This window comes from Pteronotus mesoamericanus, unplaced genomic scaffold (assembly GCF_021234165.1).
Source record: "Pteronotus mesoamericanus isolate MK-2021 breed Mesoamerican mustached bat unplaced genomic scaffold, CSHL_Meso_final contig_164, whole genome shotgun sequence".
Lineage (NCBI taxonomy): Eukaryota > Metazoa > Chordata > Mammalia > Chiroptera > Mormoopidae > Pteronotus > Pteronotus mesoamericanus.
In genome coordinates, this window is record NW_026555065.1 from 8,565,985 (window position 1) to 8,633,585 (window position 67,601).

Here is a 67,601-nt window from a genome sequence, read left to right on the forward strand (position 1 = left end):
CTCACTGAAGCATCCCACAGAAGTTACGTGGTTGTGAAGTTTATTAGGGAGAAATTGAATTTCTCCACCCAAAGAAAGCAAATCACACAGTTGCTCCAATGAAAACTACAGTCCTCAGAGAACACTGAAAGTTTAGGTTTAAAAACAAACAATTAACAAGGACAGAAAGGGAGGAGAGAAAACAAGACAAGCTTCCTTTCAAGTAGGATCATTTACATAAAACATTAAACCTGATAAAGGTTTCTGCCAGTGTGTGGGAGGGTCTGTATTTCTTTACTTATCCACATCCAGAATGAATTAATTTGACACTAATTGCAGAAGGATTAAATTTATTCAATCTCTATAGACTATTCCTTGACTATTAAAATTAAATGAAGATAAAAATGAATTATTCCTTCCTAGATCAAAAATTAAACACCAAACCAATTTACCAGGTTGTGGAGGAAAATGGGCAGTGAAGATCACAACCTGTGACTTTTTTTTTCCAGAATAGATTGAAATGAGAAGCTTATTTTTTGATAGATTTATTAATTTTAAAAAAAGATCTCTTATTTAGGAGGCTAGGGTATAATATCACAACCTGTGACTTTTTTTTTCCGGAATAGATTGAAATGAGAAGCTTATTTTTGGATAGATTTATTAATTTTAAAAAAAGATCTCTTATTTAGGAGGCTAGGGTATAATATATTTTCTAAAGCTATAGCTATATTATTAGGGTATAATATAATAAATATATTATACCCTAGCTATAAGGCCCTAAAAATATAGTATACATTTTTATTAATAATTTAATAATATACAGCTATGCCAAGAAATTGGTTTGCTGGAGAGTGGTATTTTTAATAGTCAAAAAACAAAAACGATTATTAAAATGAAAAAAACAACAACTCAAGTCTCAAGTGATTTCATTTCAGCATGTGTCCTCCATACCTCCAGGTCTGATAAAGAACTAAAGAAGAAAGTATTATAAGAAGAGGCAGTCTTATAAACTAAACTTTGAAGGAACTCCTCATTTTCAGAATAGTCTTTAGACAAAAATTATCAACTTAGGGCAATGCCTGAGGCTCCCTGAGACTGCCACTTGTTTTCCATTTGTCATTGTCTGTTTCCTAGTCTTAGAGAATGCATATTGCATATTGCATGTTGGCATAGATTTATGCATGTATATGAATTGTCTTTGTTTACATTTACTTTTTTTTTTAAGTTGACTTATTTATTTTTAGAGAGCGGGAAGGGAGAGAGAAAGAGAGGGAGAGAAACATCAAGGTGTGGGAGAAAGCTCGATTGGATACCTCTCACACACACCCCAGCTGGGGACCTGCCTACAACCCAGGCAAATGCCCTGACCAGGAATCGAACCAGCAATCTTTCACTTTGCGGGACGGCGCTCAACCAAATGAGCCATGATTGTCTTCTTTTTTATATCATTTTTTAAAAGATAGATAACATGTAAGATGTGTAATTTTCAGGTGTTTGTATTTAAACATCCATGTAATATTTTAGCAAATTGCTAAAATTTAAGGAAAGAAAAGGAAAGGAAATGATAAGCTCATCTTTAGACAGAATGCTAAATTAGGTAAAATGAGTTTTTGATACTTCATATATTACTGCCAAGGAAACTGAAGGTTTGGCAAAGATATGTAGCTTGTCCAAGGTCACCAAGACTGTAGGAGAATAAGGACTAGAATGCCTCTCCTAATTCTAATCCAGTCCCCAGCTTTACATTTTAGCATAAGTTTTATGTTAAACCCTTCTATGAAAAATAATTGCATTTAAACATGAATCAGTGTCATAAGCTAATTAAGACTAATAATGTAATTTCAGGCATTAGTCATCTTACTGATTCAAATTCACCCCCTCACTCTCTCATGTTGCAAACTACATACACAAGGCATATTGGATACATTATTTTAAGTTTTGTAAATAGTGCCTGGGTAAAATTGTCAGATGGAAAATATATATATGTAAAAATATACATATGAGGGATATATATATCCCTCATATTAATGGATGACTACTGAAGAGTCAGCACGACTTTCAAAAAAATCTATAAAGTATAGGGAATATAGTTAATAATATTGTAATAACTATGTGTGGTATCAGATGGATACTAGCCTGAGGATAATCACTTTGTTATATAAATATCTAGTCACCATATTGTATAGCTAAAACTAATATTGTATGTCAACTTTAAATAAGTTTAAAAATATTTAAAAATAATTTTAAAATCTAGAATTTTAGAGATTGTTTCTAGTAAAGATAATTCATGCTAAACTTTTGCATTTCATCTCTCCTCATTACATAAATACCTGAAATTGCAAATGCTCTTTTTCTCAGTAAAGTATATTTTGGTGCTTTAGCAATTATATTAGAAGAAAGTGTTTGCCTTTAAGTATCATAAGGAACCGTGTAAATGAAAAATAATGTTACAATACTAATATTTTCTCAATTGTACTGAAATTTATTAAAAAGAAAAGAATACATTATACTTACAGAATAGAGTACATTTTACTTACAGAGTTCCAATGTTTTAAAATATAATCAACTAGATTCTTTCAGTTGAGGTAGTTACTTCTAGGAAGTTAAATATTTCTGGAAATATATTTGCAGAACATTTAGCCCATTGCAGTAGTGAACTAGATGATATCACCTTTTTAATTTTTAAATTTGTATTAAGTAAAAATGCATTTCCTCACAATGAGCAATGGTAGCATTCCGTTTTGTTAAATAGCATGAAATTCCCAATGAACTGAACAATTGTTTGTGTATTTTGAAATGTACTTTCCTTGAAACAAATAAGCTTATAATTTGATTATAAAGATGCAAAATAAATGGTTAATGCTTTGGTGAATGGCAGTATTATATTTAATTTTGAGTTAATTTACATGCAGGAACTATAATTGATTGCAGAACAGTTGATGTTAGTTGATAAATTCTCACTTTTATTTACCCAGCATCCTCAAAATTTAAAAAACATTAGTATTAGTAAAAATCATCAATCAATCGATCAGGCAAACTCATTTTTTTTTCTAATTGGATTCTATTACTTATTTGTATCTTTCTGAATGTATATGATTATACTGCTACTAATATATCATATCTTAAAGGAGAGGAGTAAAATCTACTTATATCTTCAAAATTAATCTTTATTTTAGTAACAAGCCAAGCACGGTGATATTATGTCTCAGTACTTTTGCATTTGCAAAGGCATTACTTAATAAATGGAATGATTTTTTCTAATGATCCTTATTCAAGGTAGATGAATCCTCTGTCCATTGTCTTCTTTCCAAATGATAACCATGAAACCCAATGCATTTGTTGCTATGAATTTGCCAATTTTTTTTATATTATAAAATGTATACCTTCAGTTTTAAACTCACTTGCCATTTCTTCTATGACATTGAAGAAATGTCTTCACAAGAGGACTTGAATATGGACTCTAATATTTGCTCACACTATTAGTTTTGATGAGTAATCTAAAGTAGTACTAGTCTTCTCTAACTTGTGTTGGAGTACATGCATGCCTTCCATTGTCAACATGACTATGTCTAGTCCTGAACTCTTGCTCTCACATGACCTCAGTCCATAACCTGGGTACTTCCCTGAATGAGTTAAATCCTTCAAGTCCTGTGAACTAAAATTCTTCAGAAAATAAGCCTGGTTTTCTCCTTGAATGATCATAATCAAATTCTGTATATTGAAGTACAGGGTTGGTCAAAACTAGGTTTACAGTTGTTCATATGAAAAATAATACAATTAATAAATAATAATACAAGAATAAACTGTTTTGTGTACTCACAACTGTAAACCTACTGTTGCCCACCCTGTATTCTTAGAAATGTTTGCTTCTGCTTCCTTCTATGTATTGAGATGGCCAAAATGTTTTTTAGTTTTTTTCCATAAAATAAAAGACATTTTTCATTTTCATCAAAAACTTTATTGATTTGGATATTTTGAATAGGTTGGCTTTCTCCTGCATGGTACAACGTTGGTTGTTCTCAATTAATGTCTCAATTTGATCTCTCTCGACTTTAACTGATCTACCTGACTGCGGAGCTTCATCCAGCAAGAAATCTCCAGCACAAAACTTCACAAACCATTTTTGACATGTTCTATCAGTCAAGCACCTTCTCCAGGTACTGCACAAATCTTTTGCGTTTTGTTGCATTTTTACCATTCTGGAAATAATAAAGCATACTACACCAAAATGGTTGCTTATTTTCTTCCACCTTCAATATTAAAATGGCTACACAAAAATTCACCAACTTTGTTTTTTTTTTTAATGCACGCTGCTATGACAGCTGTCACAATACAATCTAACAAAATTATTTCAAATCAAGTTAAAGACAACTAAGTGCTTACTAGAGCCATCTTATGGGAAAAAACCAAATGAGCTTTTTGGCCAACCCAGTACTATGTGGAATGTGGAAGCATCACACAAGGTGATATGTAATATATGTGTGAATCAAGTTCGATTTGATTTTCTGAAGTAGGGAAGCACAAATTCTATTTGGAACAATTTCTTTTACTGGTTCATTGCAGAAAAAAACTTGTCACCATGCCAAAGAGAAAAATGCTTCTGGGTTAATTTTGAATTTTATAATGTGAATAAGTGAAAAATATATACACATTCACTTCAGACTCAAGTTATGAATAATTAAAGGAATATATAATTATATCTGGTTTTACCCTCAAGCCCAACCAGCAAAGACATATTCAGCCCATGTAAAAAAATACTTCATATTTTTTCAAGAATTATGAGTGAGCTGCCACAGTTCACTGAATTTATATGCACATAAGCAAGAATAACAATCTGTCTATAAAATTACACAGTGGAGAGTGTAACAGCATTCAAGAGTTTTGTCTAGTATACATTATGCCTTCTGAAACTTGAATGTATAGAAGCACTTTCTGAGGGTTGTCTTAAATGTCTTATCTTTTATCTTACATCTGATCCAAGGCTGGGGTGGAGCTGGGTAGCAGATACAGACTCAGCATCTCTTCAAGTCTATTTTGGCTGAATGCTTTTGTTTTGAAGTATGAAGTATGTATGACAAAGTAACATGAGTGATATTAACACACACACTAAAGCATATATTCAAATGAGTGTTGTTCCTCTCAAAGAATTTCTCTTGGGATTTATCCTAAAGATTCTGTCATCTTGTAGTACACATTTCAATCTCTGCTTTTGGAATATAATTATAAAGTCATAATTGCTTGCCTTTCCATGTTGCTCATTATATTGATTCTATATAGATCCTTAGCATTTTTTAAAAATTCCTTTTTAATCTCTTCTTTGGCTACCTATTTTTGTTACTGACCTTTCATACCCATTCATCCTCCCACCGCTGTGTTCCAGCCATGATGAAAAATGTGCAGTTCCTAGCAGGCTGCATTTGCAGATGCCCTTGTCTTTGCTTGAAAGCTACTTCACTTATTACTAAGCAAGAGATCATCTCCTTCAGAAAATCTTCTTTTACTGACCCCACCACCCATCCTCCAGATATGTTTAGCTACCTTCTATTTAACTTCACCTTGGAAGTACCAGGTCACCTCAATCCCCCAGATTGTTTACTGTCTTCATTTGTCTTTCTCTCTGACTAGTCAGTGAGCTCCCTAATGGTAGACATTATATCTTTTTTATCTGTACCCTCAGGGCCTAACAGTACTGGCTCACAAATATTGTTCAATAAAGGTTTGTCCAATGATTGCTTATGAATGGATGTAAAGGTTTGTCAAAAGATTTGTGAAGAGATACTTGAAGTGAGTAACCCAAGGTAACAACTCTGAAAGTTAACATTCATTTGACTGAGACCTAGCAGAGTTCAAGATTACTTAATAAATATTAAGCAACTAGTGCATGGGTTTAGTAAAATCAGATTCCCAACCTTATATAAAAAGCATATATCCACAGTTCCAATTGGATTTAATGTTTGTATTTTTAAAAAATGAAACTAGAAACAGCTATGATTACTTCCATAATTTTAGGGTGAGTGGGGCCTATTTAAACATAATACCAAAGTCAGAAACCACAAATGATAAGGTTGATGGTGACTCTGACCTACTCATAATCTATCACTTTCCAAATGATACCTTTTACTTGCCATATGGGAGTCATACTTTTTCCTTTTGAATTATTTTCCAATTTTTTTAATCCTCACCCAAAAATATGTTTAGCGATTTTAGAAAGAGAGGAAAGGAGAGAGAGAGGGAGAGAGAGAGAGAAACATCCATGTGAGAGAGAAACTGATCAGTTTCCTCTTAGAAGTGCCCAGACAGAGATAGAACCCATAACCCGTTGGTGTATGGGATGGTGTTCCAACCAACTGAGCCACCCAGCCAGGGTTTATTTTACTAATTTTTAAGAATCTAAATATCTGCCTATTCAAGGAGGTACGTGGAAAAAACAAGTGATTATAAAAATACACTAAAGATTGTCCAAGTATATGGAAACACAGGGAAAATGTCTTTTATACTTTTTTTTCAGACTAACAATTGGACCCATTATTTAGAAGTATTTCAACCTAAAAGTCAAAGGAAAATATACTGAGTATGTTGTTTGAAAATGTCAACTAGTATATTGTTTGAAAATGTTAGTTCTATTTTTCTGAATTTTTAAACATTCTACAAAGTGTCATTTAGGAGCAACCTAAATGTTCAATAAGGGATTGTTAGTACATAAATTATCCATGCTAAAAATAATGTTACTAAATTTTAGATGACCTGAAAAAGAGTTCATGATATATTTTAAAATCAAAAGAAAAAATTAGATGAATAACTATTTGGTATAAATTATCTAAATTTTACAAAAACACATATGTGCTATTTATGTAAGTATATGTATACAAAAATCTGAAAGGATATACATAAATGTATTAATACTGATTATCTTTTTTTTTGCCTTATCTGTAGTTTCTAACGTTTCAGCTATAAGTATAGACAATTCACGAGATGGGAATAAAAAGACAAAGGGTAGAATGCCTTACTCAAAACCAAAGCACACACTGATCAAGTTTATTAAACAATATATTTACTGAAATGAAAAATAAAGATTGCAAAATCACTGTGTATAATTTCAAGTGATTTTCTGCCACCCTGTGGAGAATACTATTTATTGCATTACTGAAATAAGCAAAATAGTGAAATATGAAAAATCTGTAAATGTAGATGAAATTACATGACCATGGCCCAAGAAGTTGTTCAGCTAAAACTGATGTTTTGTTTTCTCAGCTAGCTATTTAACAAAATTTCTAGAAAGGAGATGGATAATAATACCTAATACATATATGATTACAACATGCCAAGCACAGTTCTAATATATAAGGTGGGCAAAAGTAGGTTTACAGTTGTGTATACACACAACACAGTATAATTTTCCCCAATTTTGTTAATGTGACACAGAAAGTTTAACTTACCAATAGTGAGTAAATGTTAAAACAATGTATACCAGGAAGATGCATTTTGGATCAATGATTAACATTTTTGCTCTTTTCGGTTTAGTAAGGTTTCTGAGAGGGACTATGATGTTCTCCAAACTAATCTTATTTTCTTGAAGTTGTAGAGCAAGGTTGCTACTCAAAGTATGATCCACAGACCTGGGCCCTTCAGAGAACTGTTTGTTACTTGGTCTACAGCAAGAGTAGAGAAATTGAGAGTGAGGATTTAGCAACCTTTACAGAAATTTTACAGGTAATTGATGTCTACTGACTCTAATGAAAAAAATATTTGTTATATTTTTATCACACCAAAGCATGGTCTACAATTAATTGGAAATTTTAAAAAATGATAAATTGATCTTTTCCTACATACAGTTTGAGAATTTTCTTCACTGTTGTACAGCTGTTCACCCTTGAGTTTACTAAACTCTGGATTCTTCTGAGGTCTAGTTTCCCACGTGAGGCCTCGTTCCTTAGTATGAGGCTTCAGATACTTTTCCTCCCTTCATTTTATCCATTTTATATACAATTTCTGTAGTTATAAATAATACCAAAATAAAGAATGTAAAAATGGCACCCTGGCTAGTGTGACTCAGTGGATTCAGTGCCAACCTGCGAACCAAAGGGTCGCTAGTTAGATTCCCAGTCAGAGCAGGTGCCTGGGTTGCAGGACAGGTCCCTGGTTGTGGGCAAGTGGGAGGCAACCCCACGCTGATGTTTCTCTTCCTCTCTTTCTCCTTCCCTTCCCCTCTATATAGAAATAAATGAACAAAATCTTTTTTTTAATGGCTCTTTGAGTCGCTATGCTGCGTCCCTGCGCCGGTAGAGGACGTGTCTGCAGCCACAGAGGACCTCCCAAAGAGATCCCAGGAAGACGCGCAGCCCAGGGATAGGAACACACAAACGCCAGCGGGGCGCATGCGCAGGCGTTTGTCGGGAGGGAGGCGGGGCACTCAGGGGGCGGAGAGAGGGACTCGGACTCGGGTTTGGAGAAGAAGCCACGCCTCCGCCAGCTGCCGCGCCTGCAGAAGGTCGTAATGTAGTCACTTCCGCCCGGGCAGCTCTCTGCATCCGGGTCAGGCGCGCCGCTGCTGCTACAGCTGCAGCCGTAACCGGGGTACTTGTGCCTGGGTCTCCACTGCTGTCCGAGGGGAGCGGGCTCCGCTCGGCGCTACCTTCTGCGACCTGGCCGTCAGCTCCACGTCGCCGGCCTGGAGGGGCGAAGAAGACGAGGGGGCCAAGGCTTCCTCCGGGGTGAGTGAGGCCCGGGAAGGCTGGGCACGGAGAATCCGGGCTGAGAAGCCTGGGGGCGGTCGCCTGAGGGGCGCGCGTCCCGGGAGGGCCAGAGAGAGGAAGCCCGGAGCGTTATCCTTTACAGGGGGCGCCACGGAACCTGCCCGGGAGGCGCTTCCCGGATCCCCGCCCAGCGCAGGCCCCCGCCCTTGGCTCGGCTCCCGTGTGCGTTTGCCATCCTGGCCCCCATCACCCGCCTTTCTGTTTCTGGCGGCTGTGCCCCGGATGGAACCTGCCCCCGTCTGTGCCCCCCTGCGCGCGCCCCCGCCGGGGGGCGGTGACTCGGCCACGTTGGTCCTCTGTTTATGACCAGCGTCTGTCCCGCTGCAGAACAAAGAAACTTGGACTTCGGATGTGCCTCCTACCCTCGGAGAATAAACACGAAAGCGGCCTTTGTCATCAGGGCGTTCTTTAATAGACCTTCCTGCGTGGAAATCCGGGTTCCTGCGTGGATTCAGATAGTACCCTGTGCCTAAATACTTAGCAAAAATGGCTGGGTTTCCTGGGTGCATCTGATGCCACTGGAGATCTACCAAATCCGCTCCTGTTAAATGAAAACTTTATTTGGTTCTGTTACGTTACTTTGAAACTTCCCTTGTGTGTCCCAGGAGCCCTTTGAGAGCCCGGCTTTTGTCGTGGTCATCTAGGCAGTCGTGTGTGATCGCATTTCCGTGTTGCTTTTTTCGTTCTCGCCTTTCTTTAGTAGGATGTCTATTTTTCCTAATGCTTAATTTCTTAATTTTCTTAATTAAACGTATTCTTTCCTTGATACTGTGTAATGTGTAAACGATAAGATTCCTCAAAGTTGTGACTGAAATTACCCAGTTCAATCACCTGCAGACTATTTTCTTGATGATCTTACATGTCTTCTTATTTCTTGTCATTTTACATCTTCTCTAAACTCTTAATTCTTAGTCTTCATAATCTTCTCTGTTGCAGCCTAATGTTGTTGGGGTTTAGACAGGCAGTATCACAACAGGTACACTTCTACAAACATGGTACTTGAACTAGATCATCAAAAGTCATTAAGCATTAGAGGACTTCTGAAGCTAAGTGTAACCAAATCTGGCTTTACTGGCCTAGTCTGTATAAAGTTGCCAGTGAACTAGAGACACTGTGCTGTATTAGAAATAGTCTAGGCCTGACAGCCAGGATGTAGTTTCATTTGCCTCGTAGGTAAGATAAAATGAGGACGTAGATAAGATAAAATGAGGACGGTAACACCACTGTTTTATACCTGACAAAATTGTTGGTTGGAACATATGAAATTATGAATGTGCAGGTGGTTAGTAAGTGTGATAAGCACTCTTTTAGGAATGCAGTTCCATTCAGTTTCGTCTGGAGTAATGCCAGTAGAAGGAGCGGGGAGGAAGGAAGGCTTTTAAGAAAGGAATGAGTATATTTAGCCAGATCTGATCAATTAACCTTGGCTGGCAGTGGATTGAAAGGTGTCTTGTTAAGCTTACGTCCTAGAAAGCAGAATACTGTTATAATGTGATAATAGTAATATTCCAAAGTTACAACATTGGTAACTACAACAAAGTGTTGGAGAATAATTATTAGACTTAATAATTTTAAAGGTCTCAGCATGTCCATCGTGGTCTGCTTACTGGTAATTTAATAAATGTGTCTTTTATAGGTGGGGTATTATCCTTTGCTCTATTTTCACAATTTTGAGAAAATATCAGCACCATTGTAATATTCCCTGAACTTTGTGTTAACATTTCTGATAGCGAGTATCTCATTTTATTCTTTGTTTTAATGGACGTATAATTGGCATAAAGCATTAGTTTCAGATATACAACATGATTTGATATTTGTATATAGTGTGAAATAATCACCACAAATCTAGTTAATATCAATCACCACTCATAGTTAGAAAACTTTTTCTTGTGATGAGAACTTTTAAGAGCTCTCTCGGCAACGTACAAATACGTTATACAGTATTATTAATGATGGTCACCATGCTGTATGTTACATCCCCAGGACTTATTTATAATAGAATTTTGTACCTTTTGGCCCCCTTCACTCATTTTCCCCAGTACCCCGTTCTCACTCCCATCCCCTACCATTGGCAACCACCAGTTTGTTCTCTGTCTGTGAGCTCAGTTTTGATTTTTTTGTTTCGAGGGGATTTTTTTGTTGCTTTTTAGATTCCACATGTAAGTGAGATCATACAGGATTTGTCTTTGTCTGAGTTATTTTGCTTCGCATAATGCCCTCAAGGTCCATCTCCTTCCTTTTTTAAATGTTTTTAAGGAACTTTTATACTGTTTTCCATAGTGGCTGCACCAGGTTACATTCCCACCAACAGTATGCAAGGGTTCTTTTTTCTCTACATTCTCTCCAATACTTGTTATTTCTTGTCTGTTTGATAATAGCCACTCTAACAGGTGTGAAGTGATTTTGTGTCCTTGCTCTCAAGGAAGCAGTGACCAGAAAGCAAATAGGATTTTTCCAGGGGTGCTTGATGATCTTCGTAAACACATAAGATGGCCTAAATTATTTTCCTGTCATGCTGACATTGTTGCCAACCTCATAGGAAAAAGTGAACATAAATATTTAGAATGAATGCCTTTCGCTTAAATGGGGAAGTGAAAAGCCCTTGCCTGGGCATTTCCTTCTGCCCACTGGAATTGTTTTCCGCATGGATGTGGTTACTAGCACCTATGCCAGAAGCAATGTTAAGCTACATAATAGTTAATATGTATTTTTTGCTTTATATTGCTAAGCTGCATGGGGAAGTCCCGTTCTTGGTTGTGTGTCAGTAGGAAATCCATTACCTCCTTGATTTTTAACCTCACCAAGATGAACGACAATTTTGCATTTATCTCTGTGACGTCCACTCATAACTGGCATAAGTAATGATGTGCCACAACTACCGCAAGTCTGTTGAGAAACTGGGTTATTCCTGTTGCATTGGGTTATTTTAACAAATAGTATCTTAAAGTGTTATTTCCTCATTTGGATTTAAAGTCTATGAACAAAAAATGGGAAGCAGCCACAGTTAACTTGTAAGTCAGCAATATCCTGGTTTCCTTCAAAGCGGGTGTGCTTTTATATTGCTCCTTTCTTGTTTGTTTCCTGTTCTTAGAGCTGTTGATGATGAAGTGCTTCCAAAAGCAGTACGCTTTCTATTGTTTCAACTGTTTTTACCTAGCTAGTGTACTTTTTCTCCTAAAGTTTGTGATAAAATGGTGAATCTAACTTTATCTTTCCTCCTAGGTTTAATTTAACTAGCATAATTATCCCCAAGTTAAATATCCATGTTCATGCTCTGTGATGTGTTAACATCACATGATTCAATATGCTATTAAAGTAAAAATTGAATGAAAGAGCTGAAATACTCAGGCTTGCTATATTTAGAGGGGCTGTTTTCTAATGATATACTTGTTCAAGGGGTAAAGCGTCTGAAATACATGGTTTGTATTCTATAATTTCTGTATATTTTCTCTCACAAACAAGGCATAATTTTACCAACAGAAATTGATGTTGCAAGTATGTAGGTTGCCCCAGATATTTTCCTTATACCTTTTGGGGGCTGAAACATAACAGGGAGTGTGTGTGTGTATACATATAGTTTAATAAGACATCACAGATATATAAAGGTCATACTAGAATACTATGAAAGACTGTATCCCACCAAATTCAGTAACCTAGAAGAAATGTATAAGTTTTTGAAAATATATAACCTTCCTAGATGAATTATGAAGAATTGGAAAATCTTAATAGACCAATCAACAGGGAATAAATTGAAACAACCATGAAAAACCTCCCCAAAAATAAAAACCCAGGGTCAGATCGCTTCACTAGTGAATTCTACGAAACATTCAAAGAAGACTTAATACCTGTTCTTAACCCTTCCAAAAAATTTAAGGGGCAATACTCCCTAACACATTTTATGAGGCCAACATAATCCTGATACCAAAACCTAGCAAGCATAAGACACAAAAAAGAAAACTACAGACTGATACCTCTCATGATCAAGTGGGGTTCATTCCAGGGGCACAAGGATGGTTCAGCATATGCAAATTGATCAATGTACTACACCACATTAACAAAACAAAGGATAAAAATCATATGATCTTACCAATAGATGCAGAAAAGGCATTTGACAAGATACAACATCACTTATTATTAAAACAATAAAATAGGTACAGAAGGAAAGTACCTCAACATAATAAAGGCCATATATGACAAACCCTCAGCTAGTATCACACTCAGTGGTGAAAAACTGGAAGCTTTTCCTCAGAAATCAGGAACAAGACGAGGATGCCCACTCTCACCACTCTTACTCAGCATAGTTTTAGCCAGAGCAGTCAGGCAAGAGAAAGAAATAGAAGGCATCCACAATGTGAATGAAGATCTCAAAGTGTTACTTTTTGCAAATGACATGATTCTGTATATAGAAAATCCTAAAGACTCCACAGAAAAACTATTAGAAACAATAAACAGATACAATAAAGTTGCAGGATACAAAATCAGTATACAAAAACCCATAGCTTCCCTGTATGCTAACAATGAAATTTCAGAAAAAGATGAAAAAAAATTTCTTTTGCAACTGCAACCAAAAGAATAAAATACCTAGGAATAAATTTAACAAAGTATGTGAAGGAGCTATATACTGAAAACTAAGAATTGTTAAAAGAGATTGAAAAAGGCACAATGAAATGGAAAGATATTTTGTGTTCATGGATTGGAAGAATCAATGAAGTTAAAATTACTATATTACCCAAAGCAATATACAGATTTAATGCAATCCCCACCAAAATCCTGATACCATTTTTTATAAAGAAATAGAACAAAAAAAACACACATTTCTGTGGAACCACAAAAGACCCCCAAATAGCCAGAGCAATCCTGAGAAAAAAGAACAAAGCCAGAGGTATCACACTACTTGATTTCAAATTATACTACAGAGCCACAATAATCAGAACAGCATGGTACTGGCAGAAAAAACAGACACACAGAATAATGGAACAGAATTAAGAGACCAGGAAAAAAACCCACATATGGGTCCAATGGGCAAATAATTTTTGATAAAAGAGCCAAAAGCACACCATGGAAAAAGGCATTCCACAATAACTTGGCTGTTTTGAAGCCCTCTTCAAAATATGGTGCTGGGAAAATTGGAAAGCAACATGCAGAAGAATCTAGATTACAGTTTGTCCCCATATTCAAAAATTCAAAGTGGATCAAATACCTAAATATAAGATCTGAAAAAAATAAATTACATAGAGAAAAACATAGGTACTAAACTTACAGATCTTGGTCATAGAGAACATTTTATGTATTTGATCCCAGAGGCAAGGGAACTCAAGGCAAAAATAAATGAATGGTACTATAGCAAACTATAAAGCTTCTGCACAGTGAAACAAACCAACAAGAAAAGGAAAGCAACCACTGAGTGCAAGATGATATTTGCAAACAACAGCTCTGACAAGGGGTTAATACCCAAAATATGTAAAGAATTCATACAACTCAATACCAAACAAATAATCCAATGAAAAAATGGGCAGAGGACCTGAGTAGACACTTCTTCTAAGACAGCATACGAAAGGCCAACAGATATGAAAAGATGTTCAGCTTCACTACTGGTAGGGAAATGCACATCAAAACTACAATGATATACCACCTCACACCCGTTAGAGTGGCTATTATCAACAAAACAGGTAATAAGTGTTGGGAGAGGTTGTGGAGAAAAGGGAACCCTCATTCACTGCTGGTGGGAATGCAAACTGGTACAGCCAGTATGGAAAACAGTGTGGTGGTTTCTCAAAAAATTAAGAATAGATTTACTATATGACCCAGGAATCTCTCTTCTGTGTATCTACTCAAAAAACTCAAAGAAAAAACATTTCTTTACAAAATATATATGCACCACTATGTTCATTGCAGCATTATTCATAGTGGCCAAGACATGGCAACAATCAAAGTGTCCTGTGCTAGAGGAGTGAATAAAATTGATGTTGTACATATATGCTATGGAATACTCCTCAGCCGTAAGAAAAGATGAAATACTGCCAACATGGATGGACCTTGAGAATATTATGCTGAACGAAATAAGTCAGTCAGAAAAAGAATCATGTAATTTCACTCACATGGGATATAAAACTGAAACTCATGAATACAGACAACAGTATGGTGGTTACTGGGGAAAGGGGATGGTTAAGGGTAAAAGGGGCCAAATATATGATGATGGAAAATGATTTGACTTTGGGCACATTGTGCAATATACAGGTTATATATCATAGAAATGTATGCTTGAAGCATAATATGATTTTGTTAACTAATGTCACCTCCATAAATTTAATTTTTGAAAAATAAGTGTAAGAGGTTGAGCAATTCATAGGCTTCCTATCCAGTGTCATACCTTACAATTAAATATTTACTCATTTAACTAATATTTGCAGGCCTGTTCTGTGCCAGACACTGCTGGGTGTTGGCAATACAGTGGTAGGAACTTTGAGTGAGTGCTTTTATTTTTGAAATATTAAATATTTTTCTGAGTATGTGGGATATTTAAGAAAGATACTCAGAACATCCTGATATTTTCCCAACACCCAGTAAAAAAGAGACAAAATAATAGAATGCTTTTTGACTATTGATTTTAGGGAAATATATTCACTTAAGAGTATCAAATACATTCAATAAATACTAAAAAAGAAAACATTGAGAAGTGTAGTAAATTAAAATTTTGGAAGAGACCGTCAGTTTTCAGCCTTTAATAATACAATGTTTCCATCTCACTTGAGCATAATTCTAGAGTAATAAGTATTGAATATTTGGACTTTTTGGCCATAATTTTGAGTTTGTTTACTAGTGCTGTATTCTAAGTAGAAACGGTTGCTTGTTAACATAGATATCCCTTCTTGTTTATTTTCCTCTCTACAGAGAGGGGGAGTAGTTGCTATCAGAAAACAACCTGAGAAGTGATCACTGAAGATGTATGCTAACACTTCAAAATGTAGGCTATAAGGAAAACAGAACCTGCGAAATACATCAAGATTATTGTACTTTGTGTTTTTTAGTTTTCAAAATTGCTTGACTCACTCTTTTCCCAGAGAATTAAAAATGTCTTTCTCCTATATGTAAATTAACTTTTTGAAGCAAGTATGTTGATGAGGGAAAGACAGCATTTACCATTTTTCTATATTAACAGTTGGGTCCTCAAAAATTTAAACCTTTTGAGAATGTTTGAAGCATTCTCTTGAGCATAAATAGAAATTCAAACCGAGAAGAGAGACTCTTAGTCTTGGCAGAAACATGAATATAGTTCATCACGTAAAATCTAACACTTGAGAAAATTTCCAATGTACCGTAATTTTGTTATTTTAAAACATGATGCTTTTTCTGAACAACTTTGTCCATCTTATGTGTATTATAATGACAAAGCGGTTAAAGCAACCATCTTTTTTTTAGAAGACTAGCATTTAAGTGAATGTGAATGGTTCATACCATTTGTTTTATATGATAAATCTTTTTAAAGTTATTTATACATGGTTTTAAGTCAGATAGTTTAAAAAGATTTACTATGAAAAGAATCAGTCATTCTCCCCATCCCGTGCTCCTCCTTCCAAGAAATGGTGTGAGCCATTCACATTCACTTAAACGCTAGTCTTCTAAAACAAAAGCACGGTTGCTTTAACTGGTGGAAACTACTTTTAACTTTGTTTTTAAGCCTTCAAATGATATTTTGTGTTGCTTTCTCACTTAAGAAATACTACATGTTTTACTGCTTTTTTAAATACATAAGTTTAGACTTCATTTACTGTCATGTAAGTGAACTAAATACTCATGTATACCTCTTGCCCCCTAAAGTTGTCACAATTTTTGTTGCACTGTTAACCAGTTCATCTTCATACCTCCTTAAATAATATATTTAAACCTCTATTTTTTTATTCTATATTTAAATCACCATTTCTTATTCCATCAACCAAAACAATCTTCAAGTTCCTCACTTTGTAAAATGAGGACCTTAGAACCCACGTTCTTCCTTGGAAAACTAAAATTTATGGCTTAAGTTAAAACATGTAGTTCCATGAACAAAAGTATTCCCTAAGTTCAGTGTGTGAAAACGTATGCTGAACTATATGAGAGAAAAGCTTGGTGCAGATATGAAGCAAATCAAAATGTAGCATAATCCATTTACTGGACAGTTGCCGACAGTTCTTTAAATGGCTCAGGAACTGTGGTTATTGAAACTACAGAAAAGGAAATATGAATGACAACACAGCACTTGGCTCTGCAGAGTCATGAGAACATAAATGCTAGTTCCTAGTGCTCAGTTTCTAGAATCAACCTTTATCCGGAGGACAGAAACTGTGTGGATCTAGAATAGAGAACATACTTACTTACTTTTATCCTTGCTCCCACCCCATTTTAAAACACAACCTTGGACACATGCATTTTTGCAACTGAAAACCTGTGTGCGCACACACAAACATATATTGACTATTTTTTGTTTATTTTTTTTTAAATGGTGGTCACAACCCGGTAAATTGATTTCATGACCAGACCATTGAGGTATGAACTGAAGTATAAGATTATTGTACCTTTTCAGCCAATAAAAAGTAAAATGAAAAATAAGTTACATAATTTTTTTCTCTTTTCACAGGACATTGGTTCTGTGGATTATCAGGGGTTTGTAGTTGACATTGAGTCCAAGCTGAGGATGGAAGGTGTGGAACTTAAGGAAGAATGGCAGGATGAAGATTTTCCAATGTGAGCAATGCTTTTAAATGAAAACAAATTTAGAAAACACTTCAAAATTTCTGTATTGTGATGTCATCTATTAAATGAATATTGGGCATAATGTTCTACTGTCATTTAAAAAAAAAAACAACTTCTTACATAAATAAGCAAGGATTTCCTAGATCATCTGGCCAGCTACCGTGACAGAGTGGCATTTGTATTTGCAATTATATTGGCACCCGTTGGGTTGATAGAAGAAGAGCAAAGGCAGATTTTTTTTCTGATTTTATTGAGAAATAATTGACATACATCACTCTGAGTTTAAGACATTCAGCATCATGGTTTGCAGGCCTTATATTTAAATGATGTTTACATGTCATCATGGTCAGAAAACCATCCAGTGCACAGTAATGTCCCTTAGCAGTTGCCAGGGGCTGGTGGGAATACTGAGTCATTGCATAGTACTTGAAAATAGTGATATGGAGATGCTCATACTCAAAAGAATTGTAGCTGTCATTACCATATTTGCATTGTGAGTAACAGTTTAGCTTCATCATACATTGTATCATATATCACATTAAATTCATGCATTTGAATTCTATTTGTTTTGTAGGTTTATAATTTTTGTATTTGTTTTATAATTGTATTTAAGGGCAGTTACATAGGGAAAAGTGGTTTGTAAAATACTAAAGCTTAAGAAATACTGCTTTATTCAGTCTTCCACATAATTGTTTCTGTTGGCTATTTTTAATAGAGTTTTGACCTTCAAAAAACAAATTTTATTTTTTTTAAATTAAAAAGTATGTCTGTGTCTCCTAGACCTTTACCAGAAGATGATAGTATTGAAGCAGATACATTAGCTGTAACTGGACCAGAGAGCCAGCCTGGTAAGTACTTGATTGACACTTTTAGTTTCAGTAAAATGATAAAACTGTAACTGTGCTATTTTTGAACACATTTCTTTGTCAAGGAAAAAAATAATACTTGGCCGTTGTGCCATCACAGGGAGCCAAAGGATAAGTTGAATGTCGAGGGGAAAAGTTTTGGAATACTTTGCAGGTTTTTGTAATTTTCTACACTACAAGGATGAGAAATCATTTTTAGTAGTAAGAGGTGACTATGAGATCTTTCTCTGTTATTTAAAAATAACCCCTTCCTGGGATACATTGTCTTGCTATGATGTAGAAGCAACAGTGATCAAAATCCAGAGTTGTAAATTACTGCTTTGGGATTGTATTTAATTACTGTTTTGTTTTTTTTTGGTTTGGTTTTTTTGAAGGATCAAGTGGGCATTTAAGCGTTCCTTCTAATACATATTTTTTATTTGGTTTACCCATTCCAGGCTCACTAGAAGTTAATGGAAATAAAGTGAAAAAGAAACTAATGGCTCCAGACATTAGCCTGACCCTGGATCCTAGTGATGGCTCTGTCTTGTCAGATGATTTGGATGAAAGTGGGGAGATCGACTTAGATGGCTTAGACACCCCATCAGAGAACAGTAATGAATTTGAGTGGGAAGGTAAATGTTTTGTTGTTTTTATCTGACCTTTATTAATGAATGTTTGTCTTTATATACATACATGTTTTTCATTCTCATAGTAGGATAATTGAAAAAACTTAAGATTTGATCATGAAACCAATTAAAAGTAAATGATTAAGGAATTTTGTTGAAATATGATGTTATTCCTGAAAAAGTTTATGTATTTTTTTACTAAAATGTGAAATTCTGCTACCACAGATATTCTCATGGCTTTCAAACTATTTATAGTAGATTACACAGGTAGCTTTATTTATTTTTTAAACTTCCCAATGCTGTAAAGTTACATTTTTTTCATGGTCGCTCACAAAATATTGCTTGATATAATTATGGCATATTCTTATGTTCAATTTAGCAGGGGGAAAAAAGCTTTAAAGAGAAATGTACTTTAGGAGATGTGCTAAAAGTAGTTTATGATTTGCAGAGGGGGAGTTCCAAAGGGAATTTTTTTTAGGGTGATTTTTTTAAAACAGGTTTGCCTGATAATGCTGTACTTTGTAAACAACCAGCTTGAATTACTGTGTACTCTAGCCCCCAACTTTATATACCTCATCATTTGTTATTTGGAATCCAAAGGAATTTGCATGTGTTTTGCTTCGCGTGCTTTCTTTAATTAGATAATTATTGTATACAGCATCTTTGTGTTGTTAATAATTTTTATATATATATTCCATCTTTAAAATGATTTTTACTTCAGAGCACTGTTTAGTACTAAGTATGTTACCTGCAATGAAGAGTAAGATCGCTTGATATGCTGTATCTTTTGTTCCTTTTTTCTTCCCTGTTTTACTGGTTCAATAAGCAGTCCAGTAATAAGCAATATTTTATAAAGATACTGAAACAGTTTTCTGCCTATGTGTTTTGTCTCTTCTTTCTTTAATGCTGCTGTAGTCATTTCCTGGAAGGATATTTTCCGTTAACAGCTTTATCTTGGAAACAAACAACTAACATGCAGTAGGTTCCCCCTCCCCCCATCTTTTTGGTAAGGACTATGATACTAAAATTTTGAAAATCATTATATCATTAAAAATCAGCTAAAATGTAATCTTGAAATACAAATTACACTTAATCATTGGTACTTATGCTTTGGCTAATGTCAATTTAAAATATACCTTTGCATGTATACTTCAGAATATTATCAATAAATTTCCTCTTAAAAAATTGATCAAATGAGAAATAATCATTAACTAGTTAACCACTTTCTACTGGTACCACAATGTTTGGGGAATAACTTATGTTCTTATAACATAACATAACATAACATCAACAAAAAATAATTGTCTGCTAGGTAATTAAGTAACCTGCAGTGTTGACAACTGTCAAAGACAATCTTATCATAAACAGAATTGGAAAGGCATTGCAGGGCCAATGTGCTAAGATTTTGATGGCTGTATGAATTATTTTTTCTGAACTTGTGGGTGTACCTTGTACTGTGATTAGGTCTTTTCTGAATTAAGCAATACAAAAAAAGTTAAAGAACCATGATTTCCAAAAGCGTAAAATGACTTCATATCAAGAGCAAGCCTTTCACTCTATTATGGAAGAAATATTTTAAATTCCACATGAAGTATGAAAAATTCTCCAAACATTCTAATTAGATAGCAAAGTGGTTAACATGTTGTTTTATTTTTGTGGTATAAATAACAGTTTGGGATTCAAAACTTTTTATTTTAACAGATGATCTTCCAAAACCCAAAACTACTGAAGTTATCAGGAAAGGCTCAATTACCGAATACACAGCAGCAGAGGAAAAAGAAGATGGACGACGCTGGCGAATGTTCAGAATTGGAGAACAAGACCACAGGGTTGACATGAAGGCCATTGAACCCTACAAAAAGGTTATCAGTCATGGAGGTAAGAATTACCAAAGATTGTTCCAATCTTTTTAGTGCAGTACCAGAAATCTAAATGCTTGAAGAAACTCTCCCTTGAGCTATTACATAATTTTAAAATCATAGTAAACATTTATCATGTCATTTTAGAAACATAACAAGTTTGAAGTAAAAGGACAAAAGCCAACATTTAAAAATCATTAATACACGCAAATAGTAAGTTCAAAAGGTGTAACAGTGTACAATGTCAACTCTCCTTCCCCCCTGCGTCTTGATACTGCCCCCCAAAACTAAGACTTTCTCCCCTTTTTATCCATTTATAATTTATATGCAGTGAAATGTTCTAATCCATTTTTGTAGCACTTGCAAATTTTTTTCCAGCTTCACTACAATATAATTGACATATAACATTGTATTATAAGTTTGAGGATGTATATAGCATGTAGGTACGATGCACTTGTATATTGTAAAGTGATTGCTACCATAGCCTTAGCTAACCTGCATCAGATAACATAATTACCATTTGTTTTTTGTGATAAGAAAAAGAAATGGTAATTTTAAAATCTTTCTCACCCTAGCCAGTGTGCCTCAGTTGGTTGAAGTGTTGTCCCATGGGCCAAGGGGTCACAGGTTTGATTCCAGGTCAAAGCACATGCCTAGGTTGCGGTTCTGGTCCCTGGTCGGGGCATATACGAGAGGAAACCAGTCAGTCAGTGTTTCTCACTTCAATATGTCTCTCCATCTTTCCCTCCCTCCCTTCCCCACTCTCTACAATCAGTGAGCATGTCACCCAGTAAGGAGTAAATAAGTAAATGAATGAGTGAATAAATAAATAAAATAAAATCTGCTTTCCTAGCAACTTCCAAATACGTAATACAGAATTATTAACTGTTGTCATCATGCTGTACATTAGATTCCCAAAATTTATTCACCTTCTAACTGCAAGTTGGTACTCTTTGACACATCTCCCCTTTTCCCTCAGCCCCTTACCACCATTCTATCTGTTTCTGTTTCTGTGAGTTCAGCTTTTTTAGATTCCACATATAAGTGACCATATCTGTCTTTATTCTAACTTTTTTTTCTGTGACTTATGTTATTTCACTTACAAATGTTCTAATCTTAAGCGTACAGTTCAATGTGTTTTTGATAAATACCCATGTAGCCTATATCCCTACACATGTAGACCATTTTCACTATCCTAGAAAATTCTCTAATACTCCCTCCCAAGGTCTACCTCTCCAGTAACCACTATTCTAACTTATACCCCATGATTTGCTTTGCCTGGTCTCGTATTTCATGTAACTGGAGTCACATAGTGTATAGTCTCTGGTCTGTTTTTGTTCAGCATAACGTTTGCTGGATTCATTGATATAGTTGTATGCATCCATGGTTCATTCCTTTTTCCTGCGGAGTGGTTTTCCATTGCATGGGTAAACCACAGTTTGCTTAGCATTTTTCTTTTGATGGGTATGTGAGATGTTTCCAGTTTGAGCTATTATGATTAAAACTATCATGAACATTGTTGAACAGTCTTTTGTGGATACAAGTAAAACCTGGCTTTTTAAACTATGGCTCTTACTTTACCTAAAAACCCTGAACACATCATTCATCTTTACCATGAAGTAGAGAACCGGTTCAACCCATATTTTTATGGAGCACGTTCTTTGCATATTTTTGGGATATACAAAAATAAAAGGCTTTGTCCCTTCCCTTAAGAAACTTACAAGTCAAAATAGATAAAGCTATGATGTACAATTAAAACTTCTGTCAGTCTGAATGTGCTGTATATAGAACTTTATTTACCTCGGCTTCGTGTAAATAGTGCCAGAGTAGTAGTGGCAGCCAAAAGGCAACTCGCTCTGTAGAGCATATCGTATTACCTGAAATCCTCCTATTGCAGGCAGGGGGCCACCTGGGTTAAACTGATCGGTTTGTTTCACATATAATTAATTTCCATTTAATTTACTGTGGCACATTTACCTCGCTGTTTATTTCTATAGTCTTCATTCATCTGAAAGCAAATCACTTGAATAATTGCAGTTACATTATTCTGCCTAATTTATTCTTATTCAGATGGGGGGGTAATAATCTGGATTAGGAAATCCACAGATGCATTAGTTCTGCTAGTTCATAGGAAGCAGGTTGTGAGACCTACTTCATGGTTTTAACACAATATTTTTCAGAGATAATACTTTATTTTTCGTACAGGAAAAATTTAGTGCCATCATATCCCATTGAATTTATCAAAATATGTTTTGTGGTTAAGGGGTTAAGTAAAGATTCTAATATACTTGAAATGTTCAAACCTTTTCAGTGTTTGTAAATAATAGAAATGGAAGTTAAAGCAAAAATAGTGTTATTGAATACAACTTAATATCTAGATTACAATTCAAAAATACACATTTTTAGCACTGTTTTTCTTAGAATTATGTCAGAGATACAGTCTTCTCTTAGGTATTAACAGCATAAAATCTACAAATGCTGAGGAATGTTGAATGTAAAACTTTTTTAAAAAGCACCTGCTTTAACCTAAGTTGCATAAGAATGTTTTATTGCAGATATTGTTGCGTTGTGTCTGCTTGGATTATAACACTGAATTTGTCTTATTTATTTAAATAAGTCTGTTTTGTTTTTTTTTATTATGCTGGTTTAAGTGGGTTTCTGGTTTTTATGCCCTCCGTTTTCTCTTCAGATTTTGGTGTTCTCTTTTTGACAAGAGGGAATTTAAAGATCTTTAAAAAAAAAAACCAAAACTTTTTGATCCAGAAGTTTGAAAAATAAACCACTATACTCTAACAACCATATAGATGTCCTCTGAAAAATCTTCAGAGTAAAATCATGCTGGTGTTTTTATCTTTGATTTCTTTTCAGGATATTATGGGGATGGATTAAATGCCATTGTTGTGTTTGCTGTCTGTTTTATGCCTGAAAGTGGTCAACCTAACTATAGATACCTGATGGACAATCTCTTTAAGTACGTATATCTTCACAGAAATGTTTGGACAGAATTCTGAGTTAATTAGATGTCCAGTTGAAGGAAGTAAAGTTTAGCTGGGTAAAAATTATAAATATCCAAGTTCTGGTACTTACTCTTTAACATTATGAAACTCTTCATTTCCCAACTCAACAGAAAAAAGAATTGTTATTTTAAAACTGGAAGGGGTATTTCAGATTATCTGTTTTAACTTCTTCATTATGCATTTAAGAACATACTGAGTATAAACAAGTGACTTTTTTTAATTCTCACAATTATATGGCTAAATTACACTTATCTCCAGAAAGCCAAATGTAACTAAGCCTACTCCATTCTATTGTATTTCCACAAAGTCATTTTATTTCTCAAGTTAGTGCAGTTTTTTAAAACTTTGTTTTGGAAAATTTCAAACATAGACAAAGATAGAGAGCAGTATATTGAATCTTCGTGTATCAATCACCCACTTACACAATTATCAATTTGTACTTTATTCCCACAATTTATACTTCCCCCACTGTATAATTTTGAAGCAAATCCCTGATACCATGTCATTTCATCTATAAACATTTCAATATGTATTTCTAAAAGGTAACCAGTGTTACCTCAGTAAATGTATTTTATAAATAAATGAAAGAACTTTTTAACATGATCATTATACCAGCTAATGAAGTGTTAAAATTGTAATTGTTTTTGCTATCATTGAAGGAGAGTGAAGGGAACTGTATAATATGAATAATCTAGTTTGGTTCTGCAAAACTGTATTTAAGGCTTTAATTTGTTTTCTTAGGTATGTCATTGGCACTTTGGAGCTGTTAGTAGCAGAAAACTACATGATAGTTTATTTAAATGGTGCAACAACTCGAAGAAAAATGCCTAGTCTGGGATGGCTCAGGAAATGCTATCAGCAAATTGATAGAAGGTACTATAAATACCAGTTGAAAGCTAGTCTGAGTAAGTTTTAAAATGGCCTTCTTATCGTAGAATGTTTTCTGTTGCCACTTAAAGGTACCGTGTGTACACTTTCTAAATTACATTTATTAATTTCATAGAAAGTTTCTATTTTCTCAAGACTATTTTAGAATATTATGAAGGAAATTCATTTTGATAATAGAACTTTATCAAAAGAAAACTTTATTTTATAACTTTAGTTTTCCTTTTTTATATACATTGACTATTTCCCTATAATATACATTTGGGAAAGGATGGAAAACTTAGTACATCTCCTATTTTATTACATTCTGAGTTTTTCTTAATTTATAGTGTTAACATTTTTTATGTTAAGGTGCTTGTTTAGCTATAATCCTCCTCTGGAATGAGCTCTAGAAGTGTATTCTCCTGGAAGTCAGTCATCCATGCTAATGAAGGGAACTTTGATCCTCTGATTGGTTTGATTTGAACATAGATAATTTGAACTAGTTTAATCCACTCAGACCCATGAATAAGTTTTTCTTCATACCTAACCAGCTCTTGTGATTAAAAAAAAAAAATACTTAATGGTGACTTTAAGTGTGAAATATCTGTGATAAAACAGCTATTTGGTCATTTTAAGTTGTCTAGAATAATGGCTTTAATTTTTAATAAAAATTTTAGACTTTGTAAGAATGCACAATATCTAATTTATGCTCCCTGTTACAATAGTGATCTCCACTCCCAACTTTCACGGTGTTGAAGAAATTAGTACCAGTTTTCTCCCAGTCTTGAAAAATGTAAACAGTTGACAGAGTCCTGAAGGCAAGTGAATGTATGCTAGAAGACATTTTAACAAAGGGCTATGCATAAATTAAGCCAAAAGAAGTAAAGTTTATTTCATAGCAGTAGTAGGGAACATCAGAATTAAAGAGTGTATTTTTTTTGTCTTTGAAGGAATATCACATCGGGTTAGGGTTTTTCAAGTAATTTTTTGTATAAATTTCCATATACTCATTAATGTCTTAACTTTTAGTATTAGGATGTGTAGAGCTTTTTAAAATTTTCTTTTTTTTCAACTCCAGGTTACGGAAAAACCTAAAATCTCTAATCATTGTACATCCCTCTTGGTTTATCAGAACACTTCTGGCTGTTACAAGACCATTTATTAGGTAATTTTCTGAATGCCACTGACATTTTGAAAAAGCAAAAACACAGACTCCTTTTATGAATTTCTTGTCAGTTCTATTGGTCAGAAATACTGAGGTAATTATTTTTATTTTCTTCCATAGCTCAAAATTCAGCCAAAAAATTAGATACGTCTTTAATTTGGCAGAACTAGCGGAACTTGTCCCCATGGAATATGTTGGCATACCAGAATGCATAAAACAGTATGTTTTGTTTTATTTCTTTAATTATATTGGATCTTTATATTTTGATTTGCAAGAGGTAAATATTTTTAATACTCTTTTTTTCCTCACTTCATATGTTATAAATATTTTGTAACTTCTCTTGTTTTTATAACAAAGGAAAAGGAGAAAAAGCTACTTTCCAGCACCTTCCCCATAGGTCACCATTTTTTTCAGTCTGTCAATTGAAGAAATAGAAAGAATCATTTCCGGTTGTGATTCCTTTATATTTGTAAAGACTGGTTACAGTCTTAAGACATGTGGTCAGTACTGAAGAACATTCTCAAAACTTGAACATGCTGCTCTCCTAATTTGAGTAATTAAAGTAAAAACTTAGGACATTAAATAACATTACTAGAAAAGTAAAATATTATTTAGATCAGGATATCCTTAAAACTTTCAAGTGACTAGAATTTACTGTTTACCAACTTAAGTTCTGTCTAACTTTTAAAAGGGATTGGTAGAGCTTTTTAACATAAATACTTGAATATCACAGTGCTGTAATGTAGAAAAGGTTTTTGTTTTAATCTGAGATTTTAGTCTATTTAATGTATCAAAGCCAGATTTTTTAAGTCAGTTTTGATTTTCTGTGTTACTATATTAAATATTTTGGGTTTTGCCAGCAAACTTAAATGGTTTTATTTTTAGTGCCTTCTTTGAATATTTTTATCATTATAACATGTATTTACCAAAATACTCTTCCCTACCAAGGTATGAAGAAGAAAAGTTAAAAAAGAAACAAAAAAGGTATATGCACACCTTGACTGGGTTGCATCTAGACTAGTCCATTTGCATTGCACAGACTAACTCTTCCTTATGGGTTGGTTAGCTTGTAGACAAAGATAATGGCATTTATAAATATAAATATACCCCAGAATCCAAATGCAGAGTGGACCCAAAGTACCTGATGCTGAATGTGGCTTGGATTCACTCTGTTTTAACACCATATGTAATGCAAATTAGGATTCAAAGGCCACAGTCCCTCATCCCTCCTTTTTGGTATAAATACTGATGGAAAAATCAGAGAAATTACTAAGAATACTACTTGAAAAATCAATTACTTTTAAGACTTCTCTTTTTTACCATATTTTTAAAATCTGTAACTTGTGCTTTTGAACTATTTGTGCACTTTTTAAGCAAATTATTTTATATCCCTGGGGTTGATAATTGTATTTAAAATGCACATATTCTTTGGCTAACCAACATTGATTTCTTATATGCTTAAATGGCCTGCTAACCAGTCAAATTTTACATGTGATAAAATTCCTAAAAGTTCAATGTACCATTTAATAGTTAAACACTCTGCTTTCCATCTTAAATTTAATTTTTGAATAATTCTGCTTTGAGCATAACACTATTATCTATTAATACCTTGGCATAGAAGATGAAAGACAAGGGTATAAAACAGTTACATTTTACATAGTCAGTTTTAAAATTGTAGAATTTGGATCTAACTTGTTAATGCACTTTTAAAATATTGACAATTAGCAGTACAGTTTATTACAATCTTTCTTAACAGTTAGGGTAAAAGATTTATATGTAGTTATCATTTTGACAATTCTTAAGGAACCAATTATAAGTAACTGGAATTGGAACATTCTTAACTTTGGGCATATTTTGTCTCTGTTGATGAGCAAGAATTCAGTTGACCAGGTGAGAGACTAGTAGCTTTACATTTCTATATGACACTTTACAGTTTAACAAACATTTTAACAGATACGGACAGTAATTTTTAGATCTTGCTAATTTCTCATTCCTTTCTAGGCATTGGTGTGCATTTGCCAGATAAGTGGTTGAAATTAAAAATATAATCTGTAATTGCAGAATATTTTGAAGCCAGCTGCTTCATGGATTTCAAAACAAATTGCCTTTATTGATGAAATCTCTTATACTCTGCCTTTTTACAAAGTTTTTTAGTATTTAATTACCTGTTAATTTAGGTATCAGGGAAAAAAAAGTCAAACTGTACTTTTTATTTAAATGTATTGTTTGCAACCTACCACTATTATTAATATTTTATCTTGGGTTTTTTTTTTTTTTCTTTACTTACTTTGTTTAACCTTAATAGAATCATTACTTACATCTTTCAGGCACTGCACTTAGTTTTTGTACAAAGTTTAGCCTTAAAAAAATAATAAATCCTTGTTAGCTTGAAAACGATAATATTCAAGTTTTAGAAAATAGAGGAGTATGTTTTTAAAACCAAAAGTTAACAGGCCACATGTGGGGAAACTTACTTAAGGTGAAATCTCTATGATGAGTACTCATGAGAAAGGAGGATACCAAACTGAATGTTGAACAACAGTCATGCGTCACTTAATGATCAGATAAGTTCTGAGAAATGTGTTAGGCTATTTTGTCATTGTGCAAACATCTTAAGAGTGCACTTAACAAACTTGGATGGTACGGCCTACTACATACCTAGGCTGTATGGTACAGCCTATTGCTCCTAGGCTGTAAACCTGTACAGCATACAGCTGTACTGATACTACACATACTGTAGGCAGTTGTAATAATGATAAATGTTTGTTTATCTAAACATAGAAAAGTTGCAGTAAAAATATGTTGTAAAATAAAAAAAAATGGTATACCTGTATAGGACACTTACCATGACTGGAGCCTGAGGACTAGAAGCTGCTCTGGGTAAATCAGTGAGTGAGTTGTGAGTGAATGTAAAGGCCTAGGACATTACTGTATCATTCTGTGCTGTGACTTTACAATGTCACTAGGTGATAGGAATTTTTAGCTCCATTATAATTTTGTGGGACCGTCATGGTCCATCGTTGATATCGTTACCTGGCGCATGACTGTAAGGGGCATTTTAATAGATCACTTAACAAAATCATTTCTGAGAGAATTGGTTTTCTTGCACTCTCTCATCATTTAGATCCCTGCCCCAGCTGTGATACAGTTTAACATTTCAGTATGCCTGTTGTAATTTAAACTGTAAAGTTTATGTGCATTTGTATTTATTTATAATTTTTAAAGAAACAGCAGTTATATTTGTTGTCAGTGTCCTCTTGACTTTAAAAATTATCTTTCCTTGGGGAAATGTTTGGTAACCTTTTTACTATGTCTGCTTCTTTGGCAAAGCTTTGTTTTTAACAGAATAATATTCTATGCTAAAAGTAATCATTACTTTTAAGAAGAAAATTACTCAGTTGCTAGTGTTTTATTATCTATATTGTTTTTCATTAAACAGAGTTGATCAAGAGCTTAATGGAAAACAAGATGAACCAAAAAGTGAACAGTAAGTTTGGCATCTAGTCCAAACAAGACTGAAGAATGTACTGATGAAGCAATGCTCTTTTTTGCATTTATAATGCATTTATCGACCCAGATTTTTATGTTACCTGTTAAAAAATTGACTTGACTTTTTCTCAGTGGACTTTTGTATAAGGGACTGTTCACTGCTGTATTAGTTTGCAAATCTCTTGAATTTAGCTCTTTACTAGCTAATTATATGGTAATCATTTTATATTTTATATTGCTAAAAGAAGAGAACCACACTTTATATAAAGCAGTTTTTGCATTTGTTTATTGAACGATGCATCTTCAGTAAAATATTTATATGCCTAATTGGTAAAGGAAAGAGATAATATATATTTTTATGTTTCAAGCAATATTTTTTAATGTATACCTGTCTTGTAGAAGAATATACAGGTAAATAAGACTATGATTTTGTAAAGTGCATGTTGGAGTTTTTTGTGTTTTGTAAATGGTTAACTGCATTTCCTGGGTAACTTAAAAAATAAAGTGTCTCATAAGGTAAGGGACAGTTCAACTGGTTATCATGAATACCCAAAGGTCATGTATATAATCTAAGTAGATTAGTATCATCCCAAGCTTTTTTATCAGTTAACATATATTGTTCCTTAATTCAGAAGCACAAACACAAGTGCATTGCACACTTTTTTTTTTTAACTTAAAGACAACTTAAAAAGCCAGTTTTAGAAGTAGAAAATTTAAGAGGCTAAGAATTGAGGTGTATATGTATATGTATATGTATATGTATATGTATATGTATATGTAGGACATTTTATCTGCTGGCCAAAAGTTAAACCTTTATAAAAATCTTTGATTTGTTCACTAATGTGAAATAAGCTGTGCCCAGGGTATCACTCTCCTGAATCCGTGTGAGTGCAGTGTACTATTTGGAGAATGTGCTGAGTTATTCACTGTCACTTCTCTTCTGTAGAAAACAGGAGCTGCTCTTTTAACTGCTCTTCATCTGGGCACGTTACCAAAATACTTCCATATCAGTTATTTGAACTTGGTAAGTGTTTGACCTAAGTCAGACATGGTGTGTTATATTCTAGATCTTAGAGTATCATTATATTACACTATTTTGGATGATACATTTGATACAGCATATAAACTCCTTGTTTAATTTGATAAGTACCTTGACTCACATTGAAATAAATTGTACTTATGCCTCCAAACAATTAAATTTACACACAGAATCATCCCAAAACAACTGATTGGTCTAATATTGTGTCATATACTTGTGTGATTCATATATATTTGGTAATCTTAGTACCCTCTTATTTGAGAGTCACACCACATTCCAGCCCTTCTTATAAGGTAATTTACAAAAGAGTGTCCTGGAATAGCAAATGTGAAGTGAATGAGAGCTAAACTTTCAAGATTTATTCTATCCTAGACTGAAGATACATGTGGCCTTTACCATTGCCTTTTTTAGTATAAAGTTTCTGTATAAAAGAATTTTTCTTTACTTTTTGTCCTCTTTAGTCATAAACTTGGCATGCTTCAGTCCAATTATGGGAGACGCTAGATATGTTCCTCAGCTGAATCCTGACTTGCCTCCGATTCAGCAGCTATAGGCAAAACCTGAACTAATGTCATAGTGACTAAAGTCAAAACCATTATTGCTTGCTCAAATGTTAGAAACACTTTGTACTGAAAAAGTCAATTAACAATAACTCAGGCATTCCTTCTAACCTTACCATATGAGGATTATGAATAAATAAATAAACAAACATGAATTTTATTGTGATCAGAGTCTGTATTTGTAGAGCGGTTTTTAAGGAGCCTTTCATCTAAATCTTCATCTTGCTCAGAGTTAGCTGAGATATATTAAATGGGTGGTTTTTCTCCACATCAAATACCCAGTTCTTCGATTTCAACACTCTATTGTGTTTGTTTATTTCTCCTTTTGCTAGTGTTGTTCCTATCTACAGATAAAACTTGTTACAAAAAAATGGTGGGTTTTTCTAAATATTTTTTTTTAAGTAGAATTAGCCTATATTCTATTAGAACATTAAAATTCAGAGAGAACAGAGCCCTGTTCCCTATATAACACAGGGATAAAACGAAAGGGATGTGCTGTGAATCACTAGATTCAAAGGATACCGGCTCTTAGCTACACCCTAACGGAATCTGGTATAGGGACGTGCCCCATAATAAATGTTTCATAATTATAAGACTTAAGATCATATCTAGTAGGTTAGAAGGAAAGCATTTATTAAACTTGTTGTTTGTAATTTGTAGCTCTATGACATTTTCCCCCATATCATTCGATTTTAATTTTCCACTATCAGTTGAAGTCAGAGTACATATATTTATGGTATTTTATCTTTCTGCTGGGGTCGATTTAACCTAACTGGGTCAGTTTGGTTCACCTTTCATTTTTGTTTGTTATACTCGAGCACTGTGTGTGTGCCTCTTTTTAGTCAAGTTTCTAATATAAAGGAATTTGTGTTGTGCTTGGTTAGGAAAGATGCTATATTGATTGACCCCACAGTTTAAGCTTAATAGTATAACTTGGATGGGGGTAGAGCAGGTAGTTGGAAAGGAAGATATCAAAACAAGGAACTAAGAGAAAGAAAATGAAAGGGGTAAAGAGTTATCTCTTATCTAAGGTGCCACTGAATGTGCCTCAGCTACAGGAGGTACTGTGCATGGCAGCTGTTGGTACCATTTCTTGTATCCAGCAGGAAAACCTGTAGGCTATACACAGAATATATGAAGGGGGAAAAGACTGATAATACCTATGATGAGAATTCATCTTTTCCTCTATTCTTTGTCTCTTCATATGGAAGCAAGTTTGAACAGAGTCAGCAATTATAGTGCACAATTAAAGTTTAGGACAAGGTTTTTTCATATTTCATGGTTGGTAAATATTAATATAGTCTTCTAAAATAGACTTCACTATTTAGTAACTGAAGACTGAAATTTGCTGATTGACAAGTATATTTTAGCAGCTAGAATTTCTTCACCTGCAATTCCAGAATTTAAACAGGTAAGGGATCTGGTTTTTGATGGAGACTTTGTAAATGACTGTGTAGCAGTACTCTTTGGCCATTTTTATGTGAGTGCTCAGGGAATTTGAAAGTGTTTGATTTAACACAGGAAGTAGCTTTTTAGATGTTTTTCAGTTGACAGATAAATTAGCATTAGGATATACCAAGTAAAACAGGCCAGTTTCCTGATGAGACTGCTAGGTTGTATATAACATACAGTAACTTCATCTTTCCTTTTCCTGTGTTATGTGTGAAAAATTGCTAACATTGCTCAATCAGAAGGGAGAAGGGGATAGGCTGAAAATAGATATCGCTACTCCATTCTGTTTTCACGCCTATGTTTTTCCTATCATACTTAGATTTTTGAGAAATCACAAATCTTAGAAGGATGGGATGGGTAGAGGAATTAATATACTTACAAGTTAGACCATCTTGTCATAGAAAACAGGAATTGTGTAATTTAAGTCACTGGGAGAGTGTCAAGAACTCAGACTCGTATAAGAAAGTCAGCAGGTTAGGGAAGTGGGAGATAATCTACTCAATATTCTAGATTCAGAAGAATGAAGTAGGGAGCTTTTCCTCCCCCTCTTCCTGCACCAAGATTCTGAGTGAATTAGAGTCAGATCAATGGTGAGTCCCTTAATGTAACTTTTGTTTGAAGTTCTAAATGGTAATTGAAATAAGATGTGTTGAATGACACTAAAATTTGAACAGAACTGTTACTTTGTTTTAACTGTATGATAGATCTACTTAATTTTTTATATTTTGAGAAGTTAAAAAAGGCTATGAAAGGTTCACGTAAAGCACTTAATAACAGATCAAACACCAGATGAAAATCAAGGTTTAATGCTTTCAGATTAATAATTACATTAAGTTGTTTGCTTCAGATAGCTGATTCTGCCTTAATAATACAAGTTGAGACATTTGCATTTTGCAATTTTGTTTCTGTATTCAGTGTGGCAAAGGAGGAACTTGGAATATAATATTAACTAGCTACATCACTGCACTTTTTGAATATGGACTTTCTAAAGTTGTGCCCCTTAAACGCTTTATTTACATACACCTAGGAAATAAATATTGGTAGTGTTCAGGGCCACTTACTTGCACAGCCCTTGGGGCATCGTTCAAATAGAACACAATTCAGAGTTTGTTCAATACTAACACATTTTAATATTTCAAGAATTCAGATATTTTCTTACTATTGATTCACATGTTGCCATTTAGACAAATATGTAGAGTGATCATTACTACTATTGAGATGATGCTACCTAGTTTAGTACTTTCATGTTACTGTGTGAGAAATTCAGCGTTGATGACTGTGTGTGCAAGATGTTTATGTGGTCCCTGTAAGAAATACTAGCATCGGTCTTGATTTACGAAAGAGATATATTTTATTTTCCTTTGACTTGTTAGGAATACAGTAACTTGTGTCCTGATCTGTTGCACATCGTATTTTTGCAACGTTAATGGATTTAAATAAATTAATTGGAAAGTTTGTTTTTGTCTCATTTTATCGCATTTTTTTTCTGTCTTCCATTATGGTACTAAATTTTTGCACTGAGTTATCCTGTCTTTCAAATAGTTTTAGACCTTTACTCTTGATTCTCTTCCTGTAATCTGGTGGTGTTTCCTATTGTTCAGAGGGGTGAAGAGTTCACCCATTTAATTTTAACATTACCTTGTTTTTGTGTGTTTGTTTTTTTAAAATTCCCAAGTTTTATTAAAATTCTTTAAGATCTTTTAAAATATTGATAAGATTTCATTAAGTTGAATCTCGAGTGGGAGTCTGTAATGGAAAAGAATTTTTTTAGTTTACTTTTCAGTTACAGTTTGCATTCAACATTATTTTGTATTATGTATTAATAGATAAATTAGCATTAGGATATATCAGGTAGAACAGGCCAGTTTCCTGATGAGATTGGTAAGGTCGTATATAACGTGACAGTTGTGTACACGTTATATACAACCTTACATAAATACCTGCTAGAATCTTTTCGTTAGACAGTCATCTGTTTTAGAGTGTTCCCCCGGTAAACATTATCTTAAATATAATAAGCTTTATATTACATAATTTAGAATTATTTTAGTTAGTGGAGAATCCAGTGATGAAAGCAGTTCAGTAAGTGGCTGGAAAACATGGCACAAATCAGAACCTGTTTAGCTATAGACCTTCTCAGAGGTAGCACTTGTTTTGCATTCACTCCTTAATCTCTAGTCAGTCTCATAATGGCAAACAGCTGTGCACAATACTGCTGCTTTTATTGATAATACCCAGGATAGCATTTGGGATTATATAAACTCAAAATATAAAAGTATTTACCTTCTATTAGGAAGAAATAGTAAATATAAATTCTCACAAATTAAAATTCTTCATGAGTCGTAACCTCAAAGCTTGCTGGCGAAATGAATTGCAGCCCTATTTTGATTAGTAAATAAATACTTGCTATCAATCTTTTCAGAATTTGTCTTCAATTTAGCAAGCAAGGTCTTCAACATACTAACCCTGAACGCACCTCAGGCATAAAATGTGACAGCCCTGCATTCCTTTAATCGTGCATCTTAACAGTGGAGGTTATTCTTAAAAATTATAATTCCCTTATGAAAGATTTAGTAAACCTAGTGAATTTCTCGAAAAGGTTGCCGGTCCACGGTTCTAGGGCTTGAAAGCTGTGGCCCCACACCCCTTTTATTCCACAACCACGCTTTCTCGCAAAGCGAGTCCTCTGCGGGAGCAGGTGGTGGGCGGGCGCTCTCTGCCCCGCCGTGACGCCACTTCCAGGTTCTACGAATACTTCCGGGTCGTTGGCCAAGTTCTGTGGTTTCTGCGGCTGCCGGCGAGGTGGTGGAGGAAGTAGGTACCTGCTGCTGGGTTCCTCGCCGTGCTGGTTCTGTCTACTCGACTGCGTGAAGCGCCTTCCTCACAGGTACTGGATGAGCAGTACCCGCGCTCCCTGCCCCCGCTCCCAGTGCTGGGGCTGCGGTCGTTTAGGTCTTTTTCGAGGGCTGCATGGAGGGCGAGGCCCTTACCTCCCGGGGCCCCGGGTCGATCCTTTACGGACTTTAGTCCCGGGATGGCCCCTCGGCCGAGGACTGGGTAGGCGAGAGAACGAAAGGAAGGAGACCGTTGTGTTTATGCGGGAGGCTTGTTCTCTGCCGGGTGCCCACCCGAGAGGTTCTAGGGGGCGGGCCTACGCCCCAGCCCAGCTCCGAATTTTAGCCAGGTGAATTTCTTAAAGCGTCCAGGGTTGGGGGGGGGGGGGGGGGTGCCAGATACTGGGGGAGTCCATTCCTTAAGTGTCCAATTCTTGTACTTCATGGCTTGTTTGAAGCCCGCCTTCCAACTTCATGCGAACTCCAACCATCCAACCAAGGAGTGAATTTAACAGGATGGTTTGATCAAGCATTAGGACTTTGAGTTTCTTCCAAATGGAGAGTCTTGTAATTTAATTTTCTAAACTGCAAAATGAAAGAGTACTAAATTTATATGGCTGGTAACACATCTGAAATATTTGAACATTGCACAAGGAATTTTTAAGAATCTAAGATCATTCAAGAAAAATGTTTAACAGCTATATTATTTTTTTTTACTAATTTTTGAGGTATAATGAACATTAAATTGTTTTCAACATAGTGATTCAATACGGTGCACTATATATTGTGAAATCACCACAGTGAAAATATTTTTTTGTGTGTGTTGACTTTTAAGAGCTACTCTCGTAGCAACTTTCAAATATGCAATACAATATTATTAACTACAGTCATCATGCTACATGTCATTGATTTTCAACTGGTGTGCCACAAGAATTTTTAAAATTTGCAGCCCTGGCTGATGGGGCTCAGTGATTTGCCTGCCAGCCTGTGAACCAAAGCGTTGCTGTTTCAATTCCTGGTCAGGGCACTGCCTGGGTTGCTGGCCAGGTCCCCAGCTGGGGGCCTGTGAGAGGCAGCCAGTTGGTTTATTTCTCACGCATTGGTGTTTCTCTCCCTCTTTTTCTCCCTCCCTTCCCCTCTCTCTAAAAATAAATAAAATTTTTTTTAAAAAACACAAAAACCAGAAACATGCAGTACCTGACTATTTAGCCAGGGGTGCTGACCTCCTTTCCTTTAGATTGTCAAATAAAAAATGACAATAACCAACACAATAATGGCTATCCAATGTGAATGAATCAAAAGTATACCTTTCTTTTTTGTCAGATCAGAAAAAAATATATGTTTTGGTGTGCTATGACATGAAAAAAGTTGAAAATCTCTGTTATATTTACGTCCTCAGGACTTACTTTAGAAGTAGAAGTTTGTACCTTTTGACACCATCCCTCTCGTCGTCCCCCGCAGCCATCAGTCTGTTCTCTATATCTGAGCTCAGTTTGGTTTGTTTTTTAGATTCCATATATAAGTGATATAGAGTATTTGTCTCTCTCTGACTTATTCCACTTAGCGTAATGCCCTCAAAGTCCATCATGGCAAAGATTTATTCTTATTTTATGGCTGAATAGTAAGCCATTGTGTATACTGCAGGGCCTCAGATAACATCGTTTGGTTGTAATGTTGATGAGGGAAAAAAAATGATTCAGGGCTAGGGCCACCATGTGTGTGGAGTTTACATGTCCTCCCCATCTCTGCATGGGTTTGTCCAGGCGCTCTGGTTTCCTCCCACATCCCAGAGCTGTGCATGTTAGGTGAATTGGCGTGTCTTCGTTGTCCAGCCTGAGTGTGGGCATGTGTAAGTGTGCCTTACAATGGAAACGCGTCCTGTCTAGAGTTTGTTCCTACCTTGCACCGCAAGCTTCTAGGATATGCTCTGTCCACCCATAACACTGAACTGGAATGAGCAGGTTAGGAAATAATGACCATAGTTGTTTTTAGTACTCTTTCTTAAATGTATGTATAGCTCACATTTATTTCAATGTTTAATTTTAGAAGTGTTTGGGGTCTTCATTTAAAAGTGTGGTGATGTTTTTGTGACTAGAAATATGCTATTAGGTCTTTATGCCAATAGCATATACTATTTTGACTATTATAGATTTAGAATATAGGAAGCTTGATGCCTCTAGCTCTTCTTTTTTAAGATTGCTTTTATAACTTTCTTTGAATTACAGTTGACATACAATAGTATATTAGTTTCAGGTCTACAACATAACGATTAGACATTTATATAACTTACAGAGTGATCACCACAGTAAGTCTAGTACCCATACGACACCATACATAGTTATTACAATTTTATTTACTATAATCCCTATGCTGTACTTTACATCTCCATGACTGTTTTTACAACTGGCAATGTGTGTGTCTTAATCTCTTCACCTTTTCCACCCAGCCCTCTGACCCCCTTCCCATCTGACAACTCTGTTTTCTGTGTGAGTCTGTTTCTGTTTTGTTCGTTCATTATATTTTTCAGATTTCACATATAAGTGAAATGATATGGTATTTGTTTTTCTCTGACTTATTTGACTTAGCTTAATACCCTATCGGTCCATCCATGTTGTCATAAATGACAAGGTTTTACTCTTTTTTTACGGCTGAGTAATATTCAATTGTATCTGTGTGGCACATTTTCTTTACCCACTTATCAGTGGACATTTAGGTTGTTTCCATGTCTTGGCTATTGTAGATAAAGCTGAAATGAACATAGGGTGCATAATTCTTTTTGAATTGGTGTTTCAGATTTCTTTGGATAAATACCCAAAAGTGGAATTCCTGGGTCACATGTTACTTCTATTTAATTTTTTGAGGAAACTCCATACCGTTTTTCATACTGGCCGCACCAATTTACTATCCTACCAACAGTACACAAGAATTCCCTTTTCTCCACACCCTTGCCAACACTTGTTTGTTGACTTATTGATAACAGCCATTTTGACAGGTGTGAGATGATATCTCACTGTGGTTTTAATTTGCATTTCTCTGATCAGTGATGTTGTCCATCCGCCTGTCCTCTTTGGAGAAATGTCTGTTCAGGTCCTCTGTGCATTTTTTAATTCGATTGTTTGGTTTTGGGGTGTGGAGTTGCATGTGTTTCTTAAATTTGGGGGGTATTAAATAACCCCTTTTTGGACATATCATTGGCAAGTATTTTCTCCCCTTCAGTAGGTTGTCTTTTCATTTTGTGGATGATTTCCTTTGCTGTGCAAAAAATCTTTAGGTTGATATATTTCCATTAGTTTGGTTTCTTTTTTCCTTTTGCTTTTCTTGACCAATGAGACATATACAAAAAAAAAAAAAAACAAAAAAAAAACCCCCACTATTAAGAGTGATATCAAAGAGTGTACTGCCTATGTTTTCTTCTAGGAATTTTATGTTTTCAGTTCTTACATTTAAGTCTTTAATTTCTGTGAGTTTATTCTTGTATATGGTATAAGTGATCCAGTTTTATTCTTTTGCATATATATGTTTAGTTTTCCCAACACCATTTATTGAAGAAATTGTCTTTACACCATTGTATTGGGTTGGTTTTTTCCATAAAATAAAAGACACGTTCGTTTTCACCAATAACTTTACTGATTGGATATTTTGAGTATGTCAGCTGTCACCCGCATAGCGTGACATTGATCTCAATAATGTCTTGATTTGATCACTGTCACTTCTAATGGTCTGTCTGACTGCAGAGCATCATCCACAAGAAACCTCCAACACAAAATTTCAGAAACTGCTTTTGACATGATCAATCAGTCACAGCGCCTTCTCCATACACTGCACAGATCTTTTTATTTTTTGTGTGTTTTGGTTACATTTTTACATTTCTTGAAATAATAAAGAAGAACACGCTGAAAATGTTGCATATTTTATTCCATCTTTAATATTCAAATGGTTACATAAGAATTCACCAATTTTTATGTTTTTTTTAAATGCACACTGATATGACAGCTGTCAAGATACAGTCCAACAAAATTGTTTCAAATGAAGTTAAAGACAACTGAGCATCTACAAGAGCCATCGTACAGAAAAAAACAATTGAACTTTTTAGCCAATGCAGCATTTTCTTGCCTGTCTGTCATAGATTAACTGACCATATTGGTGTGGGTTTATTAATTCTCTATTCTGTTTCATTGGTTTATGGTAGCAATTTTCAACCTTTTTCATCTCATGGCACACATAAAAAGATTACAAAAATTCAGCAGCATGCCAAAAAAAAATTTGTTTCGATAATCTGACCAAAAAAAAAAAAAATAGGTGTAATTTTGATTCATTCATACCAGATGGCTGTTGTTGTGTTGGCTCTTGTCATTTTTTTATATGACAATCTAAGGGATAAGACTCCTCCAGACTAAATCATTGGCTGTTTTACAGCGCACTTGTTGAAAATCGCTGTTCTAGATGCCAAGTTTACCTCAGTGAATAAAATAAACAAAAGTCCCTGCCCTGGGGGAATTCACATTCTATTGGAGGATACACAAAATAAACATAAAATTAGTAAATTACATATATTTAAAGGTGATGGTGCCATCAAAAAACATTAACGGGAATAGAGGGATTAGGAAGTTTCAGAGTGGGGGTGGGAGTTGGTTTTTAAGTATGACAGTTTAGGCTTCCTTAAGTACATGCTGTACTTGAAGGAATTAAGAGGACTAGGTGGATATCTGGGGGAACAGTGTTCCAGGTAGAAAAAAGAGCCTTTACAAAGGCTTATATAGGCTGGAACATGTATGTCATGGTCTAAGAGCAAGGAAGCCAGTGTATCTGGAGAAGGTCAAGAACAGGGAGAGATAGTATAGCAACTCAGAGAGAGAGTAGGTAGGCACGTTATTGTAAGGACGAGTGAAATGAAGCCACTGGAGGTTTTGAGCAGAGAAGAGTTATGTTCTAACCTGTGTTTTAAAAATAATCACCTGGCTGCTGAGTTGGCATTCGAGCGTAGGGGCAAGCGTAGAAGCAGGGAAACTAGTTAGGAAGCTATTTCAGTAATCCACATGATAGCTGATAATTGCCCTGATCAGAGTGGCTCCGTTGGTTGGGCGTTGTCACACTAGGCGGAAGACTGCCAGTTCAGTTCCTGGTCAAGGCACATACCTGGGTGGCAGGCCAGGTCCCAGGTTCGGGGTATGCGAGGGGCAACCAATCAGTGTTTCTCTCCCTCTTTATTCCTCCTTTCCTCTCTCTCTAAAAGTAAATAAATCTTTAAAAAAAAAAAACAAAACAGCTGATAATGGCACAGACCAGGGTGGTAACAATGGAAACTGGTGAGCAGCAGTTGGATTCTGGATGCATTTTGAACATAGAGTTTACAGGATTTGCTAGGGATTGGATGTGTAAGTGAGCTTGTGGTGCCAGTGAGTAGGGTAAGGGACTTCCAAGGTTTTTGCCTGAACCCATACAAATACGGAGTTATAGCACCTGAGACGGGAAAGACAGCAAGACGAGATGTTGAGTAGGCAGGTAGATCCAGGAATGAGTTCAGGGGAGAGGTCTGTGCCAGTATATGAATTTGGGAATCATCAGCAATAGTATTTAAAGCCATGAGACCAAATGTTATCACTAAGGAATGAGCATAGAAAGCAGCAGATAACCAAGGATGACGTCTTCTGACATTAAGAGTTCAGGGAGAAGAGACTCAACCAACAAACGATATTGAGAAGCATGAACAAGTGAGTTTAAGAGAACAAACAACCCAAAAAGCATGGTGTCCCAGAAGTTAAGCCAAGATCCTTCATCAAAGAAGAGGGAATAATTGCTGTGTCAGTTGCTTAAATCGGGTGAAGACTAGATGAGGATTAGCTTTAGCAATGCCATTGATGCCCATCACCTTCTGTTTCATAGGAGTCTGGAGGCAAAAGTCGATGAGGGGTGAGTTTAAGGGCAAATGAGAGAAAAGGAATGAGAGAGAGTGAGTACAGATGACTCTTACAAGTTTTGCTGCAAAGAGGAATAGAGAAATAAGAGTGTATGAGTCCAGCAAAGGAATTGGGCTGAGACCTTTTTTTTTAAGGTTGCTGCAGTTTGCTGATGGGAGTGATCCATCGAAATGGGAAATTTGATGGTGAGGGAGAGAAGGAATGATTGGATTGCTGGAACAATATCCTTGAGTGTACTAGAGGGGATAGGAGCTGATGGCGCAGATAGAAGGACTATGTTGAGATAACAGCATGGATAGTTCAACTATTAGTGACAGGCAGGTAGGCAAAGTATATGGGTATAGATATTGGTAGATGGTTATATGTAGTTTGGAGAATCTGAAAGTTTTCATTCAGTTTCCTCAGTAAAGTAGAAATCTTTGAATCGCATTTAGATACATTTATAATATAGGACATTAGCATTTTAACATGCAGCCATGTTGTTTATTCAGACTAACAAATTCAGGGGTGGGAAAAAGTAGGTTTACATAATACAAATAATACAATACAGTAATTAATAAATAATAACACAAGAGCCCTGGCTGGTGTGGCTCAGTTGATTGAGTGCTGGCCTGCAAACCAAAGGGTTGCCAATTCGATTCCCAGTCAGGGACATGCCTGAGTTGTGGGCCAGGTCCCCCAGTAGGGTGTGCTCGAGAGGCAACCACATACTGAGGTTTCCCTCTCTTCCTCCCTTTCCTTCTCTCTAAAAATAAAATACATAAAATCTTTAAAAATAAATAAATAACACAAGAATAAATAGTGTTTTGCATACTCAACTGTAAACCTACGGTTGCCCACCCCATATATTGAATACATACTGTATACTGGGCATTGTTTTAGATGCTAAATACATAACTTCATGGAAAATCTATTTTAGTGGATGGAAACAGGATAGGTATATATAAGGTCAATCTCAATTAATGATGTAAATGAGAATAAAGCAGTGTAAGGGGGAAGTAATTCTTTTCTATAGGTTGGTCATAGAGGTCCTTTCTGATGAAGTGACATTTGAGCTAAGATTTGAATCAAACAAGGGAGTGAACCATGTAGGTACCTGCTAAGACCATTCAAAGCAAAAGGAACAGCCAATGCAAAGTCCCTCAAGCAAGAACATCTTGCTGTATTGAAGAACAGCAAAGGACCAGTCTGGAGCAGAGTGTATGAGCAAGTGGAAAAATGAAAAACTCAGAGAGGTAGTTGGGGCTGGAGGAGTTGGGGGTAGATCATGTAGGCTTTGCAGTCCATTAGAAGGACTTTTTTACTCTGAGGGTGATGGCATTGGGGTTTTTGAGTAAATGAGTAATGTGGTTTGATTTATGTTCTAAAAGGCTCAGTTTGGCTGCTTTGTAGGGAAGGGCGTGGTAAGCAAGGGTAGAAACAGGAAGATCCCTTACTGGGCTATCACAGTAATCTTAGTGACAGATGATGGTGACTTAGTGTTAGTGGAGATGGGAAAATTTGTCTGGTTCTGGCTATATTTAGAAGGAAGAGCTGAAAGGATTGGTTGACAGATTGTGTGCAGAGAGAGAAGTTAATGTTGTCTGTAAGGTTTTGGAGCTGTCTTACTGGAAGACGAGATTTACTGTTTATTGAGGTGGGCAAACTGAGGGCAGAAAAGGTTTGGGAAGGGGTATTATCAGGAATTTGGTTTTAACAAATTTAATTTAAGCCACCTACTTGATAATTCCAACCAGTGTCATGTTGGTAATTTTATTATATATGGCAACAAGGGGAAAAGTCAGGACTGGACATATAAACTTGAGAGTCATCAGCAGTCAGATAGTATTTAAAGCCATAAGCCTGAATGAGGTAACTAAGGGAGTAAAGCATATAGAGAAGACATAAGAAGCCTTAAGATAGTTAGAGTTTGGGTTGCTGAGGAGGAACCAGCAAAAGAAAACGAGAAATATACAATAGTGGTATCCAGTGAAGTGGGAGGAGAGAGCCGACTATGAGGTCCAAAAAAAAAGGCTTCAAGAAATCAGAAATGATCTACTGTGTCAAATGCTCACAAGGTGTGTAATGTGAAGACTGATAACTGAACCATTTTTGCCGAGTTACTCCTTGATTGTATCTCCTCCTGTCTGTCTCTTAACTGAAAGTGCCACCAGGTCAGGGATCTTATACCTGACATGCAGTGGAAGCTCAGTAAATATTTGTTGAATCTGTTCTACTGACACTCTCTCAGAGTCCTCATCCTCGTCTCTTCCTAATCTTGTGCTCAAGTACATTTTTCATGTGGCTTCCAAGTTGTCTGACCTTCCCTGCCTAGGATGCTTCAGTAGCTGTCATTACATGTGCTGTAAAATCCTGCAGCTCTCTTGATGGCACAAATCTATCCATGCCATTTTTTTCGAATTCATCTCCTACCACTTCCTATTCATATCTCTACCCTCGTAATACAGAGCAGTTTATACTTCTTATCAAAACTATTATTTCATCCTTCTATTACTTTAATCACTCTATTCTTTTTAGCCTAGGATGACTGTCCTCCTTTGCTTGTCTAAAGACTAGCCTGATTCTTAAAGCTTTTGTGAACTAGATCATTCAGTCTGTAGTCAGCCTCCGTACTACACTGTATATCTCTATTACAGTTCTTATTCTGTTTTCAATTTAACGTTTTTATATGTCTGCTACACTCCCTAGGGTATAATTTTTAGGGTCAGGAGTGTATACTTATCTTCCTCTCCCTACTACCTATAATAATTATCTTCTTGGTAAGTGCTCTATAAATGTCAAATTCTAAGAGGACAGGAAAATGAAGGGGAAGGCATGCAAATATCCACTGAAGATTATCTGAATCAGTGACTTGACAGTAAGTAGAAGGGAATGGTACGTGGTAAATGCTAGGCTATGTCAAAAGGCAAACTTTTGAAAGAAATGGTAAAGATGTATATTTTAATAATCATAATATTCATACTTTGTATAAAGGAGTATAAATGCCTGTGTCAAAGTTATATATAATTAGAAAAATCATTTTATAACCCTTGTAATTCTAAAATTATTAATACAGTAATTTGCAATCACTAAGAATTCTGATGGTATATATTAGAATGTAGGAAGTAGACTATCTACACATATAACTTATAATGTTTTCTTTTTTAATATTTTTATGTTAAATTTCTAGGACATCAATGCAAGACTGAATAAGAAAAACAGTTTCTTCCTCTAAGCCATGGCCTATCAGTTATACAGAAATACCACCTTGGGAAACAGTCTTCAGGAAAGCCTCGATGAGCTCATACAGGTAAGAGACCAAAAAATCAACATTTTAATTTAAAGGGGTATATAATAGTTCTAGTTACATCCCTTATTCCAGACAAACAGGTTAAATATCTTAGACTACTTGACCCAGTAAATCAGTATTCAGATTAATAATCTCAAATTCTTGTGCATTTATACCATCCTGAAAATGGGGCACAAAAGGTAATGCTGATTGAATGAAGTAGTTGCATATATCTGAATTTTCAAATAATTTTGTTAAAGATTAGAGTATTGATTTTCTCCTCATATGTGCAAGAAAGGTATATTCTGTGTAGCTTTTTTTTCTTTTTAATCCTCATCTAATGATATGCCCACTGATTTAGAGGGAGAACGGTGGGGCGAGAGAGAGAAACATCAATGGGCTGCCTCCCACATGCACGCCAACCTGGGACTGAACTGCAGCCCAGCTATGTGCCCTGAATGGGGATCAAACCCACAACCTTTCAGTGTAGGGTATGACACTCCAGCCAACTAGGCCCTCCAGCCAGAGCTTTATGTAGCATTAAGATAAATTTGAACAATTTAATAGTCTTTTGAGATTTTAATTAGAATTTTGAACTTATATTTCAACATTATGAGAATTAACTTTTTATAGGAACCTCTCATCTGAGAACATTAAGTATTTCCATTTGTTTTTCTATATTTAATGAGGTTCAATAAGATTTATTAGGTTTTTTAACAGTAGTATTGGTTCGCCCTGACCAGCATGACTCAGTGGTTTGGGCATTGTCCTACAAAGTGAAAGGTCCCTGGTTTGATTACCAGGCAGGACACGTGCCTAGATTGCAGGTTCAGTCCACAGTTGGAGCACATATGAGACGCAATTGATCGATGTTTCTCTCCCTCTCTTTCTCCCTCCCTTTCCCTCGCTCTAAAAATAATAAATTTTAGGTAGATAGATAGGTATCTATCTTTTTTATTCAAAGATTGGTTTCTTCAATTTAACAAATGCCTCATTCCAGATGCTATGAAGGAATGAATGATAGTCCAAGTTTTGTCAAAGCATTGTCACATCACTGCATGTTTTCTAAGTTCTGTTGTATCAAAGAAATGCAAGAATGTATTGTCAGGCTTTGCCTCTTAATCGTCATTTATGGCAAAGGAAAAGGGATGCTAGTTTAGAGGCTCTAGGTAGGCATAAGGAAATGTTTTATGATAATTTGTGTTTTTGTTTATTTTGTCTTTAATGCTGTTCTGATTTATGACCTTTACTTTTCCTTAGTCTCAACAGATCACTCCCCAACTTGCCCTTCAAGTTCTACTTCAGTTTGATAAGGCAATAAATTCAGCATTGGCTCAGAGGGTCAGAAACAGAGTCAATTTCAGGGTAAGTGTATCTCCCTAAATCTAGAAGCCTGCACCAAGAGTTGTTACAACAGTGTTTTTTAGGACCCTTACATATTTATTAGTCATGAAAGGAAGAAATAGCTCAATCAGATTTTGGAACATGTTTTATAATAATGAAATTATACTTTTACTTAGTACCTGGATACTAAGTTTATCCACCTAATGTGAGAGAAAATTTATTTTAGATTTTTTAATTCCATTGTTTCACAAATCAGCCTATGTACGTTTGGCTATCTCAAACACCTGAAATAATCTGCAGGTTTTAAAGTGACAGAGTAATCTATCAGGTTATAGTTTTCAAACTGCTACTCAAAAAAAAAACAAAAAACAAACAAACAAAAAAACCTTTAATAAGAATGTCAGATGTCAGTTATATAGGACAATGATATTGTAGCCTTAGTGACTAATATAGTAAATCACCTGAGCTAAGTCACAGGATTAAAATTAATGTTTCAGGAACTCCCCGCTTTTGTACAATTGTGGAGAATTAATGTACACAACATGTTCTTTTAAAAAGTTTTTACATAAAAAGTCCAATGAACTTTCATAATTTTACCACATGGAGGCAGTAGAAATACAAATTCAAGTTTCCAGTCAGCTTTCTTCAGATCTCAGGTAAGCAATTTGCAGACCCAGCCAGTGCTGAAAATAGTCTGCTAACTAAAAACTTATAACTCTTCCTTCAGCATATTTACCTAGGGATTTTTTTAATTGTTAGGATGAAAATTAAGGAAAATCTTAAGCAAGGTACATAATAAATAATCCTACTATTTTAAGAATTAGGTACTTGGTGGCTGAGTGTCAACTTGCTTTGTAGAAAAATTGCGACAGAACATGGTTTTTCATATTGTGTCTAAATGTTTTGTTTTAAAGGGCTCTCTAAATACATACAGATTCTGCGATAATGTCTGGACTTTTGTATTGAATGATGTTGAATTCAGAGAGGTGACAGAACTTATTAAAGTGGATAAAGTGAAAATTGTAGCCTGTGATGGTAAAAGTAAGTGTTCACCTAATTACTGTGAAAGCAAAGTTACGTGAAATCTTGTTTTTATGAGTCTGTAGAAAAATCTTCATCTGAAATTAATGTGAAAAACGGTCAGTGATCCGCTCTGAGATAGACATCTAGCTTCTATGTCAGCTAGATTTTGAATTCCAGGTCTCAGACAGGCCTCTATGGACAGGTAGACTACTTTCAGATTGCACTTGTGTGGGGGGAAAAAATTTAGCCTCAAATTTGAAGTGTTTACCAGGCTTTTTCACAGCCTCCTTTTTCTTTAAGGAAATGTTTAATTTTGACAGTTTATCCTATGGTTTCTATGTTATGGATACCTATACATTTTTCTCTTTAGAAAATCATAATAGTAAATACCCATTCCTCTAATCCAGTATGTCCATGCAACTGTATTTTCCACAGCAGACCAAAGAACTTGTTCAGGTCCTCGTTCATATGCAGTGTTTCAAAAACTACATCTCTGCTCTCTGTCCCATGATTAGTTACTTTCTTTTTGCTAATTGTATTTTAAATACATACTTAATTTTACTTTATACCCTGACCCATTTGTGTTTAAATCCGCCATTTCTGATATTAAATAGAGAAGACTGTCACTGTCCCAGGAGGGGAGTTGTGAAAAGAGAGAAATAGAGAAAGTAATACCCTGCATTTCTCAGGTTATGGGTTTGGGTCTTTTGTTCTATATACTTTGGGTTTTAGAAGAAATAATCACTGAAAAAATGTACAGTCAACAAAAGCACCCAGAAGAAGAACAGTTGTAACAACATCTGGCGATAACATTATCACTCTTAATGTTTATTGTATAACCTAGTCATATTTTTACAGTGATATATGTGTGCATGTGTACACAGTGGCAAATACATCATTTTCAAACATGTCATTAACTCTCCTCTTAAACCTGTTTTTTAATGGTGTCATGGAATTATACCTTCAGCCCTCTTTAAAGAAAATCTCTTCCAGATGTGAGAAAGCTTCTGAAACCAACAATGTTAGAATGACTTGTACCTTTCAGAAGATTAACTAATCTTTCTAAGAACTTTAAAAGCATATGACTTTTAAATATAGTCATTTTCTTGGGGGGTGGGAGCCAACGGGGTCAATATAGCGAAGAACAATGTTATTTTATAGTTACTAGACCACAAGATAACATTTCTGTATTTCAGATAAAGTATACTTCTGTTCCTGTTTTTTTATAACGTAGGCTAATAGCATCCTTGTAACCTTTAGGTTTTTAAGTTTTTATTAGACTGGGCATTAATATATAAATTCTTAGACCTATCAAAATGAGTTAATGATGTAGCCCAGTACTGTTCAGTAAAATTTTTGTACTGGTGGAAATGTTGTCTGCAATTTCCAATAGCCGCATAAGACTGTTAAGCATTTGAAATGTGTTAGGGCGACTGAGAAATTTAATGTTTTAATTTTGGATTTATTAGTAAACTTTAATTAATTTGAATAGCTGCATGTGGCTAGCCAGTGGCTACCGTATTGAACAGCACAGATGTAAACTAGTAGAGGGTCATTTTAAACCACTGGACAAGCAGGTATGAACCTAAAAGTCAGTAAAGAAGGTCTCTAAGGTAAACCTCAAAGTAAATAATATCAGAGTCCAAACATGTATTTTACTTACAGGAGCTCCTTTCTGGTGGCCTTAGAGATACAGGTGGTCTGTTTTTTCAAACTTAAATGGATAAAAAGTAGCAGATGAGCATTATCTGTTGCTGGGCTTCTGAGGGTTTGCCCTACTTACAACACATTGTAATAATCTCAAAAAAAAAAAAGTTGAGTATTCCAGAGAAGCTTAGATTGTGTACCATGTACTCTATGTCAACAGAAAAAAAATACAGTCTTAGAAATTTTCTTTCCAAAATTAAAACATAAATGGTTAAGGAATTAAGAAAATACCATTCCTCAGTAATCAAATATATGTGGTGCCACTATGAAATAAGCACATTTTTCCTAAAAGTCAGCTTTCTGAAATAAAGTTCCTGATGGAACAACAGAAAAAGTGATGGTGACTAGAATTCTGGTCTGTTTCTCACCAGGAATTAATTACCATTCTCTTCTGATTATATGTTATGGCCTTTGTGATTTAAAATTTTGGGACAATGGAGAACCTGAAAAAAAATAGTTCATTAGCAGTTACATAAACTAAATGTAGTGTAACTTGGTTTTTCTGTAGCATAATATGGAGAACTAAGCTTTGTGTTTTTACCTCTGCCTTAAATAGAAAGTCCTCAAGGTATTTCCATGGTCAGCTTCCCTCTTCTTCCCCACCCCTCAAACCATTGCCACCATTAGATCCTATTTTAAGATATTATTAAACTAATTAAATTGCTCCTTGAATTTATTCTTTCTCTCTTCTGTTTCCTAGATACTGGCTCCAATACTACAGAATGAATAGAAAAATGGCTTTTTTTATGCCATCTTCTGTTACTGTTCATCACTTTTTAAAGAGAAGCATAGAAGAGACTTTTTTATTTATTCTAGCATTACAGAAATGACTACACTGTGCTATTCTATCAGAGAATCCAGTAGAAAGAAGCTTCTAACTCTGTAGCCTCTTATATTACCTTGATTATACAACATGAAGAAACAGAACTTTTTTTTAATGGTAAATCAAACGTCGTTGCCTTCCTAATAACATTCTTTAATAAACTCATTTTAAAATTCAATGTGGGTAATAACTGGTAAAACTATTAAGGTAGCAATATGAAAATATATAAACATTTTGAAAGAACACCGCATTCCTAGCAAAAGAAATTAGAAAATACATTCATTTCAGTAAAGTCAGTTAGCTTTATCTATTGTAACAGATGATAAAAGCATCAGCAGGAGCAAAACCTAATTCTGGATTGGAATTTTACTTAAAGAATCCCTTTTTCAAAAATACAAAGCGGCCCTGGCTTATATGGCTTGGTGGATTGAGCGCCAGCCTGAGAGCCAAAGGATCACTGGTTCATCTGCTAGCCAGGGCACATGCCTGGCTTGTGGGCCAGGCTCCTAATGGGAGGTGTGCAAGAGGCAGCCAGTTTATGTTTCTCTTCCCTCCTTTCTCCCTCCTTTCCCCTCTAAAAAAAATCTTTTTAAAAAATTACAAGTACAAAACCAGGTAATCATCAGTGTAAAAACATACTACGTACAACTGAATTAGGAAAAGTTAGGCAATCTTTAGACAGCTTCCATAGCCAAAACAAAATTTAAAAAAAAAAAAACAAAACTATTTCCGAACAAAATAGCCTCTACACATTGTTAGTTCTTGAACTGGCCATTATTGACCAAGTTTTATACATTTTAAAATGATCTACATTTTGCCAGTTATTCGACTTTTAATAAAAAGTCTTACTGAATGTGTGTCATATTTTGTGTCCTTGAAAAAGTTTCCCTTGTCTGTCAGTCTCAGAATATGTAATGAAGAACGTGACATTTCTGAAATATCAGAGGGAGAATGTCAGGCACAAGATAGCTGAGCAACTGGGATTTAAAAGCTGGCTACAGGTGAATCAAGATCAACTATTTTCGATTAGGTCCTGCCTCCGTTTATCACTTGGAGTCGGCTCTTGACAGCCCCCGCCCCGCTGCCACCCCCAGTGCGCCCCTACTCCAGTGTGCCGAGTCCGCCACAGACACGGAGAGTCGCTTTTCTCTTGCTGTGCACTCTTAGAGTTGGCAGTAATCTTCAGCCAAACAGCTTCTCCTAAAGCTATTAAAATGTTGGTTTTTTATATTAGACATAGTTCCCCTTCAGCTGTAGAAGCATGTTATGTAATATGTGTTATTTTTAAACAATCAATGCTCAAATATCTGTTTAACAGCACAGAAACGAGGCTTTGTAAGATAACAGCCAACATCATTTGAGTAAGACCAAGGGCTGTATGTCATATATATATATTCTGGATAAGCCTAATAACAACCCAGGAAGAACTTTTTCCCTTTTTACAGATTTAGAAATTGAAAGTTTATGTACATTATAAATGGTTACATAATTAGGATTTTCTTAATGGCAATTAGTCAAAATCAAGGTCATTTACTTTGGAAGTTCAACATCATGATTAGGAGACAGGCATGTTGACAGTAAATTTACAATGGTTGTAGAAATTTTTATTTCTTAAGGAATAAGTGGTTTAGACTTGTTTCCTGTTATTAACAGTCACCGAGATCTTACATAAGGCTGGAGTTGTATACCTGTTTGGGAATTTAAAATTCTGTAAGTGATTTTTCAACCGGGGAAGAAACACATTGACCCTGGGTGAGAAGTTTCTTTTAAAATATGGTTGCCTGGCTTGACCTAAAGTGAGACCTGAGTTTGCCTTTTGTCTTTGGCTCTGCAGTTGCCTACATTTTTCATGCCTTTCCCTAATCAGAATCAGGATCCCACCCAGGGTTCAAAACTTAAACCCAGTTTTGAAGTGGATAAAAAGTAGCAGATGAGCAGTGTCACCCGCATTCATCTTCCTGTTGACCTCATACAAAGAAACTATATACACACACAAAAAACACAAGGGATAGGAAGAACTTGGGCCAGTTCCAGTACTCACCCAGGCAACTGATACGTAACAAAAACTCCTAGGGTTATACTGCATTCCATCGGGTGAAACCAATTCTCAGACTTGGGTTGGCCACCATCCGCACCTCTCCTTTTGGCCAGAGCACAGTGCTGAAGTCCTAGCCTGTCATTTCCCCCTGGCAGTTCTAAGGACTTGTATGCACATCCCACGGCTGGACTTGCACTTGGTGTAAGGTGTTCTAAGCTTCCCACAGTGGCAGAAGTTACAGAAGAGAGTCACAGCAAGAGCTCACACCACGTAGTGCTTCCCACCTGACGACGGTGGTAAGCAGCTTACTTGCCTGTTACTGTGGAAGAAGAGAAAATCCAGTAATTCGTCTACTGTCAGGACTAAGAGTAAAAGTCAGGCTTTTTGTAATGAGTCGGTCCTCTCCACACACATTACTAAATGCTATTTTAACACCCAAATAGTGGACAGAGAATACCCTCTTTGGGTTTAATGTCAGACTGGTCATCGTTAGGCTTGTTTATTGTGAGCTAGCTTCAGCTAACTTTATTTCTTGGTAGACATTAATCACAGTGTCATAAGGTGTGTTGCCATCATTTATGAGTGGGTCATAATTGCTACTAATAGTAAAATTTTGAAATTTAAAAATATGTATTTAAATGTTTCAACTAGGGAGGCAATTTGTAGCACAGTTAGGAAATTTGGAAACACATGGTAAGTGGAAATGCACATAGAAGGATTTTCAGCCTTTGTTTCATGGACCCACTCTAAAAATGCACTCCAATGTGAAAGTTCATCCAGCTAATTTTTATATGCTGTAATAATAGAATCTTTTAGTTTCCTAGTGCATTGGTAGGTAGACTTTGCACAAGAGGTGGGAGCAAGGAATTTCACCTTACAAGAAGTACAGAAACTCGGCAACATGCTGTAAAGGATTTAAAGAGCATTTTGCAGAAAGACTTATCAGCAGTAGTCTCTCTTGAATGTCCTACTCTTATTCTCTGATTCTGTGAACTTTCTGAAGTTCTGTTACAGGAGAAATTACCTTCAAAACTGGTTCTTTTGCCCCTGGGCAAAGAACTGACATTGGGGTGGGGTTGTTTTTTCCGTTTCTGGAGGTGCATGGACACTACTGACCCTTTGACTGAATTAAGGACTGAAATACGTGCTCTGTGCTTTTCCTCAAGATGAACCACAAAAGATCCCCAATAGCCAGGGCAATCTTGAAAAAGAAGGAACAAAGCAGCATCATGTTTCCTAATGTCAAACTACATACAAAGCTATAGTAATCAAAATAGTATCATACTGACATAGAAACAAACACACAGATCAATGGTACAGAATAGAGCACAGAAATAAGTCCACACACACATGGTCAATTAATTTATGACATAACAAAGGAGCCAAGAGTATATAGTGGGGCAAGGGTAGTCTCTTCAATAAATGGTGCTGGGAGAACTGGATAGCCATGCTGCTCAATGAAACTAGATCACTACCTTACACCATACACAAAATTTACTCAAATTGGATTAAAGGCTTGAACATAGAACCTGAAACCATAAAACTTGAAGAAAATGGGGTAAGCTCTTTCACATCAGACTTGGCAATGATTTTTTTTTTTAATTTGACAACAAAAGCAAAAATAAACAAGTGAGACTGCATCGAACTAAAAAGCTGCATGGGAAAGGAAACCAGCAAAATGAAAAGGCAACCTATGGAATGGGAGAGAATATTTGCAAGTCATATCTGATAAGAGGTTAATAATGCAAAATATAAAGAACTCTCATGAGGATCTGGATTGATACTTTTCCAAAGACATAAATGACCGGGTTAGAATGTCTGTTATCAAAACAAATGGTGAGGATGTGGAGAGAAGTGAAGCCTTGTACACTGTTGCTGAGAATATAAAGTAGTGCAGCCACTGTGAGAAACAGCTTCTCAAAAAATTAAAAATAGAACAAACATATGATCCAGCAATTCCTCCTCTGGGTATATACCCCCAAAGAATTGAAAGCAGAGACTCGAAGAAATATTTGTACACCCATATTCATAGCAGCATTATCCACAACAGCTAAAAGGCGAAAGCAACTCAAGTGTCTATTGACAAATGAATAGATAGATAAAATGTTACATACACATACAAGGGACTATCATTCATTCAGCCTTAAGAGAAATTCTGCCACATGCTGCAATGTGGATGAACCTTGAGGACATTAAAAAGCCAGTCAAAAAAGGCAAATACTGTATGATTTCACCTATGTAAGATACCTAGAAGAGTCAAGTTTTATAGAGAAGAGAGAAAGCAGAATGGTGGTTGCCAGAGGCTTGGGGGTGGGAGGACTGAGGAGTTGTTTAATGGATTTACAGTTTTGGTTTTGCAAGATGAAAAAAATCTGGAGATTGGTTGCACAGCAATGTGAATGAACTATATGCTTAAAAATGATGAGATGGTAAATTTTATGTACATTTTACCACAGTTTCTTTTTAAAAAGGAAATTCTGAGGGGAAAATGTCTCCTCCTTGCCTGTCCCAGATCTGTCTGCTTTACTCAGTCCCCACCACTTCTAAGAAACCTACCTCACCCTTCTATTTCCCATGTCTCTCAGCCTTTGCTGAGCTTCTGTACCTCCCTCCTGAGCATGGCATTATCTGCTTGTCTTGACACTTACTCTGAAGGACTCGTCAAGAAAAGAACTGTCTTCAGCATGTTTGGGGGCCCCTGTTGTGCCTACCTCAAAGGAAGTGTATCGGTCAGCGTACAATTAGAAAACTAGAAATTGCGCTAAGTATTTCAAACAGAACGAATTTAGTAAAGGAGTTTGTTACCAGGATATTCCAAGGGCTGCAGTAGCATAAGTGGGAAAAGTGTATCAAAGGAATAGTGATTGAAGAAGCAGCTAACACCCCCTACTGCTTGCGGGAGGGAGCGAAAAGGAAAACAGCGTGACCCAGAGCCCACAGTCACCAGGCCGCTGAGGCTGGTCCTGTGGAACCAAGCTCCCTGAGCAGAAGCCCGCTGGCCTGCACTGCGCGGCCACGGCGGCCACCGTGCTGCTGTCGCCAATGCCAGTGCTGCCATTCCAGCTTTCTCTGTACCTGCTGTTGCTTATGCTGTTGTCACTGCCATTGCTTGTGACACTACCAGAAGGTATAAGAAAAATAGTTTCCCTCTCTCACCTCCTAGTACCCCAGTACTGCTTCTCAAAGGTAGAGCTAAACAGAAATCCAGGTGCAGGGAGTCTGGGGAATGTAGCTCGTGGATTTTCCACCCCAGCAGAAGAGGGAAATGCAAACGAATTGATACGGAGCTGAAAGAACAGTCAATATCCACACCCTCTTTTGCCTACTCCCCATGTACACCCATCCTTTCGCTCATCTTGGTATTTACATATGACAGCAACCTCATATAAAATATGCTTACTCTCTCCCCCGCAAAAAAAGTCACAAAGTCCCACCAGTTACTACGAAGATCTGGATGAGGTTAATTCCTCTTCCAGTTACATCAACCCTGCTTAGAAGGGGCAGTTTCTTAGAAGTGGTGGGGCTTGAGTAGAGCAGACAGACCTGGGATAGGCAGAGAGAGGACATGGATTTTCCTCTCAGCATTTCTCTTTTAAAGATTTTTTTAAATTGTGGTAATATATACATAAAAGGAGAGCCTCCTAGAGGGCGCGCAGGCCTGCCAACACCATGGTTTTGCCCAGTGAAACTGATGTTGGACTTCTGCCCTCCAGAACCGTGAAACAATACCTTTCTGTTGTTTTAAGCCACTAAATTTGTGACAATTTGGTATAGTGGCCATAGGAAAATAATAGCCAAAAATGGAGCATTTTTAGCATCATTAAAATAACTGCAGTGAGTCACAACAAGTAAATTTTGTTTTTAAACAACTCACGAGTTCAAGATGATACCAACACCCACCCCCTACCAATATAAATTCATTTATCATTAGGCGACCAATTCATTGTTCTGAAAACTGACAGAGGGAAACGACTGTACTTCACATTAATAATACAGTCGATAAGGAAAATTTCAGTATACAAAAATTTACAGATTACCTGTAGAATTAAGATATATATTGCTATTTTACAAATTGTTATGAAATAACAGAACTTAGCAATGATCATCAGTGGCTACTAAAACAATTAGGATAAAAGGTTATGAGAAATTTATAACAGGTTGATGACTCCCGAACCCCATAATTCAATTCCAACATTAAAAAAAAACAAAAACAGACAAATGTACCTCTTGGTGTGATACAATGTGAAATACCAACTCTGAAATTTTGACAAAAATTCAAACCTGAATCTAATCAAGCTTCTAAATAGAAGTAACAGTTTACAAGAAATATCAGAAGCAAAGGAATAAGTTAATGATACTACTGGGAACCAATCAACAGAATCCCAAATATGGGGACCTGTAGAGGAAAGAGACCTAGATTTTTCAACAAATTATCAAAACAAAAAAGGCAGAGACTCTATAATCAAAAGACTTTTGAGATGTTTTATCAACCCAATGGTTGATAACCATTGATTCAGATAACCAAACTATAAAACAATTATGACATGATGAAATGAGAGAAACTAAAAACTGGTTCGCTATATGATTAAGAAAGTTAACTATTAACTATTTTAGGTATGATACAGTTGGTTGTGTTTAAAAAATATTGATTACCTATATTAATTGAAAGATACCAAAGAATTAATGACTGAAATGACATGACATTTGGCATTTACTTCAAAATTTCCTGGTTTGGTTTGGAAAGTTAATGAGAGCATAGCTAAGACCAGATTGGTCAGCACTTGATAACTGAAGCTGGATGATGGGTACAAAAGTTCATTATTATATTCTCTCTACCTTCGTGTGACTGAAGATTTCTGTATTAAAGGTTTCTTTAAAAATATCTTCTAGTCCTGGCTGGGTAGCTCAGTTGGTTAGAGCATTGTCTCAATACCCCAAGGTTGTGGGTTTGATCCCTGGTCAGGCACATACAAGAAGCAACAGATGAATGCATAAAATGTAGAACAAAATTAATGGTGTCTGTCTCCCTTTCTCTCCCTCCCCCTTCCTCTCTAAAATCAATAAATATGAACTATTTTAAATAAAAATTTCTTCCAAGGACCCTCATTGCTTACAGATTAAGTCCAAACTCCTGGATAGCTGCAAAACACCAGGTTTCCTGCCAACTGGTCATCTTCCAGGCTCCTCTACCTGCCCTCCTCACAAGTTCCCTCCTTACATTCAGGACATTCCCTGAACATACCCTGTATTTTCAAACATTTGGTAATCCCATTTGCCTGTTTGAAAAACCCTTTGATAATGGATTTAATGGTTCTTTCTATTTTTAGTACAAATATGTGATCTCCCCAAATAAGTTATAGGTAACAAATATGTCATCTGTTCCCAAACAAGATTATCAACTGCCTTTTCTTCCTTGCTTAAAAAATTTCAGCCCTGGCTGGTGTGGCTCAGTGGACTGAGCACTGGCCTGTGAACCAGAGGGTCACCAGTTCAATTCCCAGTCAGGGTACATGCCTGGGTTGCAGGCCACATCCCCAGTGAGGGGCACGCGAGAGGCAACCACACATTGATGTTTCTCCCTCTCTCTTTCTCCCTTCTCCTCTGTCTAAAAATAAAATCTTTAAAAAGAAGTTTCACTCAATCAAGAGAACAAAGATTATAATAGGCAGAAAGTGAACCAAAATATAGTTATTAAAACAATGCTTACCTATAGTCCACAAGTCAAAACTAAAGAGGTAATTCAAACCTTGACAGGTAATACCAACATAGTTGCTTGACTCATTTACAAGATTTTTCCTTTCCAGAGAAAGGTCAAGGAAATGAATGTTACTCAGAGGGTTGATGTAATGTGTTGGTTTAATTGTATGATTTCTAAAATAAACTACACAAATGACGGGGAAATTTGACCCTTCTGATATGAAGACCTTATTAAATAAAGAGCACTTCCTATTCATGTGATGTATTTCTAGAAAAAATGTCAATGCTTGGAAAATCCCAGCAACTTGTTCCCCCAAAATGACAAGTTCACAGTTTATTTAGATAAAAATTATAATTTATTTCACATGAAAATTTGCAGAGGAAGTTGACTATGAGGTCAAAGACCTGAGTCCTTTTCTCAGAACACGTCCCTTCAGGAGAGCTTTTCTGCCGCTTCCCGCAGCCGCAGTGGAGAAGCGCGTGATCGCCACTGCGGGGACCAGACCTCACAGGGGCTCAGCTGCTGAGCACAGCTGTCCGCCAGTCCTCTCCTGGCAGGGCTCCGAGTGAGGGCGACAGGAGGGCGACGGGACTCAATATTAGGATGCGAGTAAGTTGGTGGTGGCAACGCCCACCGCCACAGGAGCACAACCTTATAAAAAGCAGTCACTAGCTTATAAACAGAAAACTCACTGTGTCAGACAGTTACAACTACATCAGAGTACATAGATTACAAAAGTTACATATACAAGTTGATTATGAGAGCAAAACTTGATGGAGCCATAATCAAAAATGAAAAAACAATGATGTCATGACATATCAGTGGGAACATCATTCGCATTACACAAATCAAGGCCTACCTGTGAAATAACCAGACTTCCTGGGTTAGCTGAACAGTCCTAGTTATGCTTGTTTTCCAACATAATTTTATTAATAGTGCAGCCATCCTCCCCCTTCAAATGCACCCAGTTTGGACAATAAATTATATAGTGACCTTCCCTAAAATAGCTACTATCTTTGTTATGGAACATTAAGCTTTGGCTGTGAAGCTGGCAAAACTAGGGCTGTTAATTTTCGCATATGGATTCAGTGGTCAGATTGGTTAAATCACCCTGCCTTTTCCCACACAGAAGAGTCATGGATCTGGCAATGTAAACAACATGAGGAGGGCTTTCAATAATGAAAACATCAACTATTCCTCTACACTCTTTTGAATTTGCTACTTACACAGCCTGCCTTGACCATTTTGGAATAATGGGGACTCTCTTGCCAGCTATTAGGGATTCTAAACATCACCAATAGTAATGGGAAAAAAGTCTCACGCTTTTGTCTTATTTCTGGCTTACCAAAAAAAAAAAGAAGAGGTAGCATTTTGAATCAGGAGCTATTTATTTTAAAATTAATGGTACAAAAGAGAAAGCCCTCTTTCCATCAAACTCCCCCTCCCCCACTACCAAGCCTCAAATTATTAGGAATGGCATCTCCACAGAATGGAAAAGCTGGACACCAAGCATTCAACTAAAATCCAGGGGCCTGTGTCATATACTTCCCTCCCTGACTCTCCTAAATAACTGGTTCTTATGCTCTCTCTGGGAGGAGGTCAGTGGAGGGGCTACAGGGAGTAGGGGGAGATGAGTCAGTGTTCATCCAGGGCATTAATTTGCAACACAGCAGATCTACTTACTCATGCTCCAACAGCAGCCCCTTGACCCTGGGGGACGCCTTGGATTCCAGAGAACCTGGCCTCCCACCACACACTGCCCAGCACATTCTGGGCATGTTTGCACATGGTCTTGCCCCACAGGTAGCAACAGTCTTAGTGTACCTCTAGAGTTCAGTTCCATAGATGGTCTTATAACGTAAGTATTCCTCCAAGCACTGAAGAACATTATCATCCACCTTTGGGTCAAACTTGTTGGCCAACAGGTGATGGTTCTGAAGAATCCAGTGAAGGTCCCCAGTCCCATAAATACAGACAGACCGTTGGTGGGTTCCAGAGCAAGGTGGATAAGGTGCCCCCATACTGATGTCTCCTTCATGGCCCTGCCACTTGACCAGCCTGGCAATGGAAGCCATGTCTGACATGTGAAACTTGGAGTGGTAGGGAACAGAGCCAGGCATCCATGGTGCACGCTGAAGCGTGGCCCAGAGGTGTTCATCAGGGCTATAGGTATCTTTTACCCATTCAATCAGTTGTTGGGCTTTGGGGTTCTCTAAGATCTGCTGGACAAAGCCTCGAGAAGCCACGATGTAGGCATTACCCGTGAACATAGGTAAATTATAAGGGGGAGGGTCCTTCATCTTGCTGGTTATGTGTATTGTGTCTTCCACCTCATAGTGATATTTCCAGCGAGATTTTTTGGCCTCACTAGGTACTTCTGACTCCATACTGTTCTTCCCATTCAACATCTTGAGGGCCAGGACCATCTCAGCATTGGTCTTTATAGGAAAGTCTGTTCCACACGTATTTAGGAAGTATTTCCATGGCACTGAGCTCTGAAGCAGGTCTTCCATACAGTTCAGGTCAGCTTGTACCCTGGACCAGGAGGCATAAACCACTCGAACCAACTTACTGGCCAGGAAAACATTTGGGAAGCATGAAATAATTGCCTTCACTGCCTCTTTGAAAGTTTCTGGGGATTTCTCATCCACATGCACACAATATATATTCTGAGGGGCATACACAGCTCTCAGCAGCCTTTCAAAGTTTTCAATCTTCTCATGGACCACCATAGAGTATGCAATAGGGAAGTCTAATTCTTCTTTGCTGAGTGAGTATTGTATAAACTTCCTGTTGGCCTTAAAGTACTCACAGTCTCTGGTCATGTTGAGGTAGTCAGTGTCTGTGAAAGGCTCCCGTTTCTTCTTGACCTCCAGCTTGTCCAGGAGGGCCTCAGTCACTGCTTCCTTATCCCCTCGGACGATTCTAGAACAGTTGATGGATCTCTTTGCTGGCAATCCTAGGGACTTGTACAAGATGTCCCTGCAGTGCCTGCTTTGAAAGTCCTTGGACTCCAGATCCAGAGAATCAAAGTTGCATTTCAATCTAAAAGAAAGTCTCAGAGCAACAATGGCCAGCAGCAAATAGCAGCCCAGGGCCCACAGGTAATGCTGCCTGCAGCGTCTCTGCTTCCACCAAACCATCTTCACAGCATGGAGATCGGCAGAGTTTGGGCACAGGGAAGGAGGAGCAGGAGGATGGAATCCTTGGACAGAACAAAATGTCTTCAGTTACAAACTCGCCTGAATGTGTTCCCAGGAACATCAAGTCCAGCTCCAAAGTAATGGCAAAAATATATTTCTTCTCTAGACAAATACCCTCAGTTGAGACCTGCCTGCCTAGGAACTTCTTACACTTGGTTTGCTGATGGAGTTTTATAATCTGACCCTGCAATCAGATGATCTCTACCCCAACAGAGACAAAGGGAAACAGAACTGAGCACCTAAACGCAGAATTAATAAGAGGAATTCCCCACTCTTCATTTCCCATTCTTTTTCCCACTCCTTACCAGCCTGTTTCTAACAGAGCTCTTATCTAGGCCTAGACTTACTGGTCGGCCTAGAAAGAAAATCCATGAAATCTAGACTCTCGGTGTCAGTTCTAGAAATTCAAAAGTCCTTTTAAAAGAGAAAGTACATTTCTTCCTCTTATTTGCCAATTTATACATTAGAATGTTTTTCACCATCCATACATAGTTCATTGGTTAAACATAAATCTAACCATCCTTTTTAAAAAGTGGATGTAATCCAAAAATGCATTTAATCATTCATATTCTTAGTCTATTCAAATTTAAAATATATTTACATAAAACACACAGAGCTATGCACCCACAATATTAAATGAGTGCTTTCTATGAGCCAGAAATATTTCTTTACATTGTCCCATTTAATCTTCACAAATATACCTAAAATATAATTCTATTAGGTCTTTTATAGATAGGAAAACAGGAGCTAAATAATTTGCCAAATATCACATATGTTATAAGAAGTAAATCTGGGACCCCTCATTCTTCCTCCCCCCTTGTTTTTTTCTCTATAATCCAAATACTTGTTCAACCAAACCACAGCTACCTTTCTAAACAATACGGGGCACTGAGTACTGTCAAAGAGAACCAGATACTACAAATAAAAGTCTCTAAAAGGAGAGAAAGAGAAACAAAATGTGACACATCCAGCAATGATTTTTTTTTTCCTTTTTGCATCCTCTTTAGCTTATTTTTTATGGGAATCTAAGAGGAAGAAAAAATGAAAAATTAAGAAAATTCTCACCTTCAATAGCTTCTTTTCTAACTAGGGAAGATGTCTTGCCATAGTCTGTTTCTTTTTTCCAAGGGAAGATTGTTTGAGTTCCATGCAAGCAAATGTAAACCCCATATCCCTTGGTCTTCTTTTAGCTCCTCCAAGATACAGTTTCTGATATTCACGGGGTGTCCAAGAAACTGTCTCAGGCTCCTCCTTAATTTCTGTAAAGCAGAGAGCAGCAGGTGGCTTTATCACTCACCTTTCAGCTTCCTGCTCTCAGGTAAAAGAGCAAGCCCAGATATATTATTCAGGGATATATTATCTCGAATGAGGCATTCAAGGAAGTGAGTAGGGCAGTAAAAAATGCTGTCAATATCTGGGAAGGCAAGAGCTATTTTGAGCAGGACAGTCCAGTTTATATCCATGTTCTCCTGCCATAAAACAATTCATAAAAATCTGTGCATGCTTATATAAGAACTTGAAAGCTTTCCCTCCTGCCCCTTTAACAAAGAATCATAGAAACACACAGATATGCTCCCTGCCTTCTGTTGGCCTGCAATCCAAGAGTCACTCCTCTCATGTTCCCTGAACATTACAAGGGTGAAACAATAAAAATACAAGCATTGTTTCTTTTGCTTATTTATTTAAAAAAAAAAAAAAGTCAATGAAAATCAGAGTTTATACTTCAAATGGCAACTACTTGAAAAAATCCATTTGCCTGCCTTTCCATGACTGCCAATAATCCGTACGTTGTGGAAGTAGCCACAGGACTCCAGATTTTAGATCTCCCTCACTAATATCTGTGAGTCTAGGGTTCCTGGCAGTCTGAAGAATGGATAACACTTGAGCCATTGGACTTCAGTGAGAGCTCCATGGGGTGATCTTGGCAATACAGGGTGGAAAATGCCTTCTTCAAAGCCACTGACATTGTTGGTCACTGTTTGCCTACCCCCTCACCCCCAAACCACCCCTCCAAACATGCAGAATCCTGGTCAGTTATTTGAAAGAGCAAATTTAATATGAAGAACTTAATAATTGAAAAGGTGTGTGTGGTGGGAAAGGATAAACAACACTAAATTGTTAAGGAAGTAGCAATTGCTGAAAGCAGCTACCACCCTTAGGCTAGAGGAATAAAGAAAAAATGTGAATTATTAAACTTTGGGAAGAAAGATGCCAGCAAACTGAAATTAAGATCTGTGATGGGGACGCTAATCGCTGGGCACTCTGAGCTTAGAAAAAGGCCCCCTAGGCTGAGATCCAGACCTCCTATGAGGCGACTGGTGTCTCCATCGGCAGTTACCCTAAACTGGGCTCAGTGCAGCTACATAAAACAAACCACACTCCAAAGCGTAGGCATGGTGACGCTCACCAAGGCAGTAGGTAGAGAGGAAGTAAACGGAAGCCCCGCCTCCAGCTTTGTCCTCTCCCTTCGGCGCCCCCTGCTGGCAGAGCCGAGTAGGCCATTGCTGGCGAAGCACAGACTGAGCCCAGGAGGGTGACCTTCCTCTGAAGACAGTAGTAGCGTAATGATGGAGACAGTTAGTGTTGCCTTCTTCTTACAAGGATTGTTTATGCAGCCCCCAGTATGGTATAGGGACCAGAGAACAGACCATGACTCAAAGAGGCAAGAAGTGAAAATAGATAAGAAAGCACAAACCAAGGTAATGTTACTGGATGGGTTGAGCTGGGGTTTTTGCAAGGCTGAAGAAGGAGGTGGAGTAGGGGTTCTTTGAGCCCTAATCTTATCTACTGTTCTGTCAGTGGGCTCTTAACGAAGATGGGGCTACGATAAGTGGTTAAAATGATCCCATGTAATCAAGTCTGTTTCCAGTCAGGGTTGTACAATGAAGCTCGCACTCAGCAGTGGTTTCCTGGCTGGCAGAGGCATTCTTCTGTCCCTCCTGTGAGCTCCACTGGCTCTATGCACCCAGTGTTCTCCCTCCCCATGGACACACTCCAGTTGACTTGGAGTAAAGGAGAAGATATTCAAGAAAGAAAAGAAAAAAGGAAGAAACCCCAGAGAGCTCAATAATTACTAAGCCACTGTAATAAGTAATTACTAAACAGGAAAACTCTGAAAGTAGGCAAGATAACGATCTTCTCAGATGAAATAATGCAACTTGCTCTACAGATGGAGAGGGCAATAACAGACATATTGTTTTGGTACCACCTCCCATGTACTTGTCCTCATTGTGGTTTCATGAGAGCAAAGCCCATACCTGACTCTGCTTTGCCTCTCCCCAGCAGCTGGATGAGAACTCACAGATGGCAGAGTCCCCGTGACTGTCTCCTGAGTGAACAGGTTCCTCAGCATTCCAGGGAGGTGTCCTCTAAGTCCTGGAGTCTTGGAACTATATAGCTTACTAATACCTACTGCAATAAATGCGTACAGGCTCCCTGAGGCAAACTATACACTAAAATACAATGCCACAGAGTTGAAGCTAATTGAAATCCAACCAACACTAAAGGGATTAAGTTTATTTAGAGGCCTGTTAATAATGAAATTATTGTATCTTTAGGAAGTAGCCTTCTAAATGCAGTGTAACATGGCAGCATTTTATGCATTCATTCCTTTTAACAACTGTTGATTGAGGAAGCTACTAAGTTTTAAATGCTAGAGATACAAAGTTGATACAAAGTCCCTACTCTCAAGGTGCTCATAGTGTTGTGTGGGAGAAATATTTGAAAATACATTATATTAAAGTCATGTATAAGTGCAAAAAGAGATATGCACTGGATATAGTGGAAGTCCAGAGGCTGAAACTAGAAAGAGAATGGTTAGAAATACAAGTACAAACAAAAGAGAAGGGTCTTGGCCAATGGTTACAAGAGGGACAGATATATGAGTTAAAGAAAATGTCCCCTGACAGCAGCCATTTGGAAAAAGAAAGTTGGACCCCTGCCCCACTGTATAAATATAAATACATTTCAGGTTTAAATCTAAAAAGAAAAGACAGTTCTAAAATTTCCAGAAAATATATAGAATATCTTTATGATACCTAAATTAGGAAGATCTTTTTAATATCATACCAGAACAAAAATAAAATTGAAAGTGTGAAAAGGTAAAGCTTCTTAAAAGGGAAAGCCTATGCCCTTCTTCCCTTTTTTAAAAAAAATTATTTTTAGAGAGAGAGGAAGGGAGGGAGAAAAACATCAAGATGCACAAGAGCAACACCGATCAGTTGCCTCTGGCACACTCTCCGCAGGGAACCCGGCCCACAACTCAGGCATGTGCCCTGACTGGGAATCAAACTGGCAACCTTCTGGTTCCCAGTCCCGTGCTCAATCCACTGAGCCACAGCCAGCCAGGGCTTTGCCTTTTTTCTTCTGTTCATTCTCATGAATGCAGATGTAATAGCTGGAGCTCCAGCACTATCTAGGACCTGGAAGCAACATTGAGAATGGAAGTCATGAACCATGGGGCCACTTCATGAGTCCTGGACAGTCTATTTCTGGGCTTCGTCTTCTTGAGAGAGAAATACATTTCTACCTTATTTGCCCACTACTTTTTCAGGTCTCTGACATGAACACCCATTCACAAATTTTTAACTCACACAGAAGCTATTTCCTAATTCAGGGACATTAAGAAACATGGGTATGAAAAAGGCACATGTTTGAGGGGAGTAAAGAGAAGCTATGCTAAAGCCTGCAGAGTACGGAACAGCTCTGCTGCCCTTTCTCTCCCCCACCGCCACCATTGTTATTTGCTTTTCATTTAAAAATGCATTTCTGGAAAAAAAATGAAAAGGAAATGCACTAAAACATTAACCACAGTATTCAGGGTTCTGTGATTTACTTCTGGTTTTCAGTTTCCCCTTTTTGTCTCAGTTTTATGATTTATCTAATATGCATATGCATTATATACTGTTCTTTTTTTAAAAAAAAGAAAGGTATTTCAGAACCATCTCAAGAAACAAAATAAATAGTGCTCTCTTTGATTTCAGAATTTAACTATGCTTTTTCTTTTTTACCTCTTTGCAGACCTGCGTGAACAGATCTGGTCTTTATTTTATTGGGGAAAGTAAATTGTGCATGTGTGCCTACATATACGTGTAACTGGATACTAGTAGAAATTACTTTTTATGAATGTAAAATTGAATGTTATAATGAGAGCAACTTAATTTAAACAAGATGATCAAACACAGGCATCATCTAACACAGAATGACACTTTGCCTACTCATATTATCTTTTCAAGGAAAATGACCACATGCCAACTAATATATGAAAACATAAAAATGCATTGAATGACAAAAGAACACACAGTACATTTTAGTTCTGTTTTCTTGATCTTAAAAAAGTATTTCTAGGGCTCTCTCTGTGTTGTCCTGGCCAATAAGGCCCTATCAACTGCCTACTTTCTGGGCCCCGAAAGTTTTATGTGTATAGTTATGGTCATTGCCATCTTTCAGGCATAGACCAGTGAGGCAATGTGCTGGGCCCTGGGCAGAGACTACCTTCCTAGGGGGGAGCAGAAGAAAAGGTGAGGGGGGTGGGCAGAAGATCGCAGGAACCGGGAACCTCACCCATCCCTGCTTGTCAGGAAAGCAGAGAGTGGAGACCTGAGCAGGTGGGAGGCCAAACAGACCCAAGCTGGCCCTCAGTACCTTTCAAATACTGTAGTTTCTGCTCATGAGAGGGGAGCTTTGTCTTTGGGCATGTTTCCTGCCCTGGCCCTGGCCAGAGGAGTCCCACAGCTGCAGCCCATGTCTGGCCAGGGTATGCACCTGCTTTGGAGAACTGGCAGTAGGCTAGAGCCCATGGTGAAATGGTTGTGGAATTCAAGAACCCAAGTGAAAATTCGAGCTCCCTTTATCTGAGGGAAGCTCCTGGATATTCTCTCTGCCTGTTATTGCATCCATATCTGGAACATACTAACAGGGATGCACTGGTAAATCAGTGCCATACAAAGGTGGCCATGTAGCTCAGAGTTTAGCAAGGAGGAGCAACAAACGAGCATTAACAACAACGTGTGGATATTCCCAAGGCTACCTGCAGGAAGTAGACCTAAAGTTTTGTGGGAAGCTGGGATTCCTGAAAGACATCCTGGAGGTGGGGCATACAGACTGATGACCGATGGGTGAACCGGTTAGGCAAATAGCAGGATTAGAGGGAACAGCCAGGCTGAAAGTCTGGCATAATTCTCTTTTTCTCAGGATCACAATACCTGTCCTTGCCCCACTCTGTGCTCAGGAATTCTCCTGCTTTTCTTTTTAATTTCTGAAAACAAACAGACTCTCTCCCTGACTACTGGACTTTGACTAGGCTATTCCATGGGCTCACAGGTAATGCCCAGTCCACCTCCTCCAGGTCTCTCTCAGCTTGGCTTGGCTGCCGCTGGGCAGACTCCCAGACCCCCCCCTTCCTTGCTCTTGTAACATCCTGAATGTTCCTGCACTCTATTCTCCACTATGTTGTAAACTCCTTCAGAACAAGGACTATGCCTTTTTGTTCACTTATTAATCCCTAGTGCCTCGCAAGTAACAGCAATCAACACTTACTGAGACTCAATGTGTGCCAGGCACTGTCCTAAGCCCCTTACATTGAATCCTCACAGTTACTCCTGTGAGGCACAGAGGCACTGAGTAACTTACTCAAATTCTGGTTAGGGCCAGAATTTATACCCTGGCGGTCTGGCCCCACTTGCACTCCCATATCCACTCCACTCCAGCTGGGAAGACCACCTCTCCTGGTATAATTCTAGATCCTCCTCAACTTCTTCCTGTCTGGAAAGCCACCTAGAAAACAGCCTTTCCATTCACTGGGCCTAACTTTCTCCACCCATAATGGGAGATAGAGTGGATCAAGTGCAAGGGAAGTAAGTAACTTGCCCAAGATAATAGCTCCTGTGATGTGTTCTCTCTCAGGCAATCCAACTTCAGAGTCAGTTTGTGTAAATTAACCTCATGCCCGTTGCCTGCGATGCATAATATTCAAGGAATGAGTGAGAGAGAAAGTGGATGAATGGATGAACCCTGCCCAGCCCTGAAGGGAGGGACAATCACTCATTTCTAAGATATTAATCAACAACCTAGTGACTAGCTCATGGTATCCTGTAGGAACTTTCCAGAACATATATCAATGGCAGTCAACAAATATAATTTTGTGAAAAAATTAGATAATATTTTACTTTTCCTTTTGAAACTTGCTTTTCCTTTTTACAATATACATTGAAAGTCATTTAATGTTAGTACAACTTTATCAATGTAAAAGAAGTTCTCTCCAATGCATTTTACTTTATTTTTTAAATATATTTTATTGATTATGCTATTACAGTCATCCCAACTTTTCCCCCTTTGCCCCCTTCCCCCCAGGTCCCCTCTTTCCT

The 67,601-nt window shown here is 36.7% G+C and overlaps 3 protein-coding genes across 5 annotated transcripts; 2 read left to right on the forward strand and 1 right to left on the reverse strand.

Moving 5' to 3' along the window:
• The first annotated feature begins 8,497 nt into the window (after positions 1–8,497).
• Positions 8,498–30,558, forward strand: BNIP2 (BCL2 interacting protein 2). 3 transcript variants are annotated; one of them, XM_054565343.1, is made up of 11 exons: positions 8,498–8,690; positions 17,347–17,453; positions 18,243–18,310; positions 18,766–18,942; positions 20,638–20,814; positions 23,664–23,766; positions 24,554–24,685; positions 25,758–25,844; positions 25,965–26,063; positions 26,793–26,828; positions 29,284–30,558. In XM_054565343.1, the coding sequence occupies exons 2-11, from the start codon at positions 17,404–17,406 to the stop codon at positions 29,333–29,335; spliced, it is 981 nt and encodes a 326-aa protein (XP_054421318.1). In that variant the 5' UTR covers positions 8,498–8,690; positions 17,347–17,403; the 3' UTR covers positions 29,336–30,558. The 3 variants fall into 3 exon arrangements, with proteins under 3 accessions (XP_054421318.1, XP_054421319.1, XP_054421320.1); XM_054565344.1 differs by lacking the exon at positions 29,284–30,558 and adding an exon at positions 27,720–27,966; XM_054565345.1 differs by lacking the exon at positions 26,793–26,828.
• A 4,607-nt stretch (positions 30,559–35,165) lies between these two features.
• Positions 35,166–50,050, forward strand: GTF2A2 (general transcription factor IIA subunit 2). Its single transcript, XM_054565346.1, has 5 exons — positions 35,166–35,268; positions 44,303–44,422; positions 45,662–45,766; positions 46,660–46,786; positions 49,176–50,050. Exons 2-5 carry the CDS (start codon positions 44,351–44,353, stop codon positions 49,199–49,201), a joined length of 330 nt encoding a protein of 109 aa, XP_054421321.1. The 5' UTR covers positions 35,166–35,268; positions 44,303–44,350; the 3' UTR covers positions 49,202–50,050.
• An 8,810-nt stretch (positions 50,051–58,860) lies between these two features.
• On the reverse strand, positions 58,861–60,177 carry GCNT3 (glucosaminyl (N-acetyl) transferase 3, mucin type). The gene has a single exon (XM_054564614.1). It carries the CDS (start codon positions 60,175–60,177, stop codon positions 58,861–58,863), a length of 1,317 nt encoding a protein of 438 aa, XP_054420589.1.
• Between the last annotated feature and the right edge of the window lie 7,424 nt (positions 60,178–67,601).

Bases quoted from the DNA above. Each gene is read 5' to 3' on its own strand.
- BNIP2 (XM_054565343.1), top strand. From the start codon at position 17,404: ATGGAAGGTGTGGAACTTAAGGAAGAATGGCAGGATGAAGATTTTCCA. The intron at 20,815-23,663 runs GTAAGAATTACC...ATTTCTTTTCAG, and splicing joins AAAGGTTATCAGTCATGGAG to GATATTATGGGGATGGATTA. The intron at 26,064-26,792 runs GTATGTTTTGTT...TTCCCTACCAAG, and splicing joins ATACCAGAATGCATAAAACA to GTATGAAGAAGAAAAGTTAA.
- GCNT3 (XM_054564614.1), bottom strand. From the start codon at position 60,177: ATGGTTTGGTGGAAGCAGAGACGCTGCAGGCAGCATTACCTGTGGGCC.
- GTF2A2 (XM_054565346.1), top strand. From the start codon at position 44,351: ATGGCCTATCAGTTATACAGAAATACCACCTTGGGAAACAGTCTTCAG. The intron at 44,423-45,661 runs GTAAGAGACCAA...ACTTTTCCTTAG, and splicing joins GCCTCGATGAGCTCATACAG to TCTCAACAGATCACTCCCCA. The intron at 46,787-49,175 runs GTAAGTGTTCAC...TCTGTTTCCTAG, and splicing joins TGTAGCCTGTGATGGTAAAA to ATACTGGCTCCAATACTACA.